Source organism: Geotrypetes seraphini, chromosome 11 (genome assembly GCF_902459505.1).
Source record: "Geotrypetes seraphini chromosome 11, aGeoSer1.1, whole genome shotgun sequence".
NCBI classification, from domain to species: domain Eukaryota; kingdom Metazoa; phylum Chordata; class Amphibia; order Gymnophiona; family Dermophiidae; genus Geotrypetes; species Geotrypetes seraphini.
This window is the reverse complement of record NC_047094.1, coordinates 13,684,307-13,745,254: the sequence shown is the minus strand read 5'-3', so window position 1 is coordinate 13,745,254 and position 60,948 is coordinate 13,684,307. Positions and strand designations below refer to the sequence as shown.

Below are 60,948 nucleotides of genomic sequence, written 5' to 3'. Positions count from 1 at the left end.
ACTGGGGGTAAACCCAGGGCTGGATCTGCGAATCTGGATCCAGTTGTCAGCCTTACATTTCTGTAGTGCTTCTAAACCCAGGGGTGGACAACCTCGATCCTTGAGGGTCACGACCTGGTAGGGATTTCAGTATTTCTAAGTCTGCAAAACTCATACTCTAAATCAGGGGTCTCCAAAGTCTCTCCTTGAGGGCCGAATCCAGTCGGGTTTTCAGGATTTCCCCAATGAATATGCGTGAGATCTATGTGCATGCACTGCTTTCAATGCATATTCATTGGGGAAATCCTGAAAACCCGACTGGATTCGGCCCTCAAGGAGGGACTTTGGAGACCCCTGCTCTAAAGAAACAAATATAAAGAACCCCCCTGCAATCAACAACAGACCTACAATAGTCTATACCAGAGGTTCCCAACCCTGTGCTGGAGGACCACCAGGCCCATCGGGTTTTCAGGCTAGTCCTAAGGAATATGCATGAGAGAGATTTGCATATAATGGAAGTGCCAGGCATGCAAAACTGCTCCATGCATATTCCTTAGGGCTATCCCGAAAACCCGATGGGCTTGGTGGTCCTCCAGGACAGGGTTGGGAACCACTGGTCTATACAGTATTTAGAGCAGTGGTTCTTAACCTGGGTTCGACCGAACCCCAGGGGTTTGGTGAGTCAGTCTCGCGGGTTCGGCGGAGGTCAAAACACACCTCCGACTCATATAGCGCGCAATCCTTTTCGAGGATGCTGGACATAAAAACGAAGAAAAGGAACAGACTTTGTTGCGAAAATGACATGAGAGTGGCACTTGCCGAGGTAAAGCCGCGCATTTCTGAACTGGTCTCTGAGAGGCAACAGCAGAAGTCACACTGATTTGCAGTAAATTTCATTATTATGTTATTATTATTCGAAATATAGGAGAACTTTTTTGTTTTCAAAATTGATATTATTTTTCCCTCACTGTATACCTACCTATGTTTTGAATTTGTAAAAATCATATTTTATTTTTCCAATAAAGAAGGGTTATGAAACTGGTGGGGTTCAGTACCTCCAACAAGGTTAAGAACCACTGATTTAGAGGAACATCACACAAAGGAAACCAAAAGGACATGAAAAAGAAAAGAAAGTGGAGACAAAATTTCAGTTCGGCTTCATGGCTCAAAAAACTCCAGTACAATGTGTTTCATTAAACATTTATTTCTTTATTCAATTTTCTATACTTTTCTCCCAAGAAAGCATAGAACGGGTTACATGAATTTATTCAGGTACGTAAGTATTTTTTCCTGTCTGTCCCGCTGGGCTCACAATCTATCTAACGTACCTGGGGCAAGGGGGGGGGGGGGAATTAAGTGACTTGGCCAGGGTCACAAAGAGTGCCATGAGTTTGAACCCACAACCTCAGGGTGCTGAGACTGTAGCTTTAACCACTGCGCCACACGCTCCCCACGTCGTCATTCTGGATACGATGAAAACCAGAGTGACTGGGTGTATCCTGAAAACCAGGTTGACAGCTACAGTTCTGACCTCAAGGCTGTCCCACCTCCAGATGAAGTAAGATAGTAAAGAGGAAGTTCAATCTACCTGTCACATGAGCGCCGAGAAGAGGACAGAAAACAGCCCAGCGGGTTCCCTCCCATTAGCAATCAGAGAGGACAGAAACACACAGAGGTAGAGACTGACTGAGAGACAGAGAAAGGCAATGGATTGCCTTCTAAATTTCTCCTTAGAAACCTGGACTCTGCTCGTCGCCTCTCTAACCCTCCTTTTTCTGTAAGTACTAAAGTGGGAACTTCCTGAGTTTGCACTTAAGCCAGAAAACTGGTATTTACAAGGGAATCAATAAGATCTCCTTCTCTGAAAAACACTGGGAAGCTTAGTAAATCTTTTACTTTTAAATTGGAGAGAATTTGGAATGGACTTCCAGATTCTCTAAGATTGGTAGATCAGTTATTTCAATTTCGAAAAAGTTTAAAAACCTGGTTGTTTTCACAATAGTTAATTTGATTTTAGCTCTTGTAGAGTCATTTTAAGCAATTCATAAGAACATAAGAACTGCCATCTCCGGATCAGACCCATGGTCCATCGAGTCCGGCGATCCTCACACGCGGAGGCCCAGTCAGGTATACACCTGATGTAGTTTTAGTCACCCATATCCCTCTATGCCTCTCGTAAGGAGATGTGCATCTAATTTGCCTTTGAATCCTAGCACAGTGGATTCCTTAATAACCTCCTTTGGGAGAGCATTCCAGGCGTCCACCACTCGCTGCGTGAAGCAGAACTTCCTGACATTTGTCCTGGACTTGTCCCCCCTTAGCTTCAAACCATGTCCTCTGGTCCGTGTCACGTTGAACAATGTAAATAATTTATTTTCCTGCTCTATTTTATCGATGCCTTTCAGTATTTTCATACTTTTTTCTAACTTTTTCCATCCATCTAATCTAACCAATTTCTGTTTTTGTCCCACAGTTTTTACTTGTTATGTTTCATTTTTTAACGAACTGTAAACCGAGTCAAGCTCCTTAGGGAGCAGATTCGGTATATAAAATGACGATTAGATTAGATTAGGTCTCCTGCCCCATTTAAAAGTCAATTGTGCAGCCGGGGGCTAAAAAGGAGGGAATGGTACTGCCCCGGAAAGGACTGGGGGAAGATGAGATGTCCACCTGTCTGGGGCTTCTTACATTTTGAATTGCCTGGGATTTGGCAGACTTTGGGAAGTCCATTTGTGTAAGTAATAATAATCATAATAATAATTTTATTCTTATATACCGATACCGCCTAAGTTCGAGGCGGTTTACAACAAGAAATACCGGAGAAGCAGTAGAAAAATACATATCATACGAAATACAATATTAAAATAAGAATAAAAATGAGTAAAAAAGTGAAAACAATAAACCTTCAAATTATAAATCGATCAAACAGCTGGGTTTTTACTAATTTTCTAAAAGTAAGATAAGAAGGCGCAAGCATAAAGATATTACCCAACCACTCATTCATTCTGCCAGCTTAAAAAGCAAGGATTCTGTCAAAAAATCTTTTATAATAATGTGAAATGGAAAAGTGCACTCACAGTTCAACCAAATCTGTACCATCCACAGATCCCTTGGTATTTAGCAAATCTTTCCTTCTGCTAAATGTAGGCAGAGTTGTGCCAATATACAGAAAAGACGCTTCCTGCTCCGTAGAGCTTACAACCTAACTTGGAGACACAGGCAGCATGAGCAAGAGGTCTCGGGGAATGAGTTTAGAAAACGGGTTAACAGCAACGAGGCTGTGATCAAGGACAGCAAGGATTTCAGTTTTTAAAGGGTTAAGAATAGTCAGAGAAGACAGTCATGTCTGTTTGGGTGCTGGATCTGGGAGAGAAGGACACACAGAAAAGCTGCTGACCCAGTGAATGGAGTTGGTGAGCCATAGAGTAGAGAATGGCACGGGAAGAAGTTTTTCCTCGCCCCCGTGGGAACTCATTTTCCCGTCCCATCCCTGCGAGTTCTTTTCCTGTCCCTGCCCCATTCCTGCAAGCTCTGTCCTCGAATTGCTGCTGCTGGGTCAGACCAGTGGTCCATTGTGCCCAGTAGTCCGCTCACACAGCGGCCCTCTGGTCAAAGACCAGCACCCTAACTGAGTCTAGCTTTACCTGCGTACGTTCTGGTTCAGCAGGGACTTGTCCAACTTTGTCTTGAATCCCTGGAGGGTGTTTTCCCTTATAACAGACTCCGGAAGAGCGTTCCAGTTTTCCACCACTCTCTGGGTGAAGAAGAACTTCCTTACGTTTGTTCGGAATCTATCCCCTTTTAACTTTAGAGAGTGCCCTCTCGTTCTCCCTACCTTGGAGAGGGTGAACAACCTGTCCTTTTCTGTTTTCTACTAAGGGCTCCTTTTATCAAGGCGCGCTACGGGGGTTAGCGCGTCGGACATTTCATCACGCGCTAACCCTGCGGCAAGCCAAAAAACTAACGCCTCGTCAATGGAGGCGTTAGCGACTAGCGCGGCAGGCAGTATTCTGCGCGTTAACCACCTATCGTGCCTTGATAAAAGGATCCCTAAGTCTATTCTCTTCAGTACCATGAATGTTTCGATCATGTCCCCTCTCAGTCTCTTTTCAAGGGAGAAGAGGCTCAGTTTCTCCAAGCTCTCACTATACGGCAACTCTTCCAGCCCCTTAACCATTGTAGTCGCTGTTTTCTGGACCCTTTCGAGAAGTACTGTGTCCTTCTTCATGTACGGCGATTAGTGCTGGACGCAGTACTCCTGGTGAGGGTGTACAGAGGCATGATAATCGTCTCTGATCTGTTCGTGATCCCCTTCTTTATCATTCCTAGCATTCTGTTCATCCTTTTCGCCACCACTGCGCATTGTGCGGACGGCTTCATCGACTTGTCGATTAGAACTCCCAAGTCTCTTTCCTGGGGGGTCTCTCCGAGTACTGCACTAGACATCCTGTATTCGTGCATGAGATTTTTGTTACTAACATGCACCTCTTTACACTTATCCATGTTGAACCTCATTTGCCATGTCGATGCCCATTTCTCGAGCTTGATTATGTCACGTTGCAGATCTTTGCACTTTGAAATGATAAGTAGCAACATTCTAGAGCTCAGACTGTGATGTCATAATGATTAATTCCACCAATGCCTGAGCTCCGTCCTCATCTGCACAAGTCTCGAACACTTTAAAATCCTAAGAAGCAACATTCTAGAGCTCAGATTGTGATGTCATAATGTCTCATTCCACCAATGCCTAAGCTCCGTCCTCATCTGCACAAGCCTCAAACACTTTGAAATCCTAAGCAGCAATATTCTAGAGCTGAGATTGTGATGTCATAATGCCTCAGCTCCGTCCTATAAAAAGAGGACATGTCTGGGTAAATCCGGATGTCGAGTAACCCTAGATCTTTGGGCTAGGAGGCTTTAGTGTGAAGGAAGGGGGTCTTTGTGGTTTCGATCTGTTCCCTATCAGATCTGTAATGCAGAGGTGTTGTATGGCGATCCAAAGCTCTGGCACTCGAGCTCAGAACCACTCTGCCACCAAACTCAGACCCCCCCCATCTCCCCCACACCTACTTGCCTGTACATCTCTTCTCCCCCTCCCTCAAAAAATGTGCGCACAATAACTTACATAAAAATGTGACTTATTTACAGTGATCATAAAATCATTGTAGTAGGCAAGCAGTTTATAGCGGGATCAGGGAGAAATCTGCAGTAAAGTGACTTTAACATAGGAGATTTCTTCCCGCCTTCAAGTGCATTTGATTCCCACAAAATATTAGGACTCTTTGCAAAATGTTAGCGCTGCAGGGAAGGAATTGAGTGCCAGATAAAAGTCAGATCTTCCAGTAACCTATTTACTTCTCGGTCTGCCTCAGATCTCAGAATTCATGTCTATATTCTTTCTCAGGCTACAAAACCGTTTCCAATCTTTTACTAAAGCTTAGCGTATGCCAACAGAATTAATGTGGGCTCGTTCTATACCTATGGACTCCTTAGCGTTTGGCAAAAACTAATTTATTAGCACGCCCTAAGCTTTAGTTAAAGGGCTCCTTTGTTGTCTCTGGCTTTGACATGAGAGAAAAAAGACATTCATAAGAGAACATAAGAGTTGCCTCCGCTGAGGCAGACCATAGGTCCATCCCGCCCAGCGGTCCGCACCCGCGGCGGTCCATCAGGCCCATTGCCTGAGCAGTGGTCCCTGACTAATTTTATAGCTTACCATTTAAACCTATCCCTATAATCTACCTCTATTCTTATCTATACCCTTCTATTCCTTTGTCGTCTCTGCTTCTTTTTCATTTTTTCTCTCTTCGGTGCCTTCTTTCCTTTTCAGTTTCTCTCATCCCCTTTCCTTCAGCGGTGTTTTTCGTTTACATTTTACCAAAACTTAGCAGATATTATCAGGCATTAGCATGTGCTAAGTGCCATATGTCCCATAGGTATAAAATAGAATAGGCAGCTAATTCCGTTGGAGCATGCTAAGTTTTTGTAAAAAGGTCCCATGGAGGGCCATTTTTGATAGTTTCCCGCAAGATGACCAAAGTCAGAAGCGGTGAAAGGGACGTTGAACTAAATTTTATTTCGAAAATCGCATAAGACCACCAGGACATCTAACTTTATTCTCCATTTTCAACCACAACAATGTCCAAGTTAGAAATGTCCCAGTCAGCACCATTTAGACATGGGAGGGGCCACCATTCTAATGGACTGGATGCATTGACATGCCAAAAGAGCAGTGGGGCACTGATATGAACTTAAAATAAAGGAGACTAAGAGAGGACATGGTCAAAACATTCAAGGTACTGAAGGGAATAGACTTAGTAGATAAAGACAGATTGTTCACCCTCTCCAAGGTAGGGAGAACGAAGGGGCACTCCCTAAAGCTGAAAGGGGATAGATTCCGTACAAACGTAAGGAAGTTCTTCTTCACCCAGAGAGTGGTAGACAATTGGAACGCTCTTCCGGAGTCTGTAAGAGGGGAAAACACCCTCCAGGGATTCAAGACAAAGTTGGACAAGTTCCTGCTAAACTGGAACGTATGCAGGTGAGGCTGGGCTCATTTAGAGCACTGGTCTTTGATCTAAGAACATAAGAAGTTGCCCCCGCTGAGTCAGACCAGAGGTCCATCTTGCTCAGCGGTCCGCTCCCGCGGCGGCCCATCAGGCCTAGTGCCTGAACAGTGATCCCTGATTAATTTTATAACTTACCTCTAATCCCATCCCTATAATCTACCTGTACTCTTATCTGTACCCCTCAATCCCTTTGTCTTCCTAAGGGCAGCCGCGTGAGCGGACTGCTGGCAAGATGAACTACTTGTCTGACCCATCAGCAGCAATTCTTATATTCTTAGGATGCCAGATATACATCTCACCATATACCCCTTATAATTTATGGTGAACCCCCCAAACCTACTATACCCACCTATCTACCACCCCAACAGCCGTTATGGCTCAGGTGGCACCTATATGACATCTCTGATTTGGCCTTTACCCTTGCTACTATTTACACATGAAATGAGTTTGAATTTTTTTTTAGAATATATCCAATAGTCTGGCTCATTAATCATTTAAGAATCTGCTTCTCTATTCAACAATCTCATCGGTATAAAGGCAAAGTCCTTATATGACTATGTCAATAGAAAATGCTGAGCAAATCTTCTCGCACTTATTCAGCATAATCTAAGATCTCACAGTTCCCTGTATGAAGACTGTGTACTGAATTCGAGAGAATAGAGCTCAGATCCGTTCTACTCACTTAACAAAGCTATTTGTTTCTCAAGTGCTGGAGGCAGGTGTTAATTTGCCCAAATATGGCCAAGTCAGGAATCTGAGAGCTTGAGTGACGTCATGGACTGAATAAAACTGAGCCCTGTTCTTTGAATGTAATTACACATTCCTCAGCTGTTTGTATTGTTTTGGCCTCATATTATCCCAAGAGAAGCCAACAAATATGGTGAGAGAAGTACTCATAGTATCAAGTGATAATAAAAAACACAATCTTTTATTAGTCAAAAAATCTAACTTATACAATCGCTTCTATTATTATTAAAATACATAAACGTACTTCATCCAGTCAGCCGATTGTAGAGTCCAATGGTGAAATCAGAAAGCATGATTGTGGTTGTGCTTTGTGGTTGAGCAACATGAGACTGCGGTAACAATTTGCAATACAGCAAGAGAACGTGTGATAATTTTTTAAAACGGGACAATGTGGTGTTGAAAGGAACTGAAACTGAAAAGGCTTTGCTCCCCAGTCCAGGTTTTCTGGCCCAATGGGGGATTCCCGTTGAGTTATTTTATAAAGAAAACAGTTGTGTAGTGTGATTTGTTCACAGAGAGTATGGTTTGGTAATTTTTTTATTTAAATCAGTGTGATATAAATATATTTATGTGGTAATAAAAAATGATAAATTCTATAGAAGGCTTCTTAAAGTGGTTCATAGACAAAATCGCGCGAGACAACGGCGTGCCGACAACTGAGCGCAGACAACTGAGCGCAAGGTTGATGGCACGCCGAAGAAAAGCACTATTTTAAAGGGTTCCGACGGGGGGTGTTGGTGGTGAACCCCCCTATTTTACTTAACAGACATCGCGCTGGTGTTGTGGGGGTTTGGGGGGTTGTAACTCCCCTGATTATACTTGAAACCAAACTTTTTGCCTGTTTTTTAGGGAAAAAGTTCAGTTTTAAGTATAATGTGGGGGGTTACAACCCCTCAAACCCCCCCAACGCCAGCGCAATGTCTGTTAAGTAAAGTGGGGGGGTTCCTCCCACACCCCCCGTTGGAGCTCTTTAAAATAGTGCTTTTCTTTGGCGCGCCGTCAACCTTGCGCTCAGTTGTCTGCGCGCCATTGTCTCGCGCGATTTAGTCCCGTCACCCTTAAAGTTAGTAGGTTTTTAATGCATATTCATTAGGGATATCCTAAAAACCCGACTGGCCTAGGGTCCCCCCAGGACAGGGTTCAGAACCACTGTTCCAAAATAGCAACCATAGTGACTGTGTTTTCATCTGTAGCTTTTCTATTGTTTTGGCCATATTGGAGGGGGGGAAATAATCATATTTCATGTTCCCGTTCTTTCTTTGTTTTTGAACCCAGATACGGGACTTGGCCGTATGGGTTCTTTAAGAAGCTGGGGATCCCTGGACCCAAACCCCTTCCATTCATTGGGACATTTCTGGAATACAGGAAGGTGAGTATTAGACAATTTTCTTCTTGTGAACCTTAAAGTTTTCTTACCAAGACTGATTAGCCCACATTGTACACCATTTTGGGGTCCTTTTTATTAAGGCGCGCTAAATGAAAAGGTGCCCATTATATTCTATGGACGCCTTAGCACAGCGGTCTCAAACACGTGGCCCGCGGGCCGCATGTGGCTCTCCAAGTTTTATTTGTGGCCCGCGGTCTGGACTGGATCATTCTCTTCCTTTTGGAGCAGCAGCGTGTCTGGCCGGTTCATTCCGTTCAAAGCTGCGGGTTGGCGGCTCCTCGCGCTATCCACTCCTGCATCGGAAGCCTCTCTGACATCACATCAGAGAGGCTTCAGACGCAGGCGCGGATCTCGCAAGGAGCCGCCACCCGCGGCTTTGAACGGAACGAGCCGGTCAGACACGCTGCTGCTCCAGTGGCGTACCAAGGGGGGGGGGCGGTCCGCACAGCTGGCCACCCTCCACTGTTCTCCCTAGAGTGCGGCTCGTCTAGAGCAGTGGTGCCCAACCTGCTTCCCTTTCTTCTCACCGCTGCCATCAGGGAACAGGCCGGCACCGTGCACTTTGATCTCCCTGCTTCTCTCGCCGCCCGACGTCAATTCCGACGTCGAGAGGATGTTCTGGCTAGCCAATCCCTGCCTGGCTGCCCGGAACGTCCTTTCCGACGTTAGAATTGGCGTTGGGCGGCGAGAGTTGGTCGGACCCGTGGAGAATAGAAGCGTGGAGATCTCGGCCTGTTCCCGATGGCGGTAGCAGCAGCAGCCTATTCCCCGGTGGCGGTGGCATGGGGGAGGGCAGGAAGGAAGAAAGAAAGAAGGGGGAGACAGGGAGCCAGAAACAAAGCAAAAAATGGGACATGGAATAAGAGAAAGAAAGAAAAAGTTGGGGGAGGGAATGAGGTCTGGAGGAGAGGAAGCATACAGGAGGCTGAAAGAAGGGAAGAAATATTGGATGCACAGTCAGAAGAATAAAGTGCAACCAGAGACTGATGAAATTGCCAAACAAAGGTAGGAAAATTATTTTATTTTCAATTTAGTGATTGAAATGTGCCAGTTTTGAGAAAGAAAAGATATTAAACTTTAAATGTGAGTGCTGCAAAAAAAAATAGAGTACTTGGAGGGCCGCAGAAAAAATAGTTAATATCTTATTAAAGAAATGACAATTTTGCATAAGGTAAAACTCTTTATAGTTTATATATCTTTCTTTTTAACTGTTAAAGGAAAGTTTTATAAACTTTAAAGAGTTTAACCTCATGCAAAATTGTCATTTCTTTAATAAGACATTAACTATTTTTTTCTGCAGCCCTCCAAGTACCTACAAATCCAAAATGTGGCCCCGCAAAAGGTTTGAGTTTGAGACCACTGCCTTAGCATTTAGCACACGCTTTAATAAAAGGGCCCCTTTATGCAGAGGGGATTCGGGAACTGCTCTTTTGGGCTGCAACGAAGATGAATGCATTTCGTCTGATGTACACTTTACAGTTTATCAAAACTTTATATACTGCCTGGCAACCAGGGATCACAGGGGTTTGCAATATGACTAAAAGCATATAGATATGTAGAGAATCGAAAAGACCTATGCAAAGTCAAACGTACAACAATACGAAAAACCAAGTAAACAAAACAAAACCCAAAAAATTTGCAAAAAAAACAAAACAAATATCCCGAATTTATGAGGAAAAAAATATGCTTTTCATCCTTTTTTACCATTTCAGTATCTCATAGAAACATGATGGCAGATAAAGGCCAAATTGCCCGTCCAGTCTGCCCATCTGCAGCATCAACTATGTCCTCCTTTCCCTGAGAGATCCCACGTGCCTTGTTCAAAATTGAAAGAGAGAATTTGGATTTCACCTCTAAACTACAACTTTTTTTTTTTTTATACTTTTTCAGGGTCTTCTACATTTTGACCAGATATGTTCCAAGAAATATGGAAAGATTTGGGGGTGAGTTCTGAAAAAAAGAATCAAGCGCTTTTGCAGCAACCTAACCCCCTCCTTTACTAACCCGTAGCGTGGGTTTTAGCGCTGGCAGCGGCGGTAACTGCTCTGACGCTCATAGGAATTCTGCGAGCGTCAGAGCAGTTACCGCCATTGCCAGCGCTAAAACCCACGCTACGCATTAGCGGCAGTATCTGCTCTGAAGCTCATAGGAATTCTGTGAGCGTCAGAGCAGTTACCGCCGCTGCCAGCGCTAAAACCCACGCTACGCATTAGCGGCAGTATCTGCTCTTGACGCTCATAGGAATTCTGCGAGCGTCAGAGCAGTTACCGCCGCTGCCAGCGCTAAAACCCACGCTATGCATTAGCGGCAGTATCTGCTCTGACACTCATAGGAATTCTGCGAGCGTCAGACCAGTTACCGCCGCTACCAGTTCTAAAACCCATGCTACGCATTAGTAAAGGAGGGGGTAAGTTGTAGATGCAGAGAGATAGAAGGATTGAGAAATTCTGGCTGGCTATGAGAACCAGTCATATATCAGTGTTTCACTTATCATAAAAAACAAAAACTGTGTGGGGGTTTTTTGTTGTTTTTATTTTAAACTTTTTTTGTAGTCTCACACTGTTTTGTTTTCTGCTTTTTCTTGCTTTTTCTCATTTCATTCCATCCATCTTGAGCTCATAACTTCTTTTGGGCGCTTGGCGGAGGGGTGCGTGGAAGAAGCGGGGGTTGGATAAGAGGGTGAGGGGAGGTCACCACCGTCTCAGGCTCCTCCCCCTGTCGCTACACCAGTGAGGCCAGTTATAGACACGGTGGCCCTCTCATATTATAAGGACAGAAGTGGCTTTAATTTTTAACCTGAAAGTCAAAACAAAACAAATTGGAACAAAAACTTGGTCAACTCAGATCCAGATATCATATATATACACTGAGATATATGTGGAACACCCAACACCCCCCCCCCCCCAGATATACTGATATCACTCAAAACAGGGATCTGTGAATTTCAAACACCCAGACACCCCAATTGACAGATGCCTTATGGGGTATGAGAACCCCATATACAGGCTCATCCTGTATAATAAAACCCTAGCTGCGCATGCGCACTCTTATCTGCGTGCTTCCATGATCCGTTTGTCTGTGGCCGCAGGAGTGTGCATGCGCGCTTAGGGTTCCCCCCCCCCCCGTAAGACAGTTCATCTTCGGTGTCGGCGTCTTCGCCCTCCCCTCCCCCGCACACCCGAACCCCCATTCAGCCTCCCATCCGACCTTCCCTTCCTGTGGTCTGGCCGGCTCCCTTAGTCCCTTGCCGCCACCCCTCTTCCCTTCCCACGGTCCCGACAAACGTCCTGATTCCAGCAGCGGCCGCAGCACTCTAAACACGCTGCTTCGCGGCCTTCTACTGCCCTGATTTGCTCTGCCCGACACAGCAGAGCAAATCAGGACAGTAGAAGGCTGCGAAGCAGCGTGTTTAGAGTGCTGCGGCCGCTGCTGGAGTCAGGATGTTTGTCGGGACTGTGGGAAGGGAAGGGGGCAGCAAGGGACTAAGGGAGCCGGCCAGACCGTGGGGACAGTGCGCGGCAGCCTAAACAGCATGTAGGTGGGTGGCGCGTGAAGGACTTTGAACTGGTGGTGGCAGTTTCACCGGAGTTTGAGCGGTGGTGGCAGTTTCGCTCAGAGGAACGGCTGGAGAGTATGGTGCCGGTGCTGCAGGTGTCTCATGCAGGTAAAAATTCTCAAAGGAGAGGGAAAGGGGGCTGCTTTGGGGGAGGGGTGTTCTGGGAGGCAGACAGCTTTGCTTGGGGGGGAAGACAGAAGGGTGGCCACGGAGAGACAGTCAGGGAGGAACTGGAGGGGGAGAGGGAAAGGGGGCTGCTTTGGGGGAGGGGTGTGCTGGGAGGCAGACAGCTTTGCTTGGGGGGGAAGACAGAAGGGGGGCCACGGAGAGACAGTCAGGGAGGAACTGGAGGGGAAGAGGGAAAGGAGGCTGCTTTGGGGAAGGGGTGTGCTGGGAGGCAGACAGCTTTGCTTGGGGGGAAGACAGAAGGGGGGCCATGGAGAGACAGTCAGGGAGGAACTGGAGGGGAAGAGGGAAAGGGGGCTGCTTTGGGGGAGGGGTGTGCTGGGAGGCAGACAGCTTTGCTTGGAGGGGGAAGACAGAAGGGGGCTACGGAGAGACAGAGGGAGGAACTGGAGGGGGAGAGGGAAAGGAGGCTGCTTTGGGGGGAGGGGTGTGTTGGGAGGCAGACAGCTTCACTTAGGGGAGGGGGAGACAGAAGGGGGCCACGGAGAGACAGTCAGGGAGGAACTGGAGGGGGAGAGGGAAAGGGGGCTGCTTTCTAGCACCCGTTAATGTAACGAGCTTTAACACTAGTTAATTAATAAATGCTGGCCAAATCCCAATAGTCAGACTGTAAATAAAAGCACTTAACCCCCACTTTAACCTCTATCACATAAACAAGAAATCCCGTAGAATTCAACTGTTCGCCTTCCCCTCGCTTAAACTCTGTCACCTTAAAAGATTCATAGACAAAACCTTCGCCTACCAAGTAGCCAAGCTCAACCCATGGCTGGCCCAAATGATACTCGAGGCCCCCTCCTACCTCGACTTCAGAAAATCACTCAAAACCTATCTATTCAGCAAACAAGACCCCTAATGGCCCCTCCCTTGCATATTTACACTTCGCCCGCCCCTTCCTCCCCCCTCATAATAGCTTCTCTTCCCTTTACTCAACAAGCTCTCTCCATACCCTGTCAATTTCGGTTTTCCTGTTACATTGTTGTTAATTTGTTTGTAAATCTGCGTGCAAACGTAGATCCTAATCTAACTGATGTAAACCGCCTAGAACTCACCGGGTATGGCGGTATATAAAAATAAAATTATTATTATTATTATTATTAACTTCACCCTAAGGGAGCTCAGCCGTTTCACTGTTTCCAGCTTCTTCAGGGGTTCACAAGCTTTTACAGTCCAGATTCAGCATTTCAAACACCTGGGCTTCACAACAGACTGCCGATCTCTCCAGGCTTCTGACATTGTGGGTCAAACAGCTGAAATGCTGACTCCGGACTGTAAAAGCTTGTGAACCCCTGAGGAAGCTTATATGGGGTAAAGACCTGGAACTTATGGGGTAAAGACCTGGAACAATTACTTATGGGGTAAAAATCTGGTACTTATGGGGTAAAGACCTGGGACTTATGGGGTAAAGACCTGGAACTTATGGGGTAAAGACCTGGAACTTATGGGGTAAAGATCTGGGACTTATGGGGTAAAGACCTGGAACTTATGGGGTAAAGACCTGGAACTTATGGGGTAAAGATCTGGGACTTATGGGGTAAAGACCTGGGACTTATGGGGTAAAAATCTGGGACTTATGGGGTAAAGACCTGGGACTTATGGGGTAAAAATCTGGGACTTATGGGGTAAAGACCTGGAACTTATGGGGTAAAGACCTGGAACTTATGGGGTAAAGACCTGGGACTTATGGGGTAAAAATCTGGGACTTATGGGGTAAAGACCTGGGACTTATGGGGTAAAAATCTGGTACTTATGGGGTAAAAATCTGGTACTTATGGGGTAAAGACCTGCTTACTAATACTTATAGGGAATTCAGGAGACACCTAAAAACTTATCTGTTCCTGAAGTACTTAGGCAGTTGATTTGTACAATCTTTCCCACAATAACTGATCTCTAGAGCCGCTATTCACTAGTTTTAACCTGCCAGTTCTACTCAATTTGTAGCATTTTTAATCATTGTAAACCGCATAGAACTTCACGGTCCTGCGGTATATAAACTGTTTACTATTATTATTATTATTCATACCCCATAAGGCACCTGCCAGTTGGGGTGTCTGGGTGTTTGAAATTCACAGATCCCTGTTTTGAGTGATATCAGTATATCTGGGTTTTGCCACATTTCTTTTTTAACCCACAGCTCTTTCTAGTCTGCTTTCTGAATCTGAGCCCTTCATAGTTTGGGGGGGGGGGGGGTGCTCTGTGCTGTTAGGGTTCAAATACTGTCCTTGTGTTTTTAGAAGAGGTGTAAACTAACAGAAGTATCGCTGTCTCTACTGTAGGATTTATGATGGGAGAAAGCCTGTTCTTGTCGTGGCAGATCCAGCCCTTGTTAAAACCATCCTAGTGAAAGAGTGCTACACTTTCTTCACCAACCGACGGGTAGGTGCTTGTTCCGATGCTTCACCATGCCCAATGCTGTCAGTCACAGCGTGCAAAATGCCCTGTGCCTTCTGCAAAAAAACATCTTTGTCTTGGAGAAAAATATTGTCTGGTTATAAATTTGTGTTTTACTACACAGCAATTCATCTTTTTAATTGATTTGGGGAGGGGAGAGGGAGGAATAATTTCAAACGCCCCACATTTGTGCAAACTTTGCATGAACTGTACTTTGTACCCCCAGATGTAACAGGGAATGTATGTACATGCTTTCACCTCAAAAGGGCCAAAGGTATAAAGTGCACATGGACACTTGCACTGGCTTTTTGGGTGAGTAGACTTTTGAAAATGCAGTTTGAAAATTCTGTGCAAACTTTTGAAAATGCAGTTTATGGTCATCATACCTTTCCTCTCCCTACCTAAACGTGTTACCAGAATCACTACTTCTCAATGTGGGTGAAAACGTAAGCATTGCTAAGCAACGTACAAAGTGTAAGATGAATTGAAGACAGGAAAATTTCAGAAAGTCAAATTTTTACAAGTAAAACCATTTTTACCTATGAAGATTGATTTGAAAATTATTCTCTACCGTTGTTGTCCCAACTAGATTTACTGCAATATTGTTTATCTGCACTGTTCAAAGATGACTTTAAGAAAACTTCAGATGGTCCAAAATACAGAAACATTATAACATGATGGCAGATAAAGGCCAAATGGCCCATCCAGGCTGCCCATCCACAGCATCCACTATCTCCTCCTCTCCCTATTGGCTAGGGCTCTTAACATTTGCATCTCCTCTTCCCATAGGCTAAGGCTCTTTATACCTGCATTGTGAGGTCATAGAGCTTTATGGTTATAGAAACATGACGGCAGATACAGACCAAATGGCCCATCCACAGCATCCACTATCTCCTCCTCTCCCTATTGGCTAAGGCTCTTTGCACCTGCATTGTGAGGTCATAGAGCTTTATGGTTATAGAAACATCCACAGCATCTGCTATCTCCTCCTCTCCCTATTGGCTAAGGCTCTCTCTAGGAGATCCCTCGTGCCTGTCTCAAGCCCTCTTGAATTCAGACACAGTCTCTGTCTCCACCACCTCTTCCAGGAGACTGTTCCATGCACCTACCACCCTTTCTGTAAAAAAGTATTTCCTGGTTTTGGGGAGTGACCAAGATGGCGGCGCTAAGCTAGGCACGCCAAGAATGCTCTCATTTGCAGGGAAATTTTTTCTTTCTGCTATGCCACATACTAAAAGAAAAGGCAGCATTAGGGTGCCTACCTCCTCAACACCCGCGGCTGCCCCACAACCAGCAAACGATTGAGCAGTGCCTAGTGACACTTGCTCAGAGAATGGGTGAGTTTAGCCCTGCTACGGGAGAGATTCAGGGGCGATCGATCCTGTTGGAGCCAGAGATCTCGTTCTCACCCGCCCCGGATGTCCCACCTCCCTGTCTGGCTGACGCTGTTGCCCTGGAAGCGGAGATGCACCTGAGGTTCCTCTGGAGGAAGGATCCATGACAGATGAGCCTCTGCCGATGTTTACCAGCTCTGGGGAGTTTTTCTCCGACAGAGAGGACAGTCTAGCAGCCATCGAAGACGTTCGAGAGAGTGGATGTTGCGACCAGGAAGACTTCAGAGGAGGTAAAAGCTTTGGGGATGAAGCTACATAACTTTATTAAAAAATCTGAACAAACTAACATTGAAACCAAGAATACTTTATGAATACAAAATGAAGAAAAATCTATGCAAACCTATGACTGCTGCAATAAAAGATAGTGTTTTGCTACACTGGAAAATAGAGAATATAGAAAACTTCAACTGATGGTTAAACGTGAGGATTTTTGAACTTTCCTAAAACTCCGGGTATTTCTTCGTATGAAATGTTTAAAAAATATGCAGTGGAAATTTTGTCCTATTCCTCTGAACATATTCCACCATTGAATAAAATTGATTACCTTCCATGGCCTAAAAAGTCTGCCCAAGAGCTTATGGAGGAGAGAAGCTACAGGTTCCTCAGACGGACTTGAACAATATATCTGTAATTCTAGAAGAATCTATTTCCGATGTGGCGGAGAGAACTACACTACTGATTTCTTTTGTTTTTCAACAGGACCTGGACTCATTTATGAACTTATATTAGGTTCTCAAGATCTTTGTTTTATGGGAAAAGAATATGGGCACATAATGATGTCACGGAGATCACCCAGGAGAGAAGGAAACAGTTTTTATCTTTGAGGCAGGAAACAATAGCTTTGGTTGCCTCCTTCTTACCCCTGTAAGTGCGTTATAAAATATGCATAACTTAAATATGTATTCTTTCTTCCTGATCAGTTAAAATTCTTCCTGGAGCTGAAAAAGATGGCTCGAAGTTGACCCAGTGTTAAAAGAGATAGCAAGGAAAGTGTTGCTTTATAGCCTTTCTTTGGAATAATTGTCTTTTTATAAGCCTCTAGTTTTTTGAGGGGGTTTCTTTTGTTTAACCCCCCCTCCTGTACTTGTGGTTGAAGGAGGGATAATTAATTATACCTCTTTTTATTTTGCTTGTATAAATATCAAAATTCGTGCTGTATTGCTTTGACAAGAAGTTTATTTTCTTGTAAAATTGCTGGAAATTATAAATAAAGAATAATTTTTTAAAAAAGTATTTCCCTAGATTACTCCTGAGCCTATCACCTCATAGTAACATAGTAACATAGTAGATGACGGCAGATAAAGACCCGAATGGTCCATCCAGTCTGCCCAACTTGATTCAATTTAAATTTTTTTTATTTTATTTTATTTTTTTTAATTTTTCTTCTTAGCTATTTCTGGGCAAGAATCCAAAGCTTTTCCTGGTACTGTGCTTGGGTTCCAACTGCCAAAATCTCTGTTAAGACTTACTCCAGCCTATCTACACCCTCCCAGCCATTGAAGCCCTCCCCTGCCCATCCTCCACCAAACGGCCATACACAGACACAGACCGTGCAAGTCTGCCCAGTACTGGCCTTAGTTCAATATTTAATATTATTTTCTGATTCTAAATCTTCTGTGTTCATCCCACGCTTCTTTGAACTCAGTCACCGTTTTCCTCTCCACCACCTCTCTCGGGAGCGCATTCCAGACATCCACCACCCTCTCCGTAAAGTAGAATTTCCTAACATTGCCCCTGAATCTACCACCCCTCAGTGTTAGGAAATTCTACTTTACGGAGAGGGTAGTGGATGCCTGGAATGCACTCCCGAGAGAGGAGCGCATTCAAAGTCAGACTGTCTTCCTCAATATTATAAAAGCCTGCATTTGCTTCCAGTTGAAGCAAAGGTCATGCTTTATTGGGTTTTTAAAAAAGATTTTGTATGGGGACTTGTATGATCTTATTTTTCCACCTGCCACAAGAACGTACTATGCTAAGATCCATCTGTTCTTTTATATTATCCTCATTTTAGATAGCAATATTTGGGGAGATTTTTTTAAACTTTTCTTTCGCTTTTCAAGCTGCTAAAAGGTGGCGATTATTACAGACTCAGCTTAGTGCTACTTAAAGTTTTTAGAAAACTGAAAATGTTGTTATTGTCCAGATTTGTTCCATCTTAGCTTGATTTATTGCAGCCCTGCACAACATATGGCCCGCGAGCCGCATGCGGCCCAAAACGCCTCTCACTGCAGCCCGCACGGGGAAGGAGAGCTGTGAAAATACGTGTTTGCTTTTTCTCTTTTTAATCTTCTGTCCTGAAACGCTTCGCCATTGGATCTCGCTGAGGTTCGTCCTCTTCTAATCAAGCAGAGGACCTTTGATTCGAGCCCCCTCAACCTGCATGGTCGGCGTCGGCAACCGTCTCCCCCATTTGTCTCTGCTGGTACTGGCCGGCTGCTCAGTTCTCCACAGGCTGCTACAACATTGCGTCGTGAAGAGTGCTTTCCAGCGGCTACGTTTCACTCCCTTTGCCGCAACTTCATGTTTCCGGCAGGGCGGGACACAGCACATGGAAAGACGTTGCAGCAGAGGGAGTGGGATGTTGGTGAAGCAAACGGGGATGGGGAGACTGGGGAGAATGGAAGAAAGATGAAGACATGCCAGGTCCTGGGGAGTGGGAAGACAGATAGAATGAGAGAGATAGAAAGACCTGAAACAAAGGGAAGGCAGAAGAGTGGGGGGGGGGGCAGATGTTGGACTTGAGAGTGTCTAGAAGGAAGAGAGAGAAAGAGACTGCAGAGAGGTGGAAAGATTCTGGACCAAGGGAGAGAGAGAGAGAGGCAGAGAAAGACCTGGAAGAAAGGAGAACAAATGTTGGACATGGGAGGGGGAGGGGGATTGTAAGCAAAAGAAAGACAGAGAGAGAGAGAAAGGCCTAGACCAAAGGGGAAAGACAGGAGGCAGATGCTGGACTATGGAAGGTGCAGACAGAGGGGGAGAGACCCTGAGGAAGTACAGAGAGATGAAAGATCAAACAGAGGAGGGAGAGAGAGGGAGACCTGGAACAAAGGGGTAATGGTGGACATGACAATGAAGCTGACGGCACAGTGCGCAGCGGCCGCTAAGAAAGCAAATAGAATGCTAGGTATAATCAAGAAGGGTATCGCAACCAGAACAAAAGAAGTTATCCTGCCGTTGTATCGGGTGATGGTGCGCCCGCATCTGGAATACTGCGACCAATATTGGTCGCCATACCTTAAGAAGGATATGGCGATACTCGAGAGGGTTCAGAGAAGAGCGACGCGTCTGATAAAAGGGATGGAAAACCTTCCATACGCTGAGAGATTGGAGAAACTGGGTCTCTTTTCCCTGGAGAAGAGGAGACTTAGAGGGGATATGATAGAGACTTACAAGATCATGAAGGGCATAGAGAGAGTAGAGAGGGACAGATTCTTCAAACTTTCAAAAAATAAAAGAACGAGAGGGCATCTGGAAAAGTTGAAAGGGGACAGATTCAAAACGAATGCTAGGAAGTTCTTCTTTACCCAACGTGTGGTGGACACCTGGAATGCGCTTCCAGAGAATGTAATAGGGCAGAGTACGGTACTGGGATTTAAGAAAGGATTGGACAGTTTCCTGCTGGAAAAGGGGATAGAAGGGTATAAATAGAAGATTACTGCACAGGTCCTGGACCTGTTGGGCCGCCGCGTGAGCGGACTGCTGGGCACGATGGACCTCAGGTCTGACCCAGCAGAGGCATTGCTTATGTTCTTATGTTCTTAAAGGTGGTGGTAGGTACAAAGGAGAACTGATAGTGGATCTGGGGAGGGTAAGCAGAGGGAAAAGAGATAGAGACCTGAACCCAAAGGGGATGGGGCTGGATTTTGAAAGAAATGTTGGATGCACAGTCAGAAGGCAGTCCAACCAGAAACTAATTAAATCACCAGACAACAAAGGTAGGAAAAATGATTTTATTTTTAATTTAGTGATTGAAATGTGTCAGTTTTGAGAATTTATATCTGCTGAGTGTATTGTGTGTATATGAAAAATGAAAGGAGAAAATTACATTACAATTAGTAAAGGGGGCAGAGCTTGGGTGGGTTTAGGAGCTTGGGAGGTCTGCGGTTGGGGGTACTTAGCTTGAAGTAGCTGAGAAACACTGCTGTAGGCAATTAGCTGCCGCCAGTGCCTCTCCTTCTCTCCCGCCCTCTTACCTGCTGGCACCCCCTACTGGCGTCTCAGGGCCCATCTGGAAAGCCTCTGTGCATGTGCAGATGATGTCACCATGTACATGTTGTCATCACAGTAACATCCGCATACTTCCGGGTGCCTCGAGCCGTGGCCACTACCTGCGGCCCTCATTACATTTTCCAACTTCGTTTTGGCCCCGGATCATTTTTGATTTGTGCAGGCCTGATTTATTGTATGAATGTTTTTGAAGAATTGCTTTGCAATTCTTGGGTATGCCCATTGTTTTAATTGTGATCTGGTTTCAGCTATATGCAGAATAGAAGAATACATGAATTTATTCAGTTACTTAAGCCAGTGACCTCGTAAGGGAGGGGCAGGGGGTGGACTGCCCACGGAACCATCTTGGTGGGGGTGCTGGCACCTCTCTGCCCCCCAGGCCACGCTCGAGCCCTCCTTTCCCCACTCTCACCTCTTTAAATCTTCATCAGTGCAAGCAATTTTTCCAGCCTGTTGCTCGCGCTGGCCTGGCTCCCTTCTGAAATCACTTCCAGGTCACAATATGTAAACTGGGGCTTTACATCGCTCACTGCCTCAGGTTCCAGCTCTCTAGCGACCTGACCGTTTATCACCACTGTACAGTTCAGTAGTGCTATACAAATAATTGTATTATTATTATCTTCACTTAATATTGCATTGAGGCATTTCACCATTGCAGTCAACTAAATATTGAACTAAGAAAGGTGTTTTTCTTTCACAGGACTTTGGTCTGAATGGGGCCTTGAAAACTGCCATTACAGTTGCTAAGGATGACCAATGGAAGCGGATCCGCACCGTGCTTTCACCAACATTCACCAGTGGCCGACTCAAAGAGGTAAATGACAGAAGTAAATGACAGAAGTTGCCAGACATCTGGGAAAACCTGGACATGTCCTCTTTTTAGAGGATCATCCGGACTCCTGGACGGACTTTCCAAAACCCAGCATTTATCCGGGTTTTGGAAAGCCCTGACCAGTTCCAGTCGCATCTAGAGGGCTTCTGAGCATGCACGGATAACGTCGCACACATCTGCGTGTGCTCCAGGCCCTCCAGACACGGCTTGTGGGCCACGAAAAACTAGCCCCCCTCTAATACCAATGCCGGAAAGATGGTGTTCTCCCTGGAACACCGAATAGTGATTGTGGAAGGCTATGTGCAGAGCAGATCGATTTAAGGAAATGCAAGAGGCCTTCACTGGCAAGTTCCCATTTTTAGATGTGAGGATGAAGAAAGGGTCGTCGGGAAGTTTTCAGACTAAATGCTCTAAATGCTCCGACGCTGCTCTCATAGTGAGCGAGGAAGCAGCGTTGGAGCATTTAGCGCCCCGGGCCGTGGTAGAAACCTCTACCGCAGCTTAGTAAAAGAGGGCCTTAGTGACTTTTGGGTAGTACAGTAGACAATTTTTATCTGTATGTGGTAGAGTAGGGTTGCCAGGTTTTCCTTTCGGAAAATCCGGACCCCCTAGCCCTGCCCCCAAGCCCGCCCTAATCCCGCCCCCAAGCCTGCCATAGCCCCGCCTCCCCAAGCCTGCCTTGTCAGGCAGGGAGAAAGTCCGCGCATGCGTGGACTTCCTCCCTGCCCAACACAGCTTTTCAAAACCCGGACAAAGTACTGGGTTTTGAAAAGCCATCCGGACCCCCGGACATAAGAACATAAGAAATGCCTTCACCGGATCAGACCTTAGGTCCATCTAGACCAGCGACCCGCACACGCGGAGGCTAAGCTAGGTGTTCCCTGATGAAGACCTTGTTAACCCGTATCTCTCAATGTGATTTGCAAGAAGGTGTGCATCCAATTTACCTTTGAATCCCAGAATGGTGGTCTCCCTCACAACCTCCTCCGGGAGAGCATTCCAAGCGTCCACCACTCGCTGTGTGAAACAGAACTTCCTGACATTTGTCCTGGGCCTGATGACCCTCAGTTTCATTCCATGACCTCTTGTCCGTGTCACATTTGACAATGTGAATAACGATGTTTCTTGCTTTATTTTGTCGAATCCTTTTAGTATTTTAAAAGTCTCTATCATATCCCCTCGCAATCTTCTCTTCTCGAAGGTGAACAATCCCAGTTTTCCGAGGCGTTCTTTGTAGCTCAAATTCTCGATACCTTTAACTAACTTCGTGGCTCGCCTTTGCACCCTCTCCAGTAGGGTTATATCCTTCTTTAGGTAGGGAGACCAGTGTTGGACACAGTATTCCAAGTGTGGTCTGACCATTGCTCTGTAAGCGGCATTATGACGTCCATCAATCTGCTCGTGATGCCCTTCTTTATCATGCCCAAAATCCTGTTTGCTTTCTTTGCCGCCGCTGCGCATTGAGCCGACGGCTTCAGTGTCCTGTCTATCAGTACCCCCAGGTCCCTTTCTTGTTCGCTCTTACCCAAAAGGAAGACATGTCCGTGGAAATCCAGATATCTGGTAACCCTATGGTAGAGGAAAGTCTGAAAACCTACCGGCATTTTCTTCATGATGTTTCATGAAACTGTGGTGTGAAAGTTAAATAAGCGGTCACAGCCACTTTTACGCAATCAAAAAAACTGGTTTAACAATTCTTGCTGTCCTGTAGAGGTGAAAAATCTACGATCTAAGGTACAAATACTACCCATAATTGAATATAACTCCAGTATTCTGATGTGAAGATGACTATGTTTTTAAAATATCGGATGCCTAGGCGTGTTATAGATAGGGCTATTATGATGAAAATAATCTTCTTAAAATTGCAAGTAACTGTTGGGGGTTCTGTTTGGGAGGGCCGCTGCATGTGGAAAGGGACAAAATTAGCCTTTTCAGAAGGCTTGTATGGTGGTCCATAAATGTATAATGCAGTGTTGGTTACAAGATTCGCCAGTTCCATAGGTTGCTGTTATTTGAGGCTATGAAGGCTTGTCTGTCTGTAATGCGTAGGCGAGCCTTCTTGCAACTGTGGGATCCACCATATCTTTGTTCTTTTCTATATAGAGCCAGAAGTTTGATACTCAGTGATTTGACATGATATTCTGATTTTGACACCTTAATGCTACTTCCAATCCGTTGGGGTTTATAGTGGGGGGGGGGGGTTATTATATAAAGTTAAATTGACAGTCATGTCTCTTTGTTTCGATTCTGCTGCTGAGCCATCTTCGCTTTGCACTTGCTCGTGGCATATATTTTGCACTCTGCTGTCTTTTGTGTGACATGTTACCCAACCGGATGAATCTGCAGCACCAGGGGCACAACCTGCGCCAAGAATCAATCAATTAACTAAAAGTTTTAGAAAATAAAACACGAGCAGAAAAGGTCATTTGGTCTTGGAAGATGAAATGTACGATGTCGGCATCTATGAGACAAACTTGGTTTTTTCTGTTGCATAGAGCGTTATGGACCCCTGTTAGGTTGCAAAAATTAGATAGTTCTTTGTCTAATAGATGTTGGCATTGTCATCTGGAAGCAGGAACTTTAGATCATTTACTGTTTCATTGCCCATATATTATGAATTTTTGGAAATCAATTTGGGACCAAATTAATAATTTATTAGATAACCCAGTGACATTATCCTATGATACTGTGATATCTGGTATGGAAATGAGAGCAAAAAGTCAGATTTCTGCGAATAACAATAAATTACTACTTATAATGACTGGTGTTGCCATTCAGCAAATTACATATAATTGGAAGGATTGGAGGAGATTAAATTACAACTTCTGGTGGAATTCTTTATGCCATATTTATAAAATGGAAAGGTTTATTGCATTACAACGGGGATATTTTAAGAAGTTTCAGGATGTGTGGAAACCATTAACAAAGTATTGTAAAGATTAATTTGAAATTGTTTCCCTTATATTTATCAACTTAAGGTGTAGGGAGGGGGGAATTTTATTATGATATGTTTTATATGATAATGGAATATATGGGTGGGAGGGATGGAAAAGGGGAAGGGATAAGAATTTATGAAATGTATCAATGATTGTTTGTAAGTGATGTTTTTATTGTTAATGTGAATGAATATATTTAACACTTAATGTAATTTTGAAAATGAACAAAGAATTAAAAAAAAAAAAGAAAAGGTAAGCCCTTATAGCCTAGGAAACAAAACTGGATATCGAGGGGTATGTCACAGGAGATGACCACGAAGGGAGGGGTTAGAAATTGGTTTCAAGTTCCCTACAGTTTCCAGGATGGAAAAGGTAAATGACCCTACGGTGTAGATTCCAGAGGTTATTGTACAAGAATTGATGTTGTTATCCATTTGGGAACAAATGACTTGGCCAATAACTCCCCACTTTCAGCGTAGGAAGCTTTTCAGGAGCTAGGAGATGGATTAAAACATAAAATTGCAACTAATTGAGTTAAGACCAAAATCAATAACTGGAGTAAAAAAAATCTACGACTTTGCCTTTCAGATGTTTCCTATTATAAAGCAGTATGGAGATATCCTGGTGAAAAATGCCCAGAAGAAGATAGAAAAGGACGAACCTTTCTTCATGAAGGAGTAGGTCTCTGAGAGTGATGAATGGGAGCAGAGTGGGGGAGATTTTCAGTCCTGTGCTATTAAAAACCAAGAGTGAGATTGGGCCGCAGTACAGTTGGCACTTCAGATTTTTTTATTGTGGTGGTGTGGCGGTTCCACATTCATGGACCTCAAATGCTGGGTTGCAGTGGCATAGTAAGGGCCCTGGGAGCCATGTTTGTGAGAGTGCCAGCACCTTTCCACCCCTCCTCCACGCCATGCTTTAAAATCTTCACCAGTGCAAGCAACTAGCCTGCTATTTGCACCAGGAAAACCCCCTTTAGGGAAGATTTAAAAAAAAAAAAAATCTGTGGCTCTCAATCCTGTCCTGGGGACCCCACAGCCAGTCAGGTTTTCAAGATATCCCTAATGAATATGCATGAGAGAGATTTGCATACCTGTCACTTCCATTATATGCAAATCTCTCTCATGCATATTCATTAGGGATATCTTGAAAACCCGACTGGCTGGGGGTTCCCCAGGACAGGGTTGAGAACCACTGAGATAGTAGAGACAAAGGTAAACCAAGAAGAAGACCCAGGATGACATGTGGCATAGAGCAAATTGGGTCTAAAATGGATGTTTCCAAAGGACTTAAAGAATATATGAAAAGGCCTACCACAGGCTAATTTAAGTGTGTCTATCCCAGGGCTGGAATCCAGTCGGGTTTTCAGGATTTCCCCAATGAATATGCATTAGATCTTTTTGCATGCACTGCTTTCAATGCATATTCATTGGGAAAATCCTGAAAACCTGACTGGATTCCAGCCCTCAAGGACCGGAGTTGCCCACCCCTGGTCTATTCTCAATATAACATAACATAACATTATACTTATAGATCGCGTTACCAAAAAGTTCTAGGTGGTTTAGAAAACATTATAAACATTAAACATAATCGTATATCTGAATGAGTCAGCTAGTCAGGATTTGGAGAAAAGATAAGTTTTTAGCTGTTTTCCAAAATGTCTCTAAGAAACAGCTGTGAGCAACAATGATCGAAATTCATTTTCATGAGAAGCTGCCTGAGATGCTAAAGAGTGATTTAGGAATTTCTTGTTTTTACAACCTTTTACAGAAGGGAAATTGAACATAGTAACTGATCCGCTATATGAATAATTAGTTAAAAAAATAAATAAATACAATTTAAATTTAAAGTTAGGCATGGAATTCTGTGTGGCTCCTAGCGATGGTGGAGATACCTTATGACACCTATCTGAAATGTAGGTGTGTTTAGGGGCAGAGAATAGGCTTGGCTGAGATAGGCACCGGTAAATTAGGCCAGTGAAAACCTGAACTAACGTAGCAGCACTTAGCTATAGGATGCCTAAGTCTGCTTAGGCACTGCTAGGCTTGATTCTATTAACAGCGCCTAGTGGTTGATGAAGGGAATCTAAGGGATCCCTGTCAACATGGATTCACCAGAGGCAGGTCATGCCAATCCAATCTTATAAGCTTCTTCGATTGGGTGACAGGAAAGCTGGACTTGGGAGAGTCTCTGGACATAGTGTACTTGGATTTCAGTAAAGCTTTCGACAGTGTCCCACACCGTAGACTACTAAACAAGATGAAATCAATGGGTTTGGGTGAGAAACTGACTGCATGGGTCAGTGATTGGCTGAGTGGAAGACTTCAGAGGGTGGTGGTCAACGGCACCCTCTCTGAGACATCGGAGGTAACTAGTGGAGTGCCGCAGGGCTCAGTCCTGGGACCATCCCTTTTCAACATATTCATAGGGGACTTGACCCGGGGGCTTCAGGGTAAAGTAGCACTGTTCGCCGATGATGCCAAACTGTGTAACATAGTAAGTGAAAGCAACCTACAGGATAGTATGACACAAGATCTGATCACGTTAGAAAACTGGTCCTCGACAAGGCAGCTAGGCTTCAACGCTAAAAAATGTAAGGTCATGCATCTCGGCAGAGGAAATCCATGCAGAACATACTCCTTGAATGGAGAAACGCTAGCTAGGACCTCAGAGGAACGGGACTTGGGGGTAATCATCAGTGCAGACATGAAGGCTGCCAAACAAGTAGAGAAGGCCTCGTCAAAGGCAAGGCAAATGATGGGATGTATCAATAGAAGCTTCGTCAGCCGTAAACCTGAAGTCATAATGCCACTCTATAGAACCATGGTGAGACCCCATCTGGTATACTGTGTGCAATTCTGGAGGCCACATTACCGGAAAGATGTGCTTCGAGCTGAGTCGGTCCAGAGGATGGCCACTAGGATGGTTTTGGGGCTCAAGGGTCTCTCATACGAAGAAAGACTGGGCAAACTGCAGCTCTATACCCTAGAGGAGCGCAGGGAAAGGGGTGACATGATTGAGACATTTAAGTACGTCACGGGTCGTGTCGAGGTGGAAAACGATATATTCTTTCCCAAAGGACCCTCGGTCACAAGGGGGCACCCGCTCAAACTCAGAGGAGGGAAATTTAGTGGTGACACCAGGAAGTATTTCTTCACAGAAAGGGTGGTAGATCACTGGAACAGACTTCCGGAGCAGGTGATCAAGGCCACCAGCGTGCTCGACTTTAAGAATAAATGGGACATCCACGTGGGATCCCTACGAGGGTCGAGTTAAGGAACAGGTCATTAGCATTCAGACTTAATGGGGTGGGTCAATAGAGTGGGCAGACTTGATGGGCTATGGCCCTTTTCTGCCGTCATCTTTCTATCTTTCTATGTTTCTATCTATCTAACCACGCTGAGCAGTGCCTAAAATGTAGGTGCCGCTATGCGCTGTTTATAGAATCTGGTCCTGATTGTCTGTGCGGGACTGATCTGTACTAATCTGACTTATTTGGAGTATCAGTTGAATGTGCGTCCTTTTGTGAAGTGTGTCTTATTTCTCTTCCTTTTCCTTCAGTATCTTTGGAGCCTACAGCACAGATGTGATCACCAGCACCTCATTCAGTGTCAATGTAGACTCTATGAACAACCCCAATGACCCGTTTGTCACCAACAGCAAGAAGTTACTCAAATTCAGCTTCTTGAATCCATTAATTATTATTACAGGTATGGCTGCGATCACCACCCCCCTCATTTAAATCGGGCTTTGTGTTTTTGAATATTTTCTTTTCTTTTTTTTTTTTTTAAATAAATGTATTATTTTTAAATTCTTACATCAAGTGAAATACATGTATTACATTCAATTATTATAAACACTTGAAATTATTAATAAATGTTCTTACATTGTAAATAAAAATAACTCTTTATCAGAATTATATAACAGAATATTATTGCAAAAGTTTTCCCTCCCTTCCCCCCCTATATGCTCTGTACATGTGTTATTTTTTTTTTTTTTTTTTTTTAAACATCCTAAAAGGATGTTATGATATCTGATCTGTAGAAAAATTAGTCAATGGTCTCCATATTTTATTGAATTTTTGAATATATCCTTGTTGTAATGCCAATACTTTTTCCATTTTATATATATTACAAATTGAATTCCACCAGAAAGTGTAATTTAATTTAGTGTAATCTTTCCAGTTCTGAGTAATTTGCTGAATGGCGACCCCTGTCAATATTAACAAAAGTTTATTATTGTTTGCAGATATCGGACTTTGAGTTCTCATTGCTGTTCCAAATGATATTGTATCATATGAGAGTCCAACATGATTTTCTAATAAATTATTAATTTGGGGCCAAATTAATTTCCAAAAGGACTTAATACAGGGACAAAAGAAAAGTAAATGATCCAATGTCCCCACTTCTATCTTACAATGCCAGCATCTATTAGATTTACTACTATCTACTTTTTGTAATCGCGTAGGGGTCCATAAAACTCTATGTAATAAAAACAACCATGTTTGACTCATAGATGCTGACCTTGTAGTATGTATTCTCCAGGACCAAAATTTTTGCCATTGAGATGGAGAAATTATCTGTCCTATCTCAATACTCCAAATGTCCCTAAGTCCTGTTCTCTTTTTTTTGTTTAAAAAGCCATATATAATCTTATACCATTTAGCGGCTTGGTATCCTAGAAAATCCGTTTGAAAACATAGGATTTGCAAACTATACTGAGTGTTAAGATTCTTCCATTCAGGGAACCCTTCCTGAATAGCCTGCTTCAATTGCATCCATTTATAATATTGTGTCTTGTTTAATCCAAATTTTTGTTGCAATTGTGAAAAACTAAACAGTGATCCGTTTACTATTACATCTTTTAAAGATCGTATATCTGCTATTATCCATTGTTTCCATATTATTTTAAATCCACCAATTTTGATCCTGGAGTTTACCCAAATAGATTGATTTAAAGATTTAGCCAATGGATCTGGTGATAAATTGCTTATAAATCTTAGTGTTTTCCATGTATCTATTTTCAATTTCTAATTGCTCCAGGTCCAGTTTCAGGTCCGTTATTAATATATATTTTCTTTTCATCTACAGTTCTCTTTCCATTTCTTGTTCCTGTTATGGCGAAAATGAACTTCACATTTTTCTCTAAGGAAATCACAGATTTCTTTCTAAATGCAGTCACTAGTATCAAGACCAAGCGTCTACAGGAAAGTCAAACGGTGAGTCTGATTATTCCCAGTTTGGAGTGGAGGAGTAGCCGAATGGCCAGTGCGGCAACCTCAGGACCTGGGGAACTCGGTTTGATTGTCATTGCAGCTCCTTGTGACTCTGGGCAAGTCACTTTACCTTTTATTGCCCCAGGTCAGCGGCATAGTATGGGAGGAGGGCGAGGGGGCGGTCTGCCCTGGGTGCCATGTTGGTGGGGGCGCCGACACCCCTCCTCCTCTCCGCCCCACCTTTTCCCATTCCTCCTCTCCACACGTGTGCCCCCCCCCTTCCGTTCCCCTATACCTCTAGTTGGAGAAGTTGTTGGCAGCAGTCAACAACGTGCTCCTAGCAAACCCCCAAAGACTCTTCTGCTGATGTCACTTCCGGGCGGCGCACATAGGAAGTGGCATCAAAGGGAGAGCTGACGGGGTCGTGAGGAGCACATTCTTGACCTCCGCAAGCAATGACTTCAACTAGAGGTATGGGGGAAGAGAGTGGGGCGCACGTGCCAGGCGGGATCAGGGAAGGAGTGAAGATGAGGGCGGTTGAGGGGCGCCTCTCACCCTCACTATGCCACTGTCCCAAACACAAAATAAGTGCCTGTATATAATATGTAAATCACTTTGATTGTAACAACAGAAAGGTAGGGAAGATGGCACTAGTGGGCACAAAGGGGGGAAATCACATAAATGGTGTCTAAAGTTGAGTGCCTAAAAACTGGGCACTAAGCTAGTATTTATTTAGAACCTGGAACAGGAGGGGGGAAAGAGAGGAGTTCAGGGAGGTGAGAAAGGAGGAGGCAGTTCGTTGGCGCTGGCCAATTGAAGAAGTGGGTCTTCAGCATTTTCTGGAAGGTCCTCAGTGAGTCTCGTGATCTTATCTGGGCAGGCAAATGGTGCAAAGATGGGGGATGAAGTGGTTGTATGAGATTTTGTGAGCTGTCCCCATTTGGAGGGATCATCCTGCGGGGATGCATAGTCGTTTCTTGGCTTCAGAGAGAAGAGGGCGGAGGGGAGTGTATTGGGGGAGCTTGGATGTAATGTAGGCAGGGGTGATGAGGTGGAATCTCTTGTAGGGCTTTGAATACACAGCGTTTGTTAACTGGTAGCCAGTGTTCTGCGAGGGGGGAAGGGGAGATGGGGTTAGTGCAAAATCCGTTATAAAATATTAGTGAATTGACCTGATCTGTTGCAGACACCAACCTGGGAGCTCAGGTGTCGTGGAGGGGGGGGGAGGTGTGAACCGCCTTTGGGTGCCATGTTGGTGGGGGTGCCAGCAGCTCTCCACCATACCATGCCACGCTCGCGCCATCCCTCTCCCCCATGTCGTATCTCTATAGATCTTCACTTGCGCGAGCAACTTCTCCTGCTTGCTCCTCGCGCCAGCCTGGTTCCCCTCTGAATCACTTCAGGTCAGACAGAAATCCAACACTGGCTTGAGGAGCACACTGTAGAAAAGCCACTCACGTTGGCGATTTAGAGGTATGGGGGGCAGGGAAGGGAGCACGCAAGTGTGGAGTGGCGGGGGACGGGAAGGAGCAGGAGTGCATAGAGGAGGGTTTGGGAGAGCATGGGGGGCGCACCACCACCCTGCGTGCCTCCTACCGTTACTATGCCACTTTAGGAAGATGCAAAATTTTCACATTTGGGGGTTGAAAGAAGGCTTAGTTTTGCTCATAAATGTGAATTACTGTACTGTGGAATTCCCTCCCCATTTATTTAAGGGAAGAGCGCCTTCTTGACAGATTCAAGAGCAAGTTAAAATGCTTTCTTTTTAAAGAATCATTTGACTGCTAGTAAGGTATATTAGGATCCTTTAACAAATTTTATTTTCTGACTTATTTTAAATCTTCCGCTTTTAACCTCCCTGTTGTTTTTTCCTTTTTTGTCTTACTTACTATCAACAATTGTATTTTTTTCCCCTTTTCTTTGGTATGTTCTGTCTGGTTAGTCCAAATTGTTTATTCTGTCCCCCTGAAATTTGTAATTTTAATTTTTATACATTATGTAGAATTTTGAATAAGCATTTAATCAAATGATTTCTCTCTGCTTGGGTCAGTACACACTGCTTGATGTCCACTTCTGACCCTTCCTGATAGATGAAATCTTCCAGCAGTATTATGGGTTGTATTTCTGGCCAGATGGAGTGGTCTTTCTCCTAATCCTTCTCCATTTAATTGTTCTTCTGTTTCCAGGACCGAGTGGACTTCCTGCAGCTGATGATCGATTCACAGAGCTCTGAATCCAATGGCGATACTAAAGGACATAAAAGTAACCTCATTTAATTAATTTACCAAATGGGTTTGTTGAATTGGGTGGCTTTCTTTCAATAGATGCAGGAAGGGTTGGCTAATTGGTGAAATTCTTATGGCGACTCTGTCTGAATGTATCATGGCCACCTGAACACAATAGATAACAGTGGATAGAGGTTTCAAATCCAGCGCTACTCCTTGTGACCCTGGGCAAGTCATTCTGTCCTCCATTGCCCCAGGTACGTTAGATAGATTAGATAGTAAACCACATAGATAACTTTGATAGGTGGTATCTTCTAAATACCTAAAATCAATCAATCAATCAATCAACTGACCCAGCCAGTCTACCCACCACTGTAAGATGTGAAGAAGAAAGTATCTAGCATACAAGTAAATACATCCTAGCTGCCGCCTGCATATACTGTAGTGGCCACCTGCAGGGCATTGTATCTCTTCCAGAGACCACCTGCAAGATACTATAGAAATAGAAATATGACAGCAGATAAAGGCCAAATGGCCCACCCCTCTCTGTAAGACAGGGGTGTCAAAGTCCCTCCTCGAGGGCCGCAATCCAATCGGGTTTTCAGGATTTCTCCAATGAATATGCATGCGATCTATTAGCATACAATGAAAGCAGTGCATGCAAATAGATCTCATGCATACTCATTGGGGAAATCCTGAAAACCCGACTGGATTGCGGCCCTCGAGGAGGGACTTTGACACCCCTGCTCTAAGAGATCCCAAGTGCATGTCTCACGCTTTCTTGAATTCAAACACGGTCTTTGTCTCCATCATTTCTACTGGGAGACTATTGTACACATCTACCACCTTGAAATTGCTGCACAGTGTGGAAATCCATGTAGATGTAGTGGCTTTCTAAAATCAGTATTTATGCATCAACTAACGGTCAAAGTGATCAATTCAGTTCAACACGTGCAGCCACTTTAGTAATCAGATCACTGTCTTTTGGAGAGCTAGTCTTTGCAGAACTGACACCATGTGCAATTTGTTTCTGCCTCCTGCAAATCCCAGGCTGCCCGACATTCAGACCACGGGAGGTAACCAGCTTTCTCCTGCAGTCCACGGCAAAACCGGAAATTCAATGCCAGCATTATATCTGGCAACCGGCACTGAATTTTTGAATTCACGTTTGGCCATCTAAACAGATTTTCATTGGCTAGTTGGCTAAGTTCTAGCAGCCAAAGATAGATCTGCTTTGTAGGCGGGTCTAACTAGCTGGCCAGCCAATGAATATTTGCGGTGACTGGCTATGTCAAGCGACATAGGCAATTGCTGGGCTATCCAATGAATGGGATATTCGGTTCCATAACTAAAGCATGCAGGATTTTGGCGCGCCGACAATCCCACGGTGACATTTGCGTGCAGGACAAATGTGCACTGCCGCTTCCTCCGTTCCCATTAGCACTCTAAGGAGGTATGGGGGAACACCCCCGACTACACTTAGAAGAGTTCACGTACCCGATGGTGGGAGGGTTTGGGAGTTTTCAGTATATTGGGGGGGTTCCCCACACACACTCCCCAATGGGCGCGCGAGGACTTCTAAGTGTAGTGAGGGGTTCCCCCTCACACACACCCTCAGAGGAATGGCATAAGCGATGGTATGCAAATATTGCCGCGAGATTGTTGGCGCACCAAAGTCCTGCGCACTTTTGACAGGTCACCGGATATTCAGTGGAAGATAGCTGGCGATCCCCCGCTGAATATCGGTGGGTAGCTGGCTATGTGCTCTGTAGCTGGCCAGGAGTCATTCCCGGCAGGCTAAATAGCATTGAATAATTGGGCCTAGGGTCTCCAATCTAGGTCCTTTTTTCTCTTGCAGCTTTTATAAACATGTAACATAACATCATACTTATAAACCGCATAACCGTAAGTTCAATGTGGTGAACAAAAGATAAAAAATAACATAACCTAAGGCTCTGCAGTCCGTGGGCTCTAGCCAGCTCTTCTGGGTTGAGGGGTCCATCTATCCTGCACCAGGGCTCTCAAAAAGTCGGGGAGAAAAAACAACACACGCACACCGGATGGATGGTGGTTACAGTCACTCACAAACTCATAGATCAAACGAGCTTGGGCGCAGGCCAGGGATAAATAGCCACTCGAGCTGCAACACTCGACCCACAACTCTACAACCTATTGACCTCGACCACAGACTACAAAACCTTCAAAAAAGAAAAACCCTTCAATTCAAAAAACACATAAAACCAAACTAGCACAATCACCATGACAACATATGTACCTCCAATATCATGACAACTCAGATGTAATCCTTAGCTCTGGAACAACCTTACATTCCCTCTCCGAAATTCGAGCTCCCTCCAACTCTTCTGAAAACTTGGCTTTTCTCAAAAATGTAACACCTCCCCCCTCTCTGGTACCCTAAAGCCCTCTATCCCTCCTTTACTCTTAATCCACAACCATCCTTTGGAGTTCCATTCTATCTTAGTCCTGTAAACCGTGCTGAGCTCTACGATCGTGGAGAAGATGCGGTATACAAACCTAAGGTTTAGTTTAGTTTAGTTTAGCAACTCAAAAAAATGTACAAACTACTCCCTAAATACTTCTAATCTCCGGACAATCCATTTGTAATCCTCCTTGAACCGCAAGGTAATGACGGAATAGAAATCCCTAATGTAATGTAATGTAATAACTCGAACCCCCCACTTTCCCATACCAAATGGAACTTGATTGAACATGATTAGAGAACACCCTTTAGCTATTTGCAGTGAATTCAGCATGAAGGTAGGGTTACCAGATGTCCGGATTTCTCCGGATAAGTCTGGGGATCCGCACGGCTTTTCAAAACCCAGCACTTTGTCTGGGTTTTGAAAGATTCCTCCACATCGCCAGAAGCACTGATTTTTGATCGAGCCCAATATGTTATCATTTGCCATCTGTTTTTTTTATGATTGATTGATAGTGTATTTGGTATTTATGATGATTTTTTTTTTTCATTTGAATTTAATACATTTACAATATCATAATGTTAATGAAACTTTACTTTAAAAATAGACTACCAAGTTCTGTGGGGATTTAGTTAGTATATTTCCAGATGTCTCAAGAGCTACTCAGCTTAGAAGGAAAGAATTTCTGAAATTGAGAAATAGAGTATTAGCACCTGAAGCATCATTTTATTTAAAGTTTCCTTGTAAATGTTTGGTTAAGATACGAGATACTGAATTTGTTTTTTGGGATCCCATTCAATTGCAACAATTTTTGTTAGCTCGTGAACAGAAGTGAGATTTCTTTTTCCTTTTCGTTTTCATTCATTCTTTATTGAGAAAATAGGGTAGGTATGTCCATGTCCTAAATATAGTAGGGAATGATTTGGATTCTTTGGAATTCAACCCATTTCTTTGTTTTTCCTTTAAATTTAGTTGATAAATGAGCAACATGTTTTCCCCTTTTAGTGGGCTTGTAAAGGACTGTTTGCTGTATGATATGTTTTTGAAAAATTTGTATGGAAAACCTTTTTTTCTTGATATCTTTATGATATTGTAAATGTATTAAATTCAAATTAAAAAAAAAAAAATTTATGATGATTTTGAGCTGGGTTGGCAGAACGCAAGTATGAATAGAGATTTTCTATTTTTCCTTTGTTATATTACAGCTCTCACGGACGCAGAGATTATGTCGCAGGCAATTATTTTTATTCTGGCTGGGTACGAAACCACCAGCACCATGCTGTCCTTCATGTCCTACAGCATAGCAACCAACCCCGAAATCCAGCAGAAACTTCACGATGAGATAGATAAAACTCTACCCAACAAGGCAAGTGGCTGCTCCTGTTGCATGTGGTGGAAGGTTGCCTTAGGGCACATGGAGGGATCATTTTTTTTTTTTTTTTAAACCCCAAAAACGTCAAAGTCCACAAAGAAAATAATAATAATAACAGTTTATATACCGCAGGACCGTGAAGGTCTATGCGGTTTACAATGATTAAAAGGTATTACAGATTGAGTGGAATAAACAAAGATCATTTGTTGAGGACTAAGATTGTATAGGTCAGTTACCTAAGTACTTCAGGAACAGATGTGTTTTTAGGCGTTTCCTGAATTCCCTATAAGTAGTAGGCACGAGCAGTTGTTCCAGGTCTTTACCCCATAACCATCCTGCTCAGAAAGTCCAATAGAAATGTCCATCTCACAGGCTTAATGAAACAGGGAAAACATCTAGATTTTTGCATGGAAAACATTAAAAAGAAATAGCCATTTTCCATCAGTAAAGCATCTAACTTCTGAAGAAAATCCAGGAGCATCATTTTCAAAAATATGACCCCCACAAACACCCCTGCAGAACAGACTACGTCAGCCGGAGCCTCGCCTCCTCTCCGTGCCTTTTCTCTTCTAGCACTCTGGAAGGCCTGCAGCATAAGCGGGCATCGCCGTGATGACATCACACATGTGCAAGCCATCATCGTGTCGACGTCCGCGCATTTCTGGATGTCCTCGAGCCGCGGTCTGCAGTTTAGAGAGCCGTGGCTTCGGAAATTTTGCGAAACTCTGGGGTAGGGGATCAGAGATGACGAGCCCTGTTCTTTGGTACTTGTGTTTAAACGATGTACAAGTGATAAACTAATCTAATCTAATCTAATCCTTAGGTTTGTATACCGCATCATCTCCACGTTCGTAGAGCTCAACGCGGTTTACAGTAGGAGAAATAGGAAGGAACTACAACAGAGGGTTAGAGGTAGAAGTGCTATCTCCTCCTCTCCCTATTGGCTAAGGCTCTTAACATTTGCATCTCCTCTTCCCATAGGCTAAGGCTCTTTCCACCTGCATTGTGATGTCATAGAGCTTTATGGTTATAGAAAAAGAGAAACATGATGGCAGATAAAGGACAAATGGCCTATCCAGTCTGCCCATCCGCAGCATCCGCTATCTAATCTAATCTAATCTAATCCTTAGGTTTGTATACCGCATCATCTCCACGTTCGTAGAACTCGACGCGGTTTACAGTAGGAGAAATAGGAAGGAACTACAACAGAGGGTTAGAGGTAGAAGTGTGAAGAAAATTTAGAGGACTTGGGATGCCAAGATATATGAGTTTCCTTGATTCCTAAGTTGGAGGGAGACTTACATAAGCTATTGATTTAAGAAGATATGTTGTATAATATTTCACATAATCATCTTGGAATTTTGCCATCGACACCTTAAAAGCTGTCAAAATGCCCCTGGGAGTGAAACGCATTGAGATTGTCTTAACTTAGTGATGCTTCTTCCTGTGCAAATCATTGAGCCAATTAAATTATGACCTGATTTCCAAAGCGTCAACTTTCAAATACGTGTAGAAGCTTAAGATGATTATTAAACGTTTCCTTTAATCCACCAGCAACCAGTGCCAGACCCTGGGCACCCTTGTCAAGACTCTTTCTGTAAGATTTAGGATTTCGCCTGCTTGCTTTTACTGATTCTGTCTATTAAATGTACCCCCTGGACTAGAGTCTAACATCTTACTGCAGTGAGATCCATTTAAGAGAAAACCCACAACGCACCGGCCTCGAGCACTGTTTTTGATTCTTTTCTGGAAAACGATGAATGAATTATGAGCAAAGGCCCTTGAAGTAGCTGTAATTGTCCACAGAAATGTGCAGCTCAATGGTTATACGGTCAGATGAAATCACTCATTGCTGCCATCCACAAACAGTAACTGGCATGTTCGTTTTATCATCCTGGGTTTGGGTCTGCAAAAACGTCAGTGCTGTCTGGATAAACAGTCTTCAGCATTATGGAGTCAATTAGAGGCCAACTGGAACCAAAACTGAAAAGTTGGGCTGCCTCTCCCACCCCTGGCAGAAGGTGTGGCCCCCCTGCACCTCCCCCCCTGCCGCCTCTGAGCCCCTTGAGCATTAATAGCCATCCACAGGCCTATCTTAATAAGCCCTGGTGGTGTAGTGGCCTCTTTCGAAGCAGGAAAGAACCGGACTCTTTCTGCCCAGCTAGGGTTACCAGACGTCAAGATTTCCCCAGACAGCTTTTCAAAACCCGGCGCTTTGTCCTGTAAAAATCGGGTTGGGAGGGGGCATCCGCGCATGTGCGGATGCCGTCTGGGGGGCAGGGCTGGGGGGAGGAGGGATCGTTATGCAATCAGAATGGGGCGGAACTGGGCAGGCCTGTGGGTGTGGCCATGGGTCCGGATTTTCCTTCGGGAAAATCTGGTAACCCTACCTGTTGCCATCATTTTAAAATGGCTGCTGAGATTGCCATGGGGGGAGGGGGGACAGCAGCAGCAGGGAGGGGGGGGAGGCTCAGCAGCAGCCGCCGCAGCGATACTGAGATTGACACAGGCATAAAGAAGGAGCAAATCTCAATACGGCTACTGGGACCTCCCACAGCCATTTTAAAGCAGCGGCAACGGGCAGAGCAGTGGGCAGGAAAAACAGGGGCTATTTCCTGCTCCTGACGAGGCCACTGGACACCTGGTTAATGTAGGCTTGCGGTGCTCCTACTGATGCCCAGGAAGGGGGGTGGGCTGGTGGTGGTGGAATGGAGAGCTACAGTTTTAGCCGAAACCCAAACCTATTTTTTGGGTCGATGTCATTGCCCTATATAAAACTGAAATTCAGTCGGCCTCTGGAGTCAATTCTAAACCAGGGTGCCAACATTTAGGCGCCATATGAATGCATGTAAGTGTTCTTATGGAATGCTAGTGTAAACCCACAGAACGCACCCACAACCGGCTCGCACCCCTATAACAACATGCTAAGCCATTTTATCACGTAATTATAAAATAGTGGTTAGGTACCATCCACGTGAATGGCAGTATTCTATAAATTTACGTGCGCTATGGCTTAAATTTAGGCGACTTTATTATGGAATGAGGAGAGGATATGAGTGTGGTGTAGTGGTTAGAGCAGCATCCCGCAAACTTTTTTTAGCCATAGCGCAGTAAACTCGGGGCCGCGCCTAGAGGGCCTCTGATCATGCTACGCCACTGGCCCCAGGTACATTAGATAGATTGTGACCCACTGGGACAGATAAGGAAAAAGCTTGAAGTCTCTGTATATACACTTCCCCCTCCATAGTCGCAATTTCATTATCCACGGATTCAGTTACTCGTGGTTTTTTGAACGCAGTCTCCGCCCCAAAATTTACATCACAGGAAATTGGAGGAATCGCCCAAAACCTGCGGCCGAGGTGGAGACCGATGAACTGACAGGATCCAGGGCTGTTCCCAGAGGTCCCGGCCCGCCACCGAGCGCACACGCACCTTCCACTCAGCAGGCACGCGCTGACTCTGTTCCTGGCATTTGCCAGCGCCAGGCGCGCAGCCTGATCCAGAAGTCCCCGCCGAACCCTAACAGGTTACTGCTCTCTCCCTCGCGCAGTGGTAACCCTGCGCTCTGTTCTGGAAGTGGTTCTCGGGATCCAGACCCACGCTTTCCTTTACAACCACACAGGAACAGGTCAGGTTATTCACGGTTTTGTGCCTTTTCTAGGGTTGGGGTTTTGTTTTGTTTTTTTTATAGAAAATCCGCGAATAGCATACAAAAAGTTATTCGCGTTTTTTCTGTATTCGCGGCCACGCTGTTCCCCGATCACCGCGAATACAGAAGGGGAAGTGTAAACCACTTGGTACATAAAGGCGGTGTTAGTTTTCTACCCCGTTGTCCTCAAAGAGCCCAAATCGGGTTACAGGTTTAACATGCATTATTTCTGTACAAGTTTACGATACAAGTGTTTATCCTAACTGGATACAAGTCCTAATCCCTTTCCCTAACCCACTAGCTCTTGATAGTCACGCGAAGCAAGAAATACTCTTATGTAACTGTGCCTCTCCTCTAGGCCACGCCTACCTATGATGCCTTGATGCAGATGGAGTATCTTGACATGGTGATTAACGAGACGCTTAGACTGTATCCCGGAGGAGGTCGACTAGAACGAGTCTGTAAGAAAACCGTCGAAATCAATGGACTTACCATTCCAGAGAATACTATAATAGTCATCCCAGCGTTTGTCATGCATCGGGACCCAGCCTACTGGACAGACCCAGAGGAATTCAAACCTGAAAGGTACTGCGTGGGGAGAAGGGGAGCTGAGAGAAGGCGTAGCCAATAAACTTTTGTCCTTCCGAGCAGAGGGAGCACAGTCCAAAGAATAGATCAGAAAGCACCAGGCAAAGAAAAACACTGTTAAATAAACAGTTCAGTGGAGGCCTAGTGGGAAGTTATTCTTTGCAGTTGGGACCTTGTCACTCCTGATGCAGCCGTATGGGCGAAACATGGTCATACTAAAAAATATTTGTTTAATTAACAGTGTATTTCTTCACCTGTTGCTCCCTGGTCCACTGTTTTGACAGTGTTCTGTAGACCTTTCTGTCTGTTTTCTTTTTATAATGTACTACTGTATATACATAAGAATTGCCGCTGCTGGGTCAGACCACTGGTCCATCGTGCCCAGCAGTCCGCTCACGCGGCGGCCCTTAGGCCAAAGACCAGCACCCTAACTGAGACTAGCCCTACCTGCCTGGTTCAGCAGGAACTTGTCTAACTTTGTCTTGAATCCCTGGAGGGTGTTTTCCCCTATGACAGACTCCGGAAGAGCGTTCCAGTTTTCTACCACTTTCTGGGTGAAGAAGAACTTCCTTACGTTCATACGGAATCTATCCCCTTGAATATAAGACAAGATTTTTGGGCCAAAAAGTGGGGGTCTTTGTCTTATATTCAGGTTAACCTGAGGCTCTGAGTTTTTCTAAACAGACAAGGAATGGAGTTCACAACAGACCCTTCCTAGTAGCATGTGTTGTGATGGTTAGAATATACAATATGTGAGAATTTCTACTAACTGTCTTTATTTTTCTGCTTACTTATTGGGACTTCTAGGTTCAGTAAAGACAACAAAGACTCCATTGACCCTTACATTTTCCTTCCCTTTGGAGCTGGACCCAGAAACTGCATCGGGATGAGATTTGCCCTGCTTAATATTAAACTGGCAATGGTGGTCCTGTTGCAGAACTTCTCCTTCCAACCCACCAAAGATACGCAGGTGAGAGGCCAAACTCCGGTCCCACTTATTTGCCAGGTTGTCATTAAAGTGCAAAGAGTTTCCTTCTCTTAATCAACTCTGCTTTTCCTTAGATCCCGCTGGAACTTGACTCAAAGGGCTTCCTGCAGCCCACGAAGCCCATCGTTCTAAAACTTGTGCCCCGAACCAGCACCAGCGCTGACGAGTGAAACCGAAGAACAAGCAATATCGCGGGCAACACTACGGCTTAGGCTAGCTGAGACTTCTCTTTGTGCTGCCTACCTACAGCAGGTTAAACATCAGAAATACGCAAGGAACCTTTTACATTAATTTCTGGAACTCTCTTCTCAGCTTCCCACAATCGCAGACCAAGTCTTAGGCGCATGCTGACGCCTGTTTAGCAGATGCTTTGAGGAATTGCACGAGCTCATGAAAATGGCAGGATATCCTCTATTACAACCGTCAAGTGTCCGCTCTCCCCTCCTTTTAAGTTTGCTCTTAGACCCAAGTGGCCTGTAGTTCTGCAGGGTAATCTGAGATCATCTCCGCAGCCGAGCTGAATTCAGGGGTCCGTGCGGAAAGGTCTAGGGGGCCCTTTGCCTAGGATTTCCCCGGGCATTTCCTCCTTTTCGAGGACATGTCCGGGGGTCTGGACGGCTTTTCAAAATCCAGCACTTTGTCCGGGTTTTGAAAAGCTTCTAGCCAGCAGTGACGGCGGGACGGCATCGGCCCATGCGCAAATGCACTGTGTTGACATCACACGCATGTGTGCATGCATGTGGCATCATCACGTCACACCAGAACATGGGCAGATGCCCTCCCAACAAGCGAGCAGGTTGAGGGGGCAGGGCTGGAGGGCAGAATGGGGCATGGCTTGGGTGGAACTGGGCGGGCCTGGGGGCGGAGCCATGGGTCTAGGTTTTCATTTCAGAAAATCTGGTAGCCCTATCTTTGGTGGTCTGTATTTTATTTTTCTCTCTTGTTATCTACCAATAACTCCTGAAGTGTTGTAAGTTAGTTCATTCCCGTCTTCCTAAATGCACATTCTGCTCTTTGACCCTTACTCTGTCCTTCCCAACTGGCCCACATTCAGGGCCCTGGAAAAACGTCCACAGCTGTGACGGTCCGCCACTGTAACACATTTGTGCCCAAAGGAGGGGTAATTTATATTGAGCCCAATTTTCTATAAAAGCGTGTCTAAAATTTAGGCCCTGATTTGCAGCGGCTTAGCTAGGGAGGTTGGTACCCCAGGGCAGTGGTGCCTGGCATCGCCGTGCCATGTGCCCCCTGCCCTTCATCGCTTGAGTGCCTCTCCCCGCCCCATGAACCTCTTGAAATGTTCACCTGGAGAGTGAACCTTGGCAACAGGTTGGGGAGGGGTTGAGGGAGGGAGGGATGAGCGGTGAAGAGATCTATGAGGAGTTTGAGGGGAGAGAAGCTACACCTTGGGGCTCTTTGTAAATCTTGGGTCAAATATGTTGGATAAATTGGCTCTTTGCTGTAAAAAGGTGGCCGACCCCTGACCTAGACCCTTTGAGAGCTGACATCCAGGATAAATAGAACTGGGTCAGTCAGATCTGACGGGAGACCTCTGCCAAACATTGCCAACGTCTGGAAAGAGTTAGGCCTTAAAAGCCTCAAATTCTGCTTGCTTTTTTATGAAATAATGGAGTTGAAAATACCGCTTTCTTCTCTAGTAAAACTATTTCATTAATAAAAGGGAACCGTCTTGTCTCCAATTTTGTATACTGCCTCTGCTATTACAATGCCAGGTCTAGTCCTAGTCTCCATCTAGATACTGAGCCAGAAGACTATTAAATTGGCCACTTCTCTTTGAAGACGTTCATTTCTTGCTGAGGACTGTGAAAGTCATTTCCTTCTCTTTGTGACTGTATGTTGTTGCTCTCGGAATTTGGCTTCAGCTCAGCAGTCTCTGCCCCACCCTGTTCAGCAGTGGGAACTGGCCCTATGTATGTCAACACGCTTTCGTTTGCATGACAACATGTGATCGGAGAGAGCTGGCACGTACACCCCTCGCTTCAGGGAAAGCAGGGGAGGAGAATTTGTGAAGAACACCCCCTTCTGGAAAGCGCTTGCTGTGCCAACATGTTTAGCCCTGTGCTCCACTCAGGGATACAGACACACTGTGTCCTTTATTCTTGCCTCTCTACCAAATCATCTGTATTGCATCCCAGGCTGACTTAGCAACAGCTGTAGACTGTCATTGAAGGCCGTGAAAAGTTCAGGCTTTGCACTTAGTTAATTATTTTCATTGTTATAAACTGCCTAGATGGGTTTCCTGGGTATAAGTATATCAAATTTTTAATTAACCTCCAGTTCACCAACTGCAGCCAGGGGCAATGCACCCAGCAGAGCTCTGCCAGAGCAGAGAAAACGTGGGCACAGTGAGGGAGGGAAAAAGGATTCCCATCAGGAAGTAGAAGCGTGCTGAATGGGAAGTGGCTTCAGTGCCGGGAAGGCAAACACACACCAGCTCATAGTAGGGTTATCAGACGTCTGGATTTACCTGGGCACGTCCTCTTTTGAGAGGGCATATCCGGGCGTCTGGACGGCTTTTCAAAACTCGGCACTTTGTCCAGGTTTTGAAAAGCAGATGACGTCGGGAGGGGACATCAGCGCATGCGCAGATGCCCTCCTGACCGCTGAGAATAGGCTGAGGGGGCAGGGCTAGGTGTGAGGGCTTGGTGTGGTGTGGGTGTGATGGGGCAGAGATGGGTGGAACTGGGAGGGCCTGGTGGCGGATCTATGGGTCCGGATTTTATGTAAGTAAAATCTGGTAACCCTAGCTCATAGTTCCTCCTGGCTCTGGCTCTGACATCATCCCCCACTGTCTCTCTGGCATGAGCTTCATTTTCAGAGAGAATAGAAAGCCTGCTGAGACAGTGAGGGTGGGTTTCCACTCTGTCCTGAAACGTTGCTGCAGTCCTGAAGCATAAGAGCATAAGAATAGCCTTACTGGGTCAGACCAAAGGTCCATCAAGCCCAGTAGCTTGTTCTCACGGTGGCCAATCCAGGTCACTAGTACCTGGCCAAAACCCAAAGAGCAGCAACGTTCTGGAACCCCAAAGAGTATCAAGATTCCATGCAGAATCTCAAAGATTGCAAGATTCCGGAACCATAAAGAGTAGCAACATTTTGGAACCCCCAAAGAGTAGCAAGATTCTGGAACCCTAAAGAGTAGCAACATTTTGGAACCCCCAAAGAGTAGCAACATTCTATGCAGAATCCCCAAAGAGTTGCAAGATTCCGGAACCCTAAAGAGTAGCAACATTTTGGAACCCCCAAAGAGTAGCAACATTCTATGCAGAATCCCCAAAGAGTAGCAAGATTCCGGAACCATAAAGAGTAGCAACATTTTGGAACCCCAAACAGTAGCAACATTCTATGCAGAATCCCCAAAGAGTAGCAATAAAAGGGTTGAAATTAGGCAAGGGTAAGACAGGCAGTACTGCCTAAAAATGACAGGAAACACAGTTGTAAGATGGTATCATACCTCTAGAGTGGTGGCCAGCAAGGAAAGAGAAGGTGCTGCCATTGATGTTGCCACAGGGACTGGGGGAGGGGGAACTCACCACAGTAAGCCATGAACCCTCAAGTGACAGATGGCAATCTTGCGCTCTGCCCTGGCTGTTCCTTCAGCTTGCCCTGAATTAGTAGCTCAGAATCTTCCTACTCTTTGGGATTACAGAATCTTGCTACTCTTTAGGGTTCCGGAATCTTGCTACTCTTTGGGGATTCTGCATAGAATGTTGCTACTGTTTGGGGTTCCAAAATGTTGCTACTCTTTAGGGTTCCGGAATAACATTTTGGAACCCCAAACAGTAGCAACATTCTATGCAGAATCCCCAAAGAGTAGCAAGATTCCGTAACCCTAAAGAGTAGCAAGATTCTGTAATCCCAAAGAGTAGGAAGATTCTGAGCTACTAATTCAGGGCAAGCTGAAGGAACAGCCAGGGCAGAGCGCAAGATTGCCATCTGTCACTTGAGGGTTCATGGCTTACTGTGGTGAGTTCCCCCTCCCCCAGTCCCTGTGGCAACATCAATGGCAGCACCTTCCCTTTCCTTGCTGGCCACCACTCTAGAGGTATGATGCCATCTTACAACTGTGTTTCCTGTCATTTTTAGGCAGTACTGCCTGTCTTACCCTTGCCTAATTTCAACCCTTTTATAGCCAATTAAATTATATGAATACACAGCTTAAACTAGTAGTTCCTGAGAAGGGTTGGAAGCAGCACTGAAAAGGCAGGAGAGGCTGCTGCAAGCACTTTTATGTGGCGGCAGAAAGGAAGATTGGGGTGGGAATTTTCTCCTTAGGTTCACACATGCTTTCTCTTTTTCCAGTGCCAGACCTGGCTCGGAGCTCCCGGTAGCACTCCTTGGCGCACAGCATCACATGGTATTTCCATCAAGACCGCCTTTCTCCCTACCCTAAATCTGACATTAAATGGAAGGGAGAAATGGCAACCCAGGAGTTTTCCTGAAGAATTACCCCATTCAACCCACCCTAAAACTACTAGGAATGACGATAGATAGATGCTGCACCATGCAACCACAAATCAATAAAACAATACAGAAATCTTTTGCAGTCATGAGTTCAAAAATTCTTCAACAGAACACAGTTCCGGCTCTTAGTACAATCCCTAGTCCTAGGTCTCTTAGACTATTGCAACATTCTCTACGTCCCCTGTCCAGCAACAATGATAAAACAACTACAAACAATCCAAAACACAGCACTGAAACTTATCTATTCATTGAGGAAACACGACCACATCAGAGGCATAGCTCAACTCACACTGGCTTCCAATTCTGGTAATAATTCTGGTAATAATTCTATTCAAAATCTATTGTCTACTATTTAAAACCATAAACGGCGACAGCCCAACCTACCTGTACAACCGTCTCATCCAAACTACATCAACTAGACATAGGAAAACCCACACTCCATTCACGTACCCTACAATCAAAGAAGTCAAACGGAAAAAACTATATGATGGCCTCCCAGCCACACAAGCAGCAAAACTCGACAACCAAATCTCCAATCTACTACTTATGACCCCAGACTACAAAACATTCAGAAAAGAAATAAAGACTCTACTCTTCAAGAAATTCCTGCAAATGACTTAATAACGCTAGCTCCTTCCCACCTTCCAATACCACTTCCCAATACCTTCCCGATTCCCCAAAGCAACCTCATCTACTCCGTATCTCCTCTAGAAATTACCAGATATCTTATTCTTGTAATACATTTTTTGTAATTCTTTTGTCATCCGCCTTGAACCACAAGGCAATGGCGGAATAGAAATTTCTAATGTAATTGGGATCCTTGAGCACATACGACGGGCTGCTGAGAAGTTCTCGGCCCACCCAAGAAGAGAATGATGTGGAGCTGTTATTCCACACTTTTTGTTTCAATGAGGCAAATGCATCTAGTAAATGGGCACAAGTCTATGGAAACCAAGCCATTGTGACTTCACCAATGAGGTTGGCTCTTAGTCATTGGTGGAATGAGGCATTATGACATCACAATACGAAGGACCACTGAAAAGTTCTCAGTCCAACCAAGAAGAGAATGATGTGGAACTTACAAGTTATTCCACTTTTCTTGACACTTTTTGTTTCATTTCATATCATTGAAATGAAGAGTCAAGAAAGTGTGGAATAACTAGTAAGTTTCATGGCTCCAGGTCATTTTCTTCTTGGTTGGGCTCAGAACTTTTCAGCGACCCCTCGTATGATCTGGTTTCGAGAACAACTTTTCAAACATCTGCTGCAAGTTGCTTACATTCCTGATGGCTGGAAGCCCATGCAAACAGTGCTTGATAGCTAAAAGCCTCGGCGCCATCTCTCCTGCTGCTCTAACACATGTTAAATCGCTGGTGTTTAACTATTGTTGAATGGTTGGGAGCCCCTAGGAGTTAAGGAAGCACTTTACTGGCTCCAACTATAAGCAGTTCTGATAAGAGCAGCAGACACTATTGAAATGATTTTTTATTCTGGCAGAACTGCAATAGATAATTTCTTTTTATTTTGCAAAAATGATAGCCAAATTATAGTAATTGTTCTATGAACAGTACTTAGGCCAGTAGCATCCAGTTCAGCTCAGATTCAGTTGCCCCCTGCAGCGAGGTTTTGATATCTTTTTGGATGTAGACTCTTAGGAATGCACCATGTGCTGTGGTTGAGAAACACTATCTTCCTTCAATCTAGCTCAGGGGTAGGCAATTCCGGTCCTAAAGAGCCGGAGTCAGGTCAGGTTTTCAGGATATCCACAATGAATATGTATGAGATGGATCTGCATTCACTACCTCCTTGAGATGCAAATTTATCTCATGCATATTTATTGTGGATATCTTGAAAACCTGACCTGGCTCCGGCTCGCGAGGACTGGAATTGCCTATCAGATCTAGCTCAATGCAGAGTCCTAATGAGAGATATGTAAGCAATGTGGCCACACAGGGTACAAGAGAGGTAGGGGCACTCAGCCACGGCACAGTGAGTGGGGTAAGAGCCCCTTCAAAGAAATGCAGTAGATTGGCGAGGCAAGATTTCCCTTGACTAAATCCATGATGGCTTTCTCTCCTTAATCCACGCTTACGTATATATCGGAGGTAGGGCACTCCGGTCCTTGAGAACCGTATTCCAGTCAGGTTTTCAGGATTTCCCCAATGAATATGCATTAAAGCAGTGCATTCAAATAGATCTCATGCATATTCATTGGGGAAATTCTGAAAACCCAACTGGAATGCGGCTCTCGAGGACCGGAGTTCCCTACCCCTGGTATATGTTCTGTCATTTTGTTCTATATAATAGTCTCTACCATTTTGCCCGGCACCGATGTCATACTCACTGGTCTATAATTTCCCACTCTCCACCCCGTGGCTTATGATAAAAAGTTTTTTAAAAATACACCATTCACATAAATTATAGTAGTATAATAATTATGGGGAGGGAAAAAAATCTCTCAAGCACATGTCTCAAGCGCATGTATTAAAGGTGTGTCTTATGCGTACTTGTTGAAAGCCAACGATTGCACCTCCTCTCCTTCTCCCCTTCCATCCAATAGCACTGGCACGCCAATGACTGCCCCAACGATGTAGCATTTGCTGGTAGTTCTCTGCCAACCATGGGTGCACGTATACGATGCCTATGGCGTAGCTTTTTCTGACACATGCACATACGCCTCTTTCCGTGGACTTTTCTGCGCATGTGCCGATCCACTATCACCAACGACTCATCTCATGTAAATTTGATGACCCCCCCCCCCCCCCGTGAACATCATTTGCATGCGCAGTTCTTTGAGAATGACTCGTCTTTTTTAAATCGTTACATTTACGGCTGCTACAGCGGCCCATCGGATTTTACAGGTGATATTAGAGAATCTGGCCTTCAGTCCTTGAAGGCCACAACGAGGACCAATGTTGCCCTCCCCTGGTGTAACATACAATGACAGGAAGAAAATTTATGTAGCAAAGAAGTTGAGATTCATTAGTAACTGAAAAAAAAAAGACTTTAATCTGTCGGCTGCAATACCATTATCATCAATATTGATTTTGACATGAAGCTATTATAAGGATCAGATTTCATGGTCAAAGACTGATGAATATTGTCAATTTTTTCAGAGAAATATTATGCCAAATCTGTTGCAATTGACTAGAAACCGAAGCAGAAGTTAACAAAATAGTTGAAAATTCTGCATACAATAGTGTTAAAAAGCCACAATAAATAATTTCTGAACGAGAAAAGAAGTGGAACATAAACTTGAAATCAAGTAGAAATGTTTCTTCCTATACTGACCAAATTAGAATATTAAGATTTCTTTTATCAAAAATATATGCCCCCTTCCTGTCCCTTGTTTAAAAGGAATTAAGCAGCAACGAGCCTTTGCCTTTTGGTTTTTTTCCTTATTTGGTTTTTGTTCCTATTCAAATTGTATTTCTTACCCTATTTTCTTTTGTTTCCCATCTGTCTGTCTCATTTTTCCTTTTTTAATATGCCAATTATTAGTTGATGTTTCTTTGTAATTGCTTTCTTTTTGTAAGTATTAATGGCATTTTTATTATGTTCATGCTCTTTTTTTAATATATATTGTAAACTCGCTTAGAAATTAGATAAGCAATTAAATCAAATTTTAATAAAACCTTGAAACCTTGGTAGCCTTCAATCCATAACTCCATTCCCCACTGCCCACCAACCTAGCCAGTAATTAACCGTTCCCCTTCATTGTATCCATGGCATCCTAAACTGTATCCATGACATCCTATTTGTTTGTCTTGTATGTTTAGATTGTAAGCTCATTCAAGCAGGAACTTTCTGGTAGTGCTATAGAAATAATAATAATTAGTAATAGTAGTAGATTTAGTGACTTTTTCCAAGTAAGCTTGACATCTATACACCAGGCTTTTTTCTGAATCAAAAATGTTGATTCAATGAATGCACATTGCTTGTTAGCATTACCCGTAAGGTTAGTCTGCTCCGAACTGATGAAGGGACCAGAGCTCTCCAGAGTTCAGCACAAATGTACAGCATTGAGTTAGTTCAAAAGAAAATGTTTCATCGACGGCAACTGGGGACTGGCTCGTCTTCCTTCTCTCCGCATTTCCAATTTTGTTTTTCGCTTGATATGCCACAATGGAGTAACATCTATGTGATTTACAGCAACTGAATAAAATTAAATAATAAAAGACAAGGAACTACAATGTCGACAGCAAAAGCAAAGAAAAAAAATATTAAAAGTAATTTAAAATTAAGAAAGCCAACTTGTGCTTCTTTTTCTGTTTTGTCTCCGCCTAGTCTCTTTATCTGTATATCATTGGCCAAAAACATCGTTGAACAGAAAAGTTTTGAATCTTTCAAGATTGTGTTCTGTTCGGAAGGGCGTTCCAAAGTTGTGAACCAACGGCTGTGAAAGTGCGATCCCCAGTGGACATGCGTACTATTTCGCTAACTGTAGGGACCACTACAAGATCTAGTTGTAGGGAGCGGAGAATGCTAACTGGCAAATAAGGTATTAAGGGCTAAATTCACTAAGCCCACTGATCGTGTACTGCCCACTTTGCGACCCCCGACCCGATTCACTAACCTTCCTCCCGATCCGATCCCAATCTGTGCATGCAAATGAGGGGAAGGGCATTCAAAAATAGGAAGGCAGCGATTCACAAAACAAATTAAGGAACACCGACTGGGCTGCCCGATTAAAAAAGAAGCGACTACTGAGGACCAGCAGCTCACATCCTTGCTGACTGTCCTCGCCCTGAAATCCCAGCCCTGAAACCATCAAAAAAGTGCCCTGCTCTCTGCCGCTCTGCCTCTCTGTGAGCCCGTGTTTTTAACCCACAGGTTAAAAGTGGGGCTGCCCTGAAATCCTTGAGACCAGGCATAGGAGTGATTGCTCGCTTTACCTCTGGCCAAGCCCCCCCTTGCAACGTGTTCAGTTCCATTAAAGCCCCCCCTTGCGTGCAGAGCAAGCGCATGCGCGGACTGCTTCTACAGGCAAGAAGATGGTCTGCGGCATGTGTCAGGATCGCTCTGCAGTGATCCGTGGGGTCGGTGTGGGGCGTGCCAGCGATCGGGTTAATTTGCATGAAGACTGGTAGAGAATCGGTCGCCCGGCCACGGATCGCCCACGGATTGGATGGGAAAAGTAAGTTTAGTGAATCTAGCCCTCAGTATTTATCTAAGTATGGAGGTGTCTGATTTAGGCGCTTCTTAAAAATCAGAAGTAAAATTTTGTATGTCAGCCGATGTTTTATTGGTAGCCAATGTGCCGATTTTAGCAACGGGTAACATATTCGTATTTTTTATAACAGCGGGATCCAGAAAGTATTTCTTCACAGAGAGAGTGGTTGATCATTGGAACAAGCTTCCAGTGCAGGTGATCGAGGCATACAGCGTGCCAGACTTTAAGAATAAATGGGATACCCATGTGGGATCCCTACGAGGGTCAAGATCAGGAAATTGGGTCATTAGGGCATAGACAGGGGGTGGGTAAAGCAGAGTGGGCAGACTTGATGGGCTGTTGCCCTTTTCTGCCGTCATCTTCTATGTTTCTATGTTTCTATGATCTGGATAGTCCCAACTGTCGCCCCCCACACCCTCCACCTCTTCCTCTTTGCCCACACTAACTAATAAGACAACACACTCAATTATGGAACATAGCCGCAGCTCTATTTATTGCTCAATACCAAATAAATTAGCATTGCATATATTAACATCCATTAACAAATTAAACATCAATTAACAACATCCGCAAGCTCTTCCTGAGCTACCCAGTGTACATAGCAACATATTGCCCCCGACCCCGCCACAAACAGCAAGAGTCTGAGGGGTGGTATGACCTCATGCCCCTTTAACCGGGTCTCCTGACTACAAGGTACGGCTCCCAGCTGGATGAGCCCCAGCACCCAGTAGCTCAGGAGACCCGCCCTCCCGAGCTACTCCGAAGCCACCAAAACACGGGCGGACGGGTGGAGGAAAAAAGCTGCTCTGGAGGACCCTGGAAGGAGCCGAGTCCTCCAAGGTCCCGGCTTTTTAACCTCCCCCCGCGCCGTCACTCACTCCCCTTCGCAGCCTTTTGGCGCGAATAACTCCTACTGTACTCTATCCTAACGCTACCCGACAGCACTCCCTCCCCCCCAACTTGTCTCAACGGGCAACACGCGGGCCTCCCAGCCCCGTGTTACCTTACGCCCGTTGAGACAAGCTCTCGGGCTACACTTTCTTTGTTAATAGCTTAATTGCAACCATCCAGTCTCCCAGTGATTCCCACTCACTTTGAGTCTCTGGGACAGCCCTGCAGCAGGAACTTGAAAGAGAAAATTCAGCGCAGCACCTGCCCGCCTTTGTATACTAATACCCTGTTTCCCCGAAAATAAGACCTATCCCGAAAATAAGCTCTAGCATGATTTTTAAAGATGCTCCTAATATAAGCCCTACCTCAAAAATAAGCCCTAGTTAAGATTGACTCCGAAGTCACCCCCCCCTGAATGTCCCTGACTCTATCCCTAACACTAATGCAGCCTGATTTGCTGAAAAAATTGGACATTGATTCAACAACCCTCACTCCTGCTGCTTTAGGAGGCCTCGGAGCGGAGGTATGTCAGTCTCACGGTGGGAAGGTCGGTGGGGTCCTGCTGCACAAGGGGATGGGGAGAGGGGCGGAAAGATGCTGAAGATGAGGGGGGAGGGGGTTATAAAGAAAAGAGGAAGAATTGGGGTGGAGGAGAGGAAGGGAGAGATGATCGTTTTACATGAAAAAAATAAGACATCCCCGGAAATAAGCCCTAGTGCATTTTTTGGGCCCAAAATTAATATGACACTCTGATTTTCAGGGAAACACGGTAGGTTTAAGGGTACGACCGCCCCCTCACCCCATGGGTTTTCTATTACCATGCAAGAGGCAGAGTGCAGTGCACAAGGGCTGGAAGACCCAGTTTCCTGTGGGGCCAGTGCACAAGGGATGGCAGACTCGGCTGGAGGAATCAGGTTGGGCAGACTGGATGGACCATTCGGGTCTTTATCTGCCATCATCTACTATGTTACTATGTTATTACGAAATATTGTTTTCAGCAACAAAGTCGGTTGGAAATGAAAACACAAGAATGAAATGCGTATTCTATCCAGAGACTCCTATTTCCTTTTTTATTTTTAGCAGGTGCAATTAAGACTCATTTGGGGGGAGGATTCATGTTTGCAAATGTGGTCTGCCAGTTGGATCATCCATTTCCCTGAGAATGTTAAACAATACACTTCAGGGGGTACTGAAAGCTGAGTTTCCCTGGTATTGTCTTGGCACTGAATTCACCCCTGTGATTATTACCAGCAAAGCTAAACCGCGGCTCTATGAAATCAAGCTGCCAAGCTGCCTTAAGATGGTACCAGATCTTCACGAGCTAAGGGTACAGATGATTTACTCTACAGCTCTCCCTCCGGATTCGCGGTTTCCCTACTCGTGAATTCGATTATTTGTGATTTTTTTTCTTCTTCTTCTTTTTGCAGGCTGCCTTACCTGGTGGTCTAGCGGTGATGCGGAGCAGGTTCGATTGTGCTACGCTCCTGCCCCGTGCAGAGCAGTCATCAAAATGGCTGCCGTGAGTTCCCGTTGTAGTCCACATACTATCCAAGTCTGTCAACGAGGCTGTCTCATCATTCAACTCTATTCTCTCTTCTGCTCTGGACACCCTTGCTCCCCCCCCCCCCCCTGCTCCCTGTTCTGTGAGGTGCACCAGACCCCAGCATTGGCTGATTCCCAGTATCCACTCTGCCGAGCACCTCCGGCTTAAATCTCGTACACATGCTGACTTCCTACATTTTAAACTTATTTCTGCTCTTACAAAGCAAGACTACTAAGTCCACTCAATTCTCTTTCTTCCAACTCCTGCCGTCTCCTTGCCACGCTGAATTCCCTCCTCAAAGTACCCCATCCTCTGAAATCGTCTTCTCTCTCTCCCCAAACGATGGCTGAATACTTCCATGACAAGGTTCACAATATCGCTCTTGAATTCGCTGCTAAGTCACATCCTTCTCCCCATTTCTCCATCCACTCTCCTCACCTTCTGGTTCCCACCAACCCATCCTCCTTTACCCAAACAACTCATGGCAAACCTGCAAATCCTCCCCATCCTGACCCCACTCCCTCCCCTTTCCCCGGTGTTCGTTCTGCAGCCCCTCAGTATCTCTCCTCTCTTGCCTTTCCTTACATGCTCACCGAGAACTCTGTTCCTCAGATAAATTGCTTTTATCTGTACACTGCTCCTCTACTGCCAATTCCAAACTTAATTCCTTTCATCCCAGACTGGATGGACCATTTGGACTAATGTTACTATGTTTCCTTAACAACAGGATTGCTTGGACAAATTTCTTTCAGCCCTATATCAATTTTGCTGTAGTGTTTTGCAATAATTGCAATCTATGACTGTATAAAGTTTCTCCTAGCTCTGAGGCCCCTTCTGTTTGCCAAGTTCCTGCCTCACTGATAATAAGAAATATTTTTTCTGATAAACTGCAAACAATAGTGCCCTACCTGGCTTAAGCTCAAGGCAGTGGGAGGGACTGAGCAGAAGCATTTACAGAGGAACAAAACAGTAAAAGTCAGCATTAACAGAAAAGAAAAATGGAGGATGTTCACTTGGAATGGGCCTCGAGCCTTTATTCTCAACTACCTGGGGCCTTTCCCCATTACTATCCTGTTACTATCCCATTACTGTCCCATATAGGGTGGACACCTGGAATGCGCTTCCAGGAGAGGTGGTAGGACAGAGTACAATAATGGGTTTCAAAAAGGGATTGGATGACTTCTTGAAGGAGAAAGGGATTACATGGTATAGATAGAGGGGTACTATACAGGGTACTTCAGGATTAGGGCATAAACAATTCAGGTGGTGGGAACTTACAGGTCAAAGACCTCGAGGGCTGCCGCGGGAGAGGGCTGCTGGGCACGATGGACCCCTGGTCTGACCCGGCAGAGGCAATACTTATGTTCTTATGATGTAGGATGGGCTGGGGAGGACATCAATGTGAACTCCACTCATATGGAACAGGAGGCTGTTACTGGCCAGACTTTACGGTAGATATCCTGCAAACAACGGGATAGTTGGATAGCCTGGAGTGAGCTTGGACGGCAACTTCAGCATCTGGAACTTAGGACAATACTAGACTTTATAATCTACAGCCCGGAAATATCAAAGAAGAGACAAGTTCATCTAATCATGTATTTTTTAATGGGTATAACTTATGGGCAGACTGGATGGACTGTGAGACCTCATTTAGAATATTGTGTACAATTCTGGAGGCCGCAACTTCACAAAGATATAAAAAGGATGGAGTCGGTCCAGAGGAAGGCTACTAAAATGGTGCGTGGTCTTCGTCATGAGGCGTATGGAGACAGACTTAAAGATCTCAATCTGTTTACTTTGGAGGAAAGGCAGGAAAGGGGAGATATGATAGAGTCATTTAAATACCTACGTAAAGTAAATGCGCATGAATCGAGTCTCTTTCATTTGAAAGGAAACTCTGCAATGAGAGGGCATAGGATGAAGTTGAGAGGTGATAGGCTCCGGAGTAATCTAAGATGCATGGAACAGTCTCCCGGAAGAGGTGGTGGAGACAGAGACTGTGTCTGAATTCAAAAGGGCCTGGGATAGACATGTGGGATCGCTTGGACAGAGAAAGAGATAATGGTTACTGCGGATGGGCAGACTAGATGGACCATTTGGCCTTTATCCGCCATCATGTTTCTATGTATGGCTCTTGATGGAGACTGTGTTGTTTAACTTGTTTTTTTACCAAGTGTTTCATGGCCTCTTCAAATCTCCTGCAAAACCACGTTCAACTACTTAGGTCCTAAGCTATGGAACTCCCTTCCACCTCACCTCAGATCAAAACATCATAATCCACATGCAAATCCCTACTCAAGACTCACCTCTTCCAAGCTACATTCAGCTCAGCTTTCACCAGTTCTTTTTCCTTCCCATTCCCCCCTTCTCGGCTATTGTCTAGAATCCCTTTTTTTATGCTCATACTTATTCCACTGTAAACCATGTAGAAGCCATTTTGCAGAATAAGAATTTTTAAGTAAATAATAACTGGAGTGCAGTTTGTCACTTTACAGACAGAGGAAACTAGAACTTTCAGGGATGCGTGTAAATAGATTATATTTAGCTGAAATGGCCAACCTCCTTAAGAGGTGTATACATATAGTGTATTTAGATGCAATAGTAAACCTAGTATTATATGTTTATATATGTAGGATGATAGATTTGGTATAAACGTGTGCATTTAAGTAGGATGATTGATTATGGCATAAGCATGCTGGTATTAATAGTTCTGTATTGCGGTTCCAGAGTTTGGGCATGAAGTGCGAATAGCTGATTCTGTTTTGAGGGTGCTTCCATCTTGGACAATTGGCAACCGAATCCAATGATTAAAAAAAACCCTTCAGAAGCTGTTTCGAATTTCAATGAACTACTGTTAAACGACATCATTTGTGTCTTGTCTGCCATCTGCAATGTCTTTCCATCATGTGCCCAGCTGCTCAAGCATCTTACTGTTACTGCAACGGATTCATCCATCTTTGCTGGCATAAAAGAACACTTCTAACATTTAATAGACACTTATTTTCCTGTTCATCCACTACACAATTTAGGTTCTCTTCTACACCCATGTGAAAGACAATCCAGTTACTTTCCCAAATGATATAAAAACACAGGCAACTGAATCTTTGGGAAGGTTGTAGGTAAACCAGATCGAAATGGAAGGCTCTATTTGTGATTTATAAACAGTTGTATAAAATATTGTCCCTTTTCATACTTCCTTAGGTTGATGACCCGGTATATATAGTTAAGCTTTAGTTTAATTTTTAGTTTAGTTGAATAAAACGATTTAAATATAAAATCACAAGTGTTTGAGGCTTGTGCAAATGAGGATAAAGTCTGCAGAGCAAGGACAGAGATGGAGCCTGTGGGGATGGGGATGGTGCCCAAGGGGACGGGGCAGGAATGGGGACAAGCTTTGTCCCTGGGTCATTCTCTATTTCCTACCCTTCTTTGGACTGTAGGTTCTTTGACCCTGGCCGCCAATCGGCTGTGCCAAGGATGGAGCTATGGGTGGGATTAGGTGGAGCCATGGCCAGAGTGAGTCAGACTGAGGTGGACCCTAAATCTTCTACTGAGTGGGTCGGCCCTTTTGGCATTCAAGCAAGCTTGGGTAAAGTGCATAGGATCTCTAAGGACGCAAAAGAAATAGCAGATGTTATATTTGGGTAGACTTAAAACAGTGCTGCTAAATAGCCCCTCTGACTACCTGGGCACCGTGCAGGTAGTGTCGGGGCAGTCGGTGGGTGGAGTCTGGGAAGACTTAGCAGTTTTGCAGGCACCAGCCATACTTAGTGCCAGTGCCCGTATAGAACCTCACAAAAGGCAGCCCTATCTTTGCCCACTTAGTCACATAACTGTCAGTGTTGAATTTCAGTTGGCACCCGCATAACTTCTAAGTCGATGTGGGGTGCCTAGACTCAGCCCTGGCACTAAATATCGAGATTAGTTTCAACCAGTGGCATAATAAGGGTAGGAGATGCCCAGGGCGGTGGGGCCCCCATGCCCTCCTCTCCATGCCCCCACTCTTTCCGCACCCCTCCCCCCCATTGCTTCACCAGCGCGAGTGGCTTCTGCAGCATGCTCCTCGCACCAGCGCTGGATTTCCCTCTGACATCACTTCCTGGCTCTGTGACCCGGAAGTGATTCAGAGGGGAACTAGGCTGGCGTGAACAACAGCCTGGGGAGGAGGGATGATACGAGCGTGGCATGGAGTGGCAGGGCGGAGAGGTGCCAGCACCCCAATTGACTTGGTGCCCAGGGCAGTCTGCACCCCCCCCCCCCTTACTATGCCACTGGTTTCAACCCACAGCAGTCAATAATTTTAACGCTGATGTACAATCCCTTGTAAAGAAGGCATTGAATAAATAAAGAAAATGTACTTAGAGTGAACAGAAAGCTTTAATTCTATCTGTGTCATCTCTGTGTTTTTCTTCTGCTGTCTCACTACATTTCCTGGAAGCAAGAATCCCTCTGCTGAATCAATGTATCACCATAATCCTGTACTTTCCTCAGGGGACTCTCTTCCTGCTTTCCCCAGAGGCTAAGCTCAGGAGGTTCACAAAAAACACATCCTACATGACAAACTGCAGAGCACTGGAATTCTAATCCTTCTCCTCAGTGATACAGCATCCTTCACGGCTGCTGCACTGTGAGATACATGGAATGCAAAGTGTTTTTTTCAAGTAGTGGGCTCATTTGGAACACGGAGCATTTATCCTCCAGAAATATTTCTGATCTACTGGGTTTTTAAAAAAAAGATATTGAATAGCTTGGATCACGTTGGTACAAGCTTTATTTTCCAAATGCTCTTTTCAGTTTTATCTTTCTAATGGTGCACGTGAATTGAAGTTCAAAGCAACTACTACTTCTACTATTAATTATTTCTATCGCGCTTCCAGACGCACACAATGCTGTACAGAGTCACAAAGACAGTGCCTGCACACAAGTTTGCAATCTTAACAGTATTTGAGGTTATGCCCTCCATAGTCCTCCCTACCCTCTTCTAACCCCTTCCTCTGTAATGTCGCCTAGAGCTTGTAAAGGTATGTGCGACGCACAAATGGAATAAATAAAACAGGCAAGACAGACAAACGGGATGTCATGGATACAGTTAAGGGGAAGGGTTACTCAGCTGGCTGGGTTGGAGGGCAGAGGGGAGTACAGGACAATCAAGTCATTGTGACATCACCGATGAGGTTGGCTCTTATTGGTGGAATGAGGCATTATGACATCACAAGCTCAGCTCTGCTTCCCAAACATTGAAACTCTTCACACTACTACTAGTATGAATTATTTCTATGACCAAATTTCAGATATTCTTCAAGCTTCACCAGGTATTTCTTCATGTTATTCACACCATCCGGCGTGTCTACTCTATTGCAGATTTTGGTATCATCCGCAAAGAGGCAAATCTTACCCAACAGCCCTTCTAGATTTGCATCCTGCCTGCTCACTCTGCTCTGGTCTCATTCCAGCTCGTCTCCCACTGGCGTAGTAAGGGGAGGGTGCGGGGGTGAGGTGGTCTGCTCCAGGTGCAAACTTTGTCAAAAGCACAGGCACCCAACCTCCTCTCCGCCCTCCCTCATTCCCGTCCTCCTTTGCCACGCACATGCGCCACTTCCCTTCCCTCGTACTGCTTTAATTTTTCAGTGTTGCCTCTCTCTGACACCACTTCCGGGCCCGGGGCCTAGAAAGTGACATCAGAGGGATAGCCAACACGACACGGGCAGCAAATTTCTACTATTGCTCTTGCCTGGAAAATTAAAAAGGTGCGGGGGAAGGGGGCACACGCACAGCAGGGGGGAGGAGTCGGGAAGGAGAAAAGCGGGTGGAGAAGAGGGCAGGGAGGGGTGCCCCTTACCCTTACCCTTGCTATACCACTGTCTTCTCCAGCTGCTGTTGCTCGCTAGCCCCTGCTTTCTGAATGTTTCAAAGCTTCTGCACATGCCTCGATCCCTGTAAGGACCTAACCGGAGAAAAGAGGTAGGGAAGGGCTTGAAAACTCAGTTAAAAGATGTAGGGATGGTGAGCTGCTGTTGAGAAAAGTGAGATCCTGTTTCCACCAACAACATTTTGCTGTCCTCGTACAATCAATCATTCTTTCCAAGCTGGACTATTGTAACTCCATCTATCTAAGTCTAACCAAGAAAAGTCTTCAAAGACTTCAACAGATCCAGAATACCGCGGCTAGGTTGATCTTCGCAAAAAGAAAATTTGATCTTGTTTTCCCGCTTCTGTCAAAACTTCACTGGCTTCCAGGAATTTCTAGGGTTCACTTTAAATGTGCCTGCCTAACATTCAAGATCTTGCATGACATTCTTCCTCCTCTAATTCCACTAACTTGGAATTCTGTGAGACGTGACGCTACCAGATCCATCCAAAAACTTAAACTATCTTTTCCCTATGCTGGAAAATTAGGGAAATCTCTTTTCTTCAAAATCACTGAATTTTGGAATAACCTTCCTACCCAGCTGCGGAATCTGGGCTCCTTCCAATTATTCCAAAAACATCTGAAAACTTGGCTATTCTCAAAAATGTAAATCTCGCTGCTCTCTTTATAATTACTAATAGAGAATGACACGGGGAAAAAATCTGTCCCCTTCACTGCCCCGTCACCGGACCACTGTCCCCTTCACCGCCCCATCCCTGTCCCCGCAGCATCCACCCTTCCCTCTCGCCACCTCACTGCCCTCCAGCACCCCTCGCACGGTCCGTGCATCTCCCTCCTTCCCCCTTCCCTTCTCGGCGCGTTTTAAGGTTTCAGACTTGTTGAAAGCCGCCGGAGTGTTCGTGCAGTCGTGTGCTTGTGTGGGTGGAAGCTTTTCCTCTTGACGCAACCGGAAGTTCCGTCAGAGGAGAAGCTTCAGCTCACACACGCAAGCGACTGCACGTACGCTCCGGTGGCTTTTAACAAGTCTGAAATCTTAAAACACGCCGTGAAGGTAAGGGGGAGGGAGGGAGATAGATAAGATTCAGGTGGGTAGGTAGGAAGGAGGGAGGGGGGCCACACGCGATCGCGTTTCCTCCCTTAACTGCGTGGACAAGGCCATTCACCGCTCCACGGGTGGTGGATGGCCTTGTCCCCGTACCTGCAGTGAGCACCTTTCCCCCCTCCACCTTTCCCCCCATCCATCATGTCATTCTCTAATCACTAATTCTTATTATGTTTTTTTTCCTTATTTTAAAGTTCCTGTACACCGTGCCAAGCTCTATCTTTATAGAAACTTAAGGTTTAGTTTAGTTTGGGTTGAGTTTGAGAATCATAATTATTACTACTACTACTACTGCTATTACTATTAATTATTTCTAGAGAACTACCAGACGTACGCAGCGCTGTAGAGAGTCACAAAGGAGACAGTCCCTGCTCGAAAGAGCTTACAATCTAAATGGACAAGACAAACAGGATGCCAGGGTGGGGGGTACAGTTAAGGGGAATGGTTAACTTGCTGGCTAGGGTGGTGAGCAGTGAACAGAGGGGAGTAGGATTATGGACTGAAGGCTACATCAAAAAGGTGGGTTTTCAGTCTGCTCTTAAACAAGGGAAGGGAAGGAGCGTGATGGACGAACTCAGGTAGTTTATTCCAGGCATAGGAGGCCGCTAGATGAAAAGAACATAGTCTGGATTTGGCAGTGGAGGTACAAATAAAGGCAGTTTATCAGAGGAACGGAGTTCTCGGGGAGGCGCGAGAGGAGAGATACTGAGGGGCTGCGGCATGAACACCCTTGTAGGTTAGTAATAGAAGTTTGAACTGTATGCGGAAGCAGATAGGGAGCCAGTGGAGCGATTTGAGATGAGGGGCAAGTTGAGTGCTGGCAGTAGATAAGTCGTGCAGCTGAGCTTTATACCGATTGCAGGGGGGGAGAGGCGGTTTTAGCCGGAGACCTGTTAGAGGTACATTGCAGTAGTCTAAGCAGGAGGTTACGAGAGTGTGGACAAGGGTCCGAGCAGTGTGCTTAGAGAGGAAGAGGTGAATTTTGGCAATGCTATAGAGATACGAGGATGAATCGAATCTTAAAGGCACGATAACCAGAACAGAGCTAGCAAAATGGAACATATGTACTCATACGTTGCCTGTTGGATAGTTCATACATGTACAGTGCAGCGCTCGGCCTTTAGTCATGTGGCAGCCACGAGGTCAGGAACATGGTCACCCCATTGCAAGATTGTACCATTGACGAACACCATGCAGGAGTGCGCT

The 60,948-nt window shown here is 44.9% G+C and overlaps 1 protein-coding gene across 1 annotated transcript; it reads left to right on the top strand.

The window, feature by feature from the left end:
* The first annotated feature begins 1,527 nt into the window (after window positions 1–1,527).
* LOC117345596 (cytochrome P450 3A24-like) lies at window positions 1,528–42,379 on the top strand. The gene is made up of 13 exons (XM_033914478.1): window positions 1,528–1,756; window positions 8,571–8,664; window positions 10,573–10,625; window positions 14,698–14,797; window positions 21,134–21,247; window positions 24,790–24,878; window positions 27,763–27,911; window positions 29,292–29,419; window positions 31,603–31,678; window positions 35,288–35,448; window positions 39,462–39,688; window positions 40,499–40,661; window positions 40,754–42,379. The coding sequence occupies exons 1-13, from the start codon at window positions 1,686–1,688 to the stop codon at window positions 40,847–40,849; spliced, it is 1,521 nt and encodes a 506-aa protein (XP_033770369.1). The 5' UTR covers window positions 1,528–1,685; the 3' UTR covers window positions 40,850–42,379.
* The last annotated feature ends 18,569 nt before the right edge of the window (window positions 42,380–60,948 follow it).

Coding starts and splice junctions, on each gene's coding strand:
- LOC117345596 (XM_033914478.1), top strand. CDS start 1,686: ATGGATTGCCTTCTAAATTTCTCCTTAGAAACCTGGACTCTGCTCGTC. Junction 14,798..21,133: donor CTTTCTTCACCAACCGACGG/GTAGGTGCTTGT, acceptor TTTCTTTCACAG/GACTTTGGTCTGAATGGGGC. Junction 29,420..31,602: donor GTCTACAGGAAAGTCAAACG/GTGAGTCTGATT, acceptor TTCTGTTTCCAG/GACCGAGTGGACTTCCTGCA.